Below are 72089 nucleotides of genomic sequence, written 5' to 3' on the forward strand. Positions count from 1 at the left end.
CATTTAGAAAGTTCATACTAGGACTATTTGCGCTCAATGCCTTATTTGGATGAACAAATGTTGATTAAGTAAAGTATCTTATCACTGACTTTTCTGTTAAGATATCAGTTAACTCAGTCTCTGTCAGCCATTGACTAGCCTTGTGCTGTCAGACATCACACCGTAAACGGCTGGGGGTAAGGTTCGAAATTGACATGCATATTTAGCTGGTGTCTGATTTCTACACACTAAAGTAATTATCTCCAATGGCAATCTACCAGCATTACCTTGAGAAAAGCAGCAGCTTAAATGCAGAGGCTGGCTGAACTACAGTACCTTGCAAAAGTATTCATCCCCCTTGGCGTTTTCCCTATTTTGTTGCATTACAACCTGTAATTTAAATTGATTTTTATTTGGATTTCGTGTAATGGACATACAAAAAAATTGTCCAAATTTGTGAAGTAAAAAAAAACTTGTTTCAGAAAATGCACCAAAATAAATAACAAAAAAGTGGTGTGTGCATATGTATTCACCCCCTTTGCTATGAAGCCACTAAATAAGATCTGGTGCAACCAATTACCTTCAGAAGTCACATAATTAGTTAAATAAAGTCCACCTTTGTGCAATCTGTGTCACATGATCTGTCACATGATCTCAGTATATATACAGCTGTTCTGAAAGGCCCCAGAGTCTGCAACACCACTAAGCAAGGGGCACCACCAAGCAAGCGGCACCATGAAGACCAAGGAGCTCTCCAAACAGGTCAGGGACAAAGTTGTGGAGAAGTACAGATCAGGGTTGGGTTATAAAAAAATATCCAAAACTTTGAACATCCCACGGAGCACCATTAAATCCATTATAAAAAAATGGAAAGAATATGGCACCATAACAAACCTGCCAAGGGAGGGCCGCCCACCAAAACTCACGGACCAGGCAAGGAGGGCATTAATCAGAGAGGCAACAAAGAGACCAAAGATAACCCTGAAGGAGCTGCAAAGCTCCACAGCGGAGATTGGAGTATCTGTCCTTAGGACCACTTTAAGCAGTACACTCCACAGAGCTGGGCTTTACGGAAGAGTGGGCAGAAAAAAGCCATTGCTTAAAGAAAAAAATAAGCAAACGTTTGGTGTTCGCCAAAAGCCATGTGGGAGACTCCCGAAACATATGGAAGAAGATACTCTGGTCAGATGAGACAAAAATTGAGCTTTTTGGCCATCAAGGACAACGCTATGTCTGCCGCAAACCCAACACCTCTCATCACCCCGAGAACACCATCCCCACAGTGAAGCATGGTGGTGGCAGCATCATGTTGTGGGGATGTTTTTCATCTGCAGGGACTGGGAAACTGGTCAGAATTGAAGGAATGATGGATGGCGCTAAATACAGGGACATTCTTGAGGGAAACCTGTTTCAGTCTTCCAGAGATTTGAGACTAGGACGGAGGTTCAGCTTCCAGCAGGACAATGACCCTAAGCATACTGCTAAAAGCAACACTTGAGTGGTTTAAGGGGAAACATTTAAATGTCTTGGAATGGCCTAGTCAAAGCCCAGACCTCAATCCCAATTGAGAATTTGTGGTATGACTTAAAGATTGCTGTACACCAGCAGAACCCATCCAACTTGAAGGAGCTGGAGCAGTTTTCCCTTGAAGAATGGGAAAAAATCCCAGTGGCTAGATGTGCCAAGCTTATAGAGACATACCCCAAGAGACTTGCAGCTGTAAAAGGTGGCTCTAAAAGTATTAACTTTGGGGGGAGGGTGAATAGTTATGCACGCTCAAGTTTTCTGTTTTTTTGTCTTATTTCTTATTTGTTACACAATAAAACATATTTTGCATCTTCAAAGTGGTAGGCATGTTGTGTAAATCAAATGATACAAACCCCCCCAAAATCCATTTTAATTCCAGGTTGTAAGGCAACAAAATAGGAAAAATGCCAAGGGGGGTGAATACTTTCGCAAACCACTGTACATTGAATTCAATAAATGTAAGACTAAGCAAGAAGAAGCTTGCAGTCCTTGCATCTGAAAATTTGAGAGGGGTTATATTTCTCCAGCCTCATCCCTCAGCTGTTTACTGAAAAAGACTGACTGCTTTGTCGGGGTGACCACTTTTGCTGTTTGAATCCCAGATTGCTCCATTATTTAAAGTACAATATTTTTATGGTATGAAAAAGCTGTTTGCTGAGTAATAAGTCCACAGTCACAAAGGAAGTGTATGTAGGTCTACATGTTTTTAATCAATGCTCAACATTTCACCATGAAAATCATATTTTATGCAACACAGGAAAATGATAAGACTTGGTCTTGTTTATTCAGCAACTTCTTTGCCCTGTAAGAAGGAAGAAAGAATATAATGGATCAGTAATAATAATGAACATGATAAATATATGGATAGACTTTGATAGAATATAATGGATCAGTAATAATAATGAACATGATAAATATATGGATAGACTTGGATAGAATATAATGGATCAGTAATAATAATGAACATGATAAATAGATGAACACTTGGAAAGAATATAATGGATCAAGCATTTAATGCTCAGTGCTCAGCTTGGATTTTCAGGGTGAAGTACTAACTGAATTAATCTTATTAGATTTTTTTGCCCTACCTGAAATGTGCTTCTCAAAGATCTTAAATACAGTTGAGTGAGTGTAAAAGGTCAGTATTGAACAGGTGTAGATTTAGCATCAGTTCTGTACCTTTCCAGTGTCACGGGTCTTGGCTCTGAGCTTGTTGACCTGAGTCTCAGCGATGTCAGCACGCTCCTCAGCCTCCTCCAGCTCATGCTGAACCTTCCTGAACTTAGACATGTGCTGGTTTGCTGCTTCCTCCTGGGTGAGGAAAAGACAGGGAGAGCAGAACATCAGTATTTAGACATTGAAGCTTCAGGTAGCAAATTAAAATATACATTTAGGATAGCAATGTATATAGCGAGATGGATGATACAGCAGAGAAAGTGAGTGGCGGAACAGGGGATCAAACCGCTGCCTCCAGCACTATCACTAGACCATCCCCCTGTACAGCAATGTGAAGTAGCAACACTTATTCAACTAAACTAAAAGACAGGGAGAGCAGAACATCAGTATTTAGACATTGAAGCTTCAGGTAGAAAATTAAAATATACATTTTTAAAGGTATTTTCAATCAAACAAATATTGGCAGATTTAGGATAGCAACGTATATAGGTAGATGGATGATACAGCAGAGAATGTGAGTGGAGGAACAGGGGATCAAACCGCTGCCTCCAGCACCACCACTAGACCAGCAAATACAGTGGGGGAAAAAAGTATTTAGTCAGCCACCAATTGTGCAAGTTCTCCCACTTAAAATGATGAGAGAGGCCTGTAATTTTCATCACAGGTACACGTTTTTTTATGAATTTATTTGCAAATTATGGTGGAAAATAAGTATTTGGTCACCTACAAACAAGCAAGATTTCTGGCTCTCACAGACCTGTAACTTCTTCTTTAAGAGGCTCCTCTGTCCTCCACTCGTTACCTGTATTAATGGCACCTGTTTGAACGTGTTATCAGTATAAAAGACACCTGTCCACAACCTCAAACAGTCACACTCCAAACTCCACTATGGCCATGACCAAAGAGCTGTCAAAGGACACCAGAAACAAAATTGTAGACCTGCACCAGGCTGGGGAAGACTGAATCTGCAATAGGTAAGCAGCTTGGTTTGAAGAAATCAACTGTGGGAGCAATTATTAGGAAATGGAAGACATACAAGACCACTGATAATCTCCCTCGATCTGGGGCTCCACGCAAGATCTCACCCCGGGGGTCAAAATGATCACAAGAACGGTGAGCAAAATCCCAGAACCACACGGGGACCTAGTGAATGACCTGCAGAGAGCTGGGACCAAAGTAACAAAGCCTACCATCAGTAAACACTACGCCGCCAGGGACTCAAATCTTGCAGTGCCAGACGTGTCCCCCTGCTTAAGCCAGTACATGTCCAGGCCCGTCTGAAGTTTGCTAGAGTGCATTTGGATGATCCAGAAGAGGATTGGGAGAATGTCATATGGTCAGATGAAACCAAAATATAACTTTTTGGTAAAAACTCAACTCAGTCGTGTTTGGAGGACAAAGAATGCTGAGTTGCATCCAAAGAACACCATACCTACTGTGAAGCATGGGGGTGGAAACATCATGCTTTGGGGCTGTTTTTCTGCAAAGGGACCAGGACGACTGATCCGTGTAAAGGAAAGAATGAATGGGGCCATGTATCGTGAGATTTTGAGTGAAAACCTCCTTCCATCAGCAAGGGCATTGAAGATGAAACGTGGCTGGGTCTTTCCAGCATGACAATGATCCCAAACACACCACCCGGGCAACGAAGGAGTGGCTTCGTAAGAAGCATTTCAAGGTCCTGGAGTGGCCTAGCCAGTCTCCAGATCTCAACCCCATAGAAAATCTTTGGAGGGAGTTGAAAGTCCGTGTTGCCCAGCGACAGCCCCAAAACATCACTGCTCTAGAGGAGATCTGCATGGAGGAATGGGCCAAAATACCAGCAACAGTGTGTGAAAACCTTGTGAAGACTTACAGAAAACGTTTGACCTGTGTCATTGCCAACAAAGGGTATATAACAAAGTATTGAGAAACTTTTGTTATTGACCTAATACTTATTTTCCACCATAATTTGCAAATAAATTCATAAATAAATCCTACAATGTGATTTTCTGGATTTTTTTTCTCATTTTGTCTGTCATAGTTGACGTGTACCTATGATGAAAATTACAGGCCTCACTCATCTTTTTAAGTGGGAGAACTTGCACAATTGGTGGCTGACTAAATACTTTTTTCCCCCACTGTATTTATTCAACCCCCTCTCCTTTAAGTTAGTAACACATAGGCATAGGAGGCACTCAGAAATGTGTATAATTTATTCAGTAATTACTTGTAATATCAATTGAGTCATTGTTGACTGATGTGCTGTAGCAACACTTCAACTAAACCGTATGGACATTACATTTTGTAGGGAGAAAATACATTTTCAAATGTATGCTTTCAGAGTATTTGACTCACCGCTTCCTCAGAATTCCTCTTGTAGGCCTTCACTTTCAACTGCAGCTTATCTACCAGGTCCTGAAGTCTGCTAACGTTCTTCTTATCCTCCTCAGTCTGTGGGAGAAGATCAAAGAATCAATGTCAGTATAGTTGTATACACAAACCTGTCTGTGTTACTGTCAAGTGTGTGAAGAAGGCACTTTCTCTTACCTGGTAAGTGAGCTCCTTGACTCTGCGCTCATACTTGCGGACTCCCTTAACCGCGTCTACACCTCTTCTCTGCTCGGCCTCCACCTCAGTCTCGAGCTCACGCACCTTTGTGGAAGAAATAAACGTATATGTTTGAGGTGGTGAAATCAGACGTAACAAATCTTTGTAAAACAGAGGTGTAGTGTTCTACCCAGTCAAGGAGGCACAATTGTTATCTGTTCCTATGTACTTTTAAATGTTTAATTGAAGGGGTCTTTAATAATAACAACAACTTTTCATTATCTAGGTCAGTGGTTCCCAAAGGTGAATTGACATTTAAATGTGTTTATGAATATTTCTAGCAAGAACGGATTAAACAACCAGGGATCTTTGGAAATTTTTTAGAGAGTGCAATACAGTACATATTAATAATCCACAATTTATGTTCTTAACTATTAGATGCACAACGGGTCTGGGAGGCTCACAACTCAATTCTTCTTGTATTTGTAATATGACTATTTATCCATTTTGTCATGAGTTTAGCAGTTTCTGGTGCAGCACCAGTATGGCCACTAGAGGACGCCACTCGCATGTTTTAATGTTATGAGATTGCTTCTATTATGGGAGGCTCGCGCTATGACAGTTGAGAGAAGTTTGCCAAGTGAGCCAACAGCAAGACAGAAGCACCGACATAAAAACATTGGTATATCTTTATTTTGGAGGTAAGCGACTGGAGAAGCACCATATTCGAGACGGTAATGTTTCTGGAGTATGTACATATGTTTGTTAAGATGTTATGTTGTGTTTTCAGGTTTTATGAACTTATTAAAGTCCGCTAGCCTACAAACTAATTCAGCCGTTAGCCTGCTGGCTGGTAAACCTGCATAGCAACGCTAGCTTCCCTAGCAACGGCCGGTGAATGAGACATGTCGCTATAGAGAGAAATGAAACAAATGTAACTAGATGTAACAAATGATTACTATGAGATACTAAGTGGATGAATGTACATTATATTGTGTGTTGATATTTATTGTGAATTTGTATTTGTATTCTTACTACTAATGAAATGGCAGTTTAGAAGAAGTCTGCTGAGACAACTGTACAAGCCTGAACAAAGCAACTACAGTAATACATTTGTATTTATTTGAAGGTCTTGGCTCAACTCCACTAAATAAGTGTAAAATTACTATAATTTGTTTTGTTATGATCATAAATGCATCCTCATTTAACATTTAAAAAGGCTAAATGTGTAGAATTGCAGGAAATTAGCTTTAAAATGGCAACATTTTCTATCTAATGCCAAGAGGTTGACTTAACATTTCCCAGGGCCCGAGACTTGATTAGTCATGCCATGCACTACAGAAGTAACAGTAAACCTGCATGGAGGCTATTTTTATCATTCTAAAGTAAGAGATGTCTTCGGATATTATGAGGGGGTCCCTGATGAATTCACTATCACAAAAGGGGTCCTCGACACAAAAGTTGGAGAACATGTGATCTATGTGGGTTATTGAGAGAAAAGGTCATTAAACAATGCTCCTGGTAATTTTTATGATCAAATACATTTCCAGCAATCTGTCTTTCAATCCACCCTAATCCACCCTGCTGTTAACTCACCCTGGACTCCAGTTTCTGGAGTTGCTTCTTGCCTCCCTTCATGGCCAGATTCTCAGCCTCATCCAGGCGGTGCTGCAGGTCCTTGACTGTGACCTCCAGGTTCTTCTTCATCCTCTCCAGGTGAGAGCTGGTGTCCTGCTCCTTCTTCAGCTCCTCAGCCATCATGGCCGCCTGGAAAAGTAGTTTGTTTAATTTATGGACCAATTGGCACCAATCATAACGCCCCTCTAAGATCTTTGTTGTTCTTAACCAGTCCAGCTACCATTGGCACTTGGGGACAAATCAAGTCGATGTAATTAAAGAACTCACGTCAGTGATGGCCTTCTTGGCCTTCTCCTCTGCATTCCTGGCCTCCTGGACAATATCGTCCACCTCTCCCTGCACCTGCACCAGGTCAGTCTCCAACTTCTTCTTGGTGTTCAGAAGGCTGGTGTTCTGAAGGATGAAATAAGACTCTTTTTTTAACTCTCAAGAGAACTTACAAGTCACAAGGCTGAAATTATGAAAATCTAAAGTAAGCACTGTCAAGTTCCAGGTGTGTTTAAACTGTATGCTTGGTTGAGTTCCATTGGAAATGGCTTTTGACCCATACCTGGGAGTGCAGCAGTCCAACACGCTCGCTGGCGTCTACCAGCTCAGTCTCAGCCACTTTGCGGCCTCTCTCTGTCTGCTCCAGAGCAACTCTCAGCTCCTCGATTTCAGCCACCATCAGACCGTTTCTGCGCTCCACCATGGCTGCCTGTTCCTTCATGTCCTCTGCGACACGAACAGCGTCATCAAGGTGCAATTGGGCATCCTGGGGTTCACAATGACATATGTTCATTAGGACTTGTGGAAGTAGGGGCGATAGGATCGATAAGTGACAGAAATGTAAATTGGTACGAATTTCTCCAGTATCGTTACCTTTAGTACATAAACCACTCTTTTTAATTTCTCAGATTCACAAACAAATCCCTAGCCATGTTTAGGTTTTGAACCTGATGTCCCAGTCCCTTTACCTTGAGCTGTCCCTGGACGTTCCTCAGCTGTTTCTGGGCCTCAGCGGCCTGCCTGTTGGAGTGGCTCAGCTGGATCTCCATCTCGTTCAGGTCTCCCTCCATCTTCTTCTTCACCCTCAGGGCATCATTCCTGCTCCTGACCTCAGAGTCCAGGGTGCTCTGCATGGACTCAACCACCCTCTGGCTGTTCCTCTTGATCTGCTCCATCTCCTCGTCCTTCTCAGCAATCTTCCTGTCCACCTCACCCTTGATCTGGTTGAGCTCCAGTTGCACACGCAGAATCTTGGATTCCTCGTGCTCCAGTGTGCCCTGGACAAACAGAAGCAGTCAGGCCAATTGTGTTCAATACATTTGGATGTAGGAATTAAATATATATAACTACAATAAACACCAAAGCAGGGAGCATTAGACTGTAGCTGGCATTGGCTAGTGTAACACTGCTTTTCCCATCAAACAGCTATAGTTTGTACCTCAGCCTCCTCCAGAGCGGTCTGGATCTCAGACTTCTCTGTCTCCACGGTCTTCTTGGCCTTCTCCAGCTCATGGATGCTCTTGCCAGTCTCTCCGATCTGCTCAGTCAGGTCAGAGATCTCCTCTGCACACACACACACAGGAGCAGTTTAGACTTGGGAGATTTTCAGTGGATATCGCCAGTTCACTGAAGTTGACATTGAATCATAATAACAGTTAATTAATTAACAATAATTAATCTTGCTAATCAAACATGAGCCAAATATAATTGCTGTCAAATGCTCACGTTGCAGGTTCTTGTTCTCTCTCTTCAGAGTCTCCAGATGATCCAGAGCCTCCTCGTAGGAGTTCTTCATCTTGAAGAGTTCAGTGCTCATAGAGCGAGACTCCTTCTGAGCTCCTTCCAGCTCTGCCTGACCCTCCTCATACTTCTGCTTCCACTCTGCCAGAACCTAGGGAAATACATGGGATTTTCATTAGAAGTCATAGATGAAGAGTTTTGAATCAGAAACATGCTACAATTAAACTACAATTGATTATGTAGCAGAAAATTAGGTTTTCATTTTTACCTTGTCAAAGTTCCTCTGCTTCTTGTCGAGGTTGGCGGCCAATGCGTTGGCTCTCTCAACGTCAATCATGAGGTCCTCCACCTCTCCCTGCAGCCTCTGCTTGGTCTTCTCCAGGGAGGCACACTTGGAGTTGGTCGCCTCAATGGTCTCCTCAGCCTCCTGCAGACGCTGGGCCAGCTTTTTCCTGTTAGGTGGTTTTGTAGTTTTGAAACAAATGTTACAATATATATTGATGTAACATTTTCTCAGAGCCCCCCTACCACCCTCAACATCCACACCCTATATTTGAGTTTTTTCTGTTGCGTGTGACTCACTTGGCATCCTCCAGCTCCTCTGTGCGCTGGACGGCATCAGTTTCATACTTAGTCCTCCACTGAGCCACCTCGCTGTTGGCCTTGGACATGCCGCGTTGCAGCTCTGCCTTGGCCTCCTGCTCCTCCTCAAACTGCTCCCTCAGGAGGTCACAGTCATGACGTGCAGACTGGACACCATGGGCCAGTGCATTTTTAGCCTGTGAAAGAGAAAGACAGAGATGTTAGAGAGATAGACAAACAAATTACAGTAGGAGTCTCTGAGGGTGGAGAGACAGTAGGAGTCTCTGAGGGTGGAGAGACAGTAGGAGTCTCTGAGGGTGGAGAGACAGTAGGAGTCTCTGAGGGTGGAGAGACAGTAGGAGTCTCTGAGGGAGGAGAGATAAAAGGTGACTCTGAGGGTCACGTAGTCACCATCTATATGAAGATATTGCTCTAAACTCTATGGACAGTGGAGTCCATTTTACCTTGATCTCCTCCTCAATCGCCCTCTTCAGCTCCTCCACCTGCTGGGTGAAGGCCTGTTTTCCTCTGGTCAGCTGAGACACCAGGGCTTCCTTCTCCTCCAACTGGCGGCCAAACTCACCTGCAGGGATAGAGGGATATCTAGTTAATAGGGTCTCTGTTCTCTAAGATTGAAAATGTATTTGGAGGTATCGTAGGGCAATGTTAGGTGGTGAATAGTACAGTGTGGATACAGCCCCCAACACATGTTATTGTGTTTTACTGAAGGAAAGCATTGGATTGTTGTTCATTGTTGATGGTACCATTTTCTGTCAGGAGTCTGGCCCTCTGTCCGCTGATGTCATTGACCTGGCGAACATTCTCATCATTCTTAGTCTTGAGCTCGCTCAGCTGGTCCTCAAGAGTACGGCACATCTTCTCCAGATTGCCCTGTTAGTGAAACATGTACCATAATTACTTTATAAATGGGACTCCTGTCAACCTCAGTTCAGTTGAATGGTAATGTAGTTGACCCTCCTCAACACTGCTTGACCAAAACATCACTACTCACCTTAGCCTTGGCGACGGCCTCCATGTTGCTGGAAAGGTCATCAATCTCCATCTTGTACTCGCTCTTCTCCTTCTCCAGCTTCTGCTTGACGCGCTGCAGGTTGTCGATCTGCTCCCCGAGCTCAGCCACACTGTCAGCCTGCTTCTTTCGCAGAGCGGCGGCTGTGGCCTCATGCTGCAGGGTGGACTCTTCAAGATCACGACGCAGCTTCTGGAACTCAGCCTCACGCTTCTTGTTCATCTCAATCTGAGAAGCAGTGGCGCCTCCGGCCTCCTCCAGCCTCTCGCTGATCTCCTCAAGTTCCCTGGAGAGATCAGCCCTCTGCTTTTCAACCTTAGCCCTGGCAGCACGCTCAGCCTCAATTTCCTCCTCCAGCTCCTCAATACGGGCCTAGAACAGGGGACATAAATGTGTTAACAAAGCCAGTTACACTAATATATTCAGTAGACAGTGTCCCATGCAGGAACCAAAACCACAATGGTAAGAAGCACCAACAAGAAACACCATCTTCCAACCTACTGAGCCATTAGAAGCCACCAGGAAAACTGTCGGCTACAAGTAAAAGTGTCAATTCTTTTCAGGAAATGATTCAGGTGTGTGCTTTTCTGTACTGGAGCGTATATCCTGTACTGTACCTGGAGTTCCTTGATCTTCTTCTGCAGCTGAGCTCCCAGAGACTGTTCATCCTCAATCTTGCTGAGGAGCTGAGTGGTCTCAAACTCCTTTCTAAAAAACACAAACACGTTGATTGCAGAGTTGGTTTAGGTTTGTTAGTGTAAAGAATGACATGCAAATTGATAGTGTAAAGAAACTGATGCCGTCCAAATGCTAATTCATAATTAGTCAAGAACAACCATTATAGCAGCTGATACTGTAGTCATTTGTTTGTGTTTACTTCTTGATTTTCTCATCAGCTTGCTGCTTGTCATTCTCCAGGTCCATTATGGACTCCTGGGCCAGTTTCAGATCTCCCTCCAGCTTTCTCTTGGATCTCTCTAGGTCCATACGGAGCTTCTTCTCTTGCTCCAGAGAACCCTCAAGCTATAAGATAAAAACACATATATTGTTTAAATCTAAACAACTGAAGATAATATCATCTTACATTCTATCATGGTTAAAATGTCGAACTCCACTCACGTCATCCACTTGCTGTTCCAGCTTGGTCTTGGCCTTGGTCAGAGTGTTGACTTTGTCCTCCCTCTGCCTGCAGGTCGTCCAGTGTCTGCTGGTGGGCCTCTTGGAGGGCTTTCTTCTCCTTGGTCAGCTTGGCAACACTCTCATCCATAGATGCCATCTCCTCTGTCAGGTTTTTAACCTGAAAATGGTCAAACATAATTATACTTCACCATAAAGGGGAGATTTAGTTTGTTATATATTGCGTTCATTTAAATGAGCAATGTGTCAACAAGTACTGTACTATAGATTCAACACTAGATGGCAGTGTACACCATGCCAGTGTACTGAGTGGAAGTCATAAATGAGGGGGAACAGAACATGCAATGAATGTGGGGAGTACCCTGCAACTGAAATTCCACTGTTGTGTCTTAATTTTTCCTGCACCCACAATGCAACTTGAATTCCATTTCTGTTAAGCTATGTTTTGAGTTGATTATTGTTTGGATTACTGTTTGGTTAGACTGTCTATGGTAAGAAACTAGACCTTGTTTTCAGTGGCGTGCTTCTCCTTCTCCACTTTGGCCAGGGTGAGCTCCAGGTCATCAATGTCCTTCTTCAGCTCAGAGCACTCATCCTCCAGCTTCCTCTTCTTGGCAGTCAACTCAGCATTGATCTCCTCCTCATCCTCCAGCCTCTCGGTCGTCTCTTTGAGTTTAGCCTCCTGCTGGATCTTGCTCTTGATGAGCCCCTCGCACCTTTCCTCAGCATCGTTCAGACTCTCTCCTTCCTGGTTTCAGAACACGAGAAAAAATCAGCGGCCTCACTTTGTATATTCAAGGTCAGACCAAATCAATAGAAATTCATGAAATACATAACATGGACAATAACAATGTGTGAGTTAGCCACATACTTCACAGTGTCTTCATATGTGTGTGTATTCATGTGTGTGTAAATGTGCCCATATGAGGTGTTTTTCACTCACAGATGCAACTTGAAGTGCCAGGTCATTCTTCTCCTGCGTCAGGGACACCAACTTCTCCTCCATTTGCTTCTTCGTGGCCAGAGCCTTGGCCAGGTCTGTCGTCATCTTATCATAGTTCTCCTTCATGTTGGCCAGCTCCTTCTCAGTCTCAGCGCTCTGCAGCAGGGGCTTGATCTTGAAGTACAACTTCATCCATGGCCAGGTTTTCACATTCATGAATGAGCGGACGTTGTACTGGATGGCGTAAATGGATTCTCTGGTCGACAGAAAGGATAAGGTGGCATGGTGAGTGACATGCTTAAAGCTACATTCTGGTATTCAAAGAACAACAAAACAGAACACCCCCGCCACTGTTTGTTTACAGCTGAGGAATGGGGCTAGGGAAGTGTAACCCCTCTTAAATTCACAGACAGCGGTCTAGATGCAAGGACTGACAGGTCATGCTAAGCTCATGGGGCATTTTATATTCTTCAAGAATGAATGGGTAAATACCACAAATCTAAATGACAATTGAACAGCCAAACCCCAAACTGAAGCTATAAAGATAGAATCCTTATTTGCTACATCCATTTTTTGACTTCATAAATGAATTAACCAAAAGCTTTAATAGAGCATTATAAGATGTACTTTCTCATTCTGAACAACTCACAGCATATACAGCATGTAATCATAATGCAGTAGATACAGGTAGTTGACAGAAAGCTTTGCCAAGATGTCCACAATTCCTCACCTCCTCTCCATCATCTTGCTAAACTCTCTCCTCATGAGGAATCCACGGCTGAGAGCCTGGACCATGCCGACCAGAGAGGCCAGCTTCTCATCTCTCATCTCCTCCAGGACACCCAGCAGACCAGCTTTGAAGAACACCTGAGACACAGGTTAACATGGTCAATGGAACCACAGATGGTGACAGATAGAAAGGGTTGAATCAAAAGAGGGGAACAACTCCACTAGATTGATTTGAACAACATTAACTTTGCAATGGTTACAAACTAACCATGGGATAAGATGTTTCTAAGTTATTAGTTATTGTACAGTTGTAGATTAATAATGTCCACAGATACAGATAACTGCAGCCATACCACTCTGACACAATGCACATGATAATGAGTTTAGTTTCTCTTCTATACTTGTATGACTTTGAAGACAAAAACACTACAATGTTTTTCCACCTTTTTCTTTAGTTAAATGAAGAAGAAAGAACAAAAGGATGGATAGATCAACTGGAGAGATTTTATATGGTAAGGGTTTAAATTATCATTGAAGTTGTGTTTTGTTGTCAGCTTTTGCTGGGGTATTTGACTGACCTTTGTGTGCCCAAACTTGTAGTCTTCATGATTCACATCAATGGAACCAAGCAGCTTCTCAGAAGCCTTCTTGTTGTCCATGAACTGGCCCTCGGGGATGACACTGGCATTCAGTACTTTGTACCTGAATGAGGAGTCATTATTAACATATGTCAAGTTGTAATATGTTGGTAATATTTCGTAAAAAGTAAGCCTATTCTGATGCTGGGAAATCCCTTGGAGCAGATCTTTCTGTGTGTGTTTGTGTGTACCTCTGCTTGAAGTCAGCATAGATGATTCTGCTGGGGAAGCCCTTTCTGCAGATCCTGATACCCTCCAGTACACCATTACACCTGAGCTGGTGGATAACCAGGAAGTTCTCCATCAGACCTGGTAAAACAAACCAAGTCTCTTTTAATACTCATAAACAAGTTAAAGATTGAGATTGTTAAAGTCACTGATACTGTACTTATAAGATGACATATTTAACTCAATATTTCTTGTACCTGGAGTCTTTGACTCATTGGGGATCAGGCAGCGCACAAAGTGAGGATGAGTGCTCCTCAAGTTGGTCATCAGCTTATGTAAGTTCTCCTGTAAGAGGGTTACAAACCATTTTCTCAGACATCATTTATGATTATCAATGCACCTTTTGAAGGACTGAATATACACGTTTCAAAAGCTCACCCTGAACTGGGAGGACACAGTCTGCATTGAACCACCCTTCTTCTTGCCTCCTTTCTTGGCTTTATCTGTTAAAATGGGGAAAAGTTGAAGATAACTAGAAAAGTACATTTCCTAGAGCGGGTGGAATAAATATAATAATAATAAGAGTATGTAAGAAAACTAGAGTGGTCTTGTCTTCAGCAAGCACACTAATGATAAACCAGAGAATCTCGGGTTAACTTATCACACTTATCTAGAGGCAAATGCTGCCAATGAGATTATGTAAAATAACACCTATTGTATGAGTTAACCCAGTGAATTAACCCTGAGAAATGGATACATTAAAAGCACAGGAGGTTGGTGGCACCTTAATCGGGGAGGACGGGCTCGAAGTAATGGCTGGAGCGGAATAGGTGGAATGGTATCAAACACATGGTTTCTTCCGTTCGCTCTGTTCCAGCCATTACTATGAACTGTCCTCCCCTCAGCAGCCTCCACTAATTCAAAGACTTTACAGAAAGTTTGAGTCGGAGTTGTAACTAGTGCTTAAATAAATATTTTGACGTGATGCTAGTCTTACCCTCAGGTGGGGGAGGAGGATACAGGGCAGCCAAAAGTTTGACTCCTGACTTCCCATATAACTGACAAACTGAGTCGTTCAGGGGATCCCTTGTTCTTCTCCAGCCAGCCAGTGATGTTGTAGTCCACAGTACCGCGTAGTGCACCAGGGAGAAGTGGGCCTCTGCCTTGCCTTTGGCAGGCTTGGGCTTCTCAAACGCCTTTGTTTTCCCAAGATGCTGGGCGTACAGCTTGTCCTTGAAGGTAGTGTCTGAAGACTTGGGGAACATGCACTCCTCTTCAAGGATGGAGAAGATGCCCAATGGCTTTACGAAAAGAGATGTATATCAAATTAGTGATATTTACATTAAGGATCACATTCCTTCAGTAAAAATGTTATTATAGGATTATATACATTTAGGGACACATAATAGGAAACATATTGAGTTCTCAACAGTCAGATACGTTGTAAAACTGTGATAATGTCTCACACAGCGCTCCCTATGAGCTTTGCTGTTGTGGTCTGTTATAATCCTCACAGACAGTTTACCTTCTCAATAAGCTCAATGCAGGCAGCCAAGTCCATGCCGAAGTCAATGAAGGCCCAGACGATTCCCTCCTTCTTGTACTCCTCTTGCTCCAGGACGAACATGGTGTGGTTGAAAAACTGTTGCAGTTTCTCATTGGTGAAGTTGATGCACAGCTGCTCCATGCTGTTGTACTGTTGATGGAGTTTTAAAAGGGATCATTTCATCATACAAGGCTGTAATCCATCTCAATCACAACTAATTGTCTTGTTCTGGTCTCATACTCACATCAAAGATCTCAAACCCGGCAATATCGAGCACACCGATATAGAACTGCCTTGGATTCTTGGTGTCCAACATCTCGTTGATACGGATGACCATCCACAAGAACATCCTCTCATAGATAGACTTGGCCAGAGCGCTGACTGAGTTATTAACCTGTAATAATAATACCTCAAATTAATACAGGAGATATTGACCATGTCTAGTGATAAGGTGATAAGAGCTTGGGAAAAACAAAAGTATGCACCCCAAAATAATTCCAGTGCTCGGAAAATGGTAGATGCTGTGTTTGGCCGCCTTACCTGAGGCACAGTCTGACCCTTGGTCACATACTCGTTGCCAACCTTCACTCTGGGGTAGCACAGAGCCTTCAACATCTCAGCTGAGTTCAGGCCCAGCAGGTAGGCGATTTTATCAGCCACTGGAGAGAGAACCAACAACAACAGACTCAGGCACACAAGATCACTTGTTTTTAATGTCACAATGACAAAATAGTTTGGCTAACTTCTTTGTGAGTTAGTTTTTGATTCACCCACATCCATCATTTCTGGAGGTTGGAATTTGTTCTCTAGAAATGATCTCCTGCCTGACTTTCATGTGTCACTGTCTGTCTTACATGTTCTATTTCTATGTTTGGGAATGGGACTAATGCTTTACATATTGTATATCTATGAGTGGGACTCACCCTCTGTGCCGTCTGGCTCGGCCTGCTCCTCACGCTGCTTCTGCTTGAATTTCAAGTTGCCATGGTGCAGTACAGCTCCTGTCAGCTTGTAGATGGCAAGCTTCTCTTCATTAGTGAAGCCCAGGATTGTAATGGCATCCTGGCATTAAAGAGGAAGTACAACAGTGATGAACTGAACGGTAGTTTGCTCAGTTACACTACAGTTCTGTGCTGCTCACTGCAGAACAATGGGATGGATAGATTTGGATGGCTTCTTTGTTCCACATGATAACGCTTGGCCAACACACTAGAAGAAGGTAGCACAAAATGAGTTTAACACAGTTCGACAGGGCACTTAGTGGCACTCTCATGTTGATGTCTTACATGTACAGTACCAGTCAAAAGTTTGGACACACCTACTCATTCCAGGGTTTGTCTTTATATTTACTATTTTCTACTTTGTAGAATAATAGTGAAGACATCAAAACTATGAAATAACACATATGGAATCATGTAGTTACCAAAACAATGTTAAACAATTAAAATATATTTTATATTTGAGATTCTTCAAAGTAGCCTTGATGTCATCTCAACCAGCTTCATGAGGTTATCACCTGGAATGCATTTCAATTAACAGGTGTACCTTGTTAATTTGTGGAATTGATTTCCTTCTTAATGCGTTTGAGCCAATCAGTTGTGTTGTGACAAGGTAGGGGTGGTATACAGAAGATAGCCCTATTTGGTAAAATACCAAGTCCATATTATGGCAAGAACAGCTCAAATAAGCAAAGAGAAATGACATTCCATCATTATGAGGACCGCCACAAGAATGGAAGTCCCAGAGTTACCTCTGCTGCAGAGGATAAGTTCATTAGAGTTACAAGCCTCAGAAATTGCAGCCCAAATAAATGCTCAAGTTCAAGTAACAGACACATCTCAACATCAACTGTTCAGAGGAGACTGCATGAATCAGGACTTCATGGTCGATTGCTGCAAAGAAACCACCACTAAAGGACACCAATAATAAGAAGAGACTTGCTTGGGCCAAGAAACACGAGCAATGGACATTAGACTGGTGGAAATCTGTCCTTTGGTCTGATGAGTCCAAATGTGAGATTTTTGGTTCCAACCGCCGTGTCTTTGTGAGATGCAGAGTAGGTGAATGGATGATCTCCGCATGTGTGGCTCCCACCTTGAAGCATGGAGGAGGAGGTGTGATGGTGTCAGTGATTTATTTAGAATTCAAGGCACACTAAACCAGCATGGCTACCACATCATTCTGCAGCGATACGCAGTCCCATCTGGTTTGCACTGTCATTTTGTTTTTCAACAGGACAATGACCCAACATACCTCCAGGCTGTGTAAGGGCTATTTGACCAAGAAGGAGAGTGATGGACTGCTGCATCAGATGACCTGGCCATCACAATCTCCCGACCTCAACCCAATTGAGATGGTTTAGAATGAGTTGGACCGCAGAGTGAAGGAAAAGCAGCCAACAAGTGCTCAGCATATGTGGGAACTCCTTCAAGACGGTTGGAAAAGCATTCCAGGTGAAAATAGTAAAAATAAACAAAAATACTTGAATGAGTAGGTGTGTCCAAACTTTTGACTCGTACTGTATGTGCCTGAAGGTTAAGTGTAAAGGCATGAAGAGTTCCTAACTAACCAAGGCATAAAACAAAAAAATTAGAATCAAATAAAAAAGGACTTGAATATTCCCAGCTTCCACAAATTCGGAATTGCACAGTGCATTCAGTGTGTATGGTGGTCCTACCCATTCCATATCTAGAGTTTGGTTAACCCTTTGTTTGACTCACATCTGTGGCATCCAGCTCTTCATTGTCATTGATGCTGGCCACAGTGATCTGACCCTGGCTGCACATGGGGAAGTCGTAGGGGTTGGTGGTGATGAGCGCCATTTCTATGGACAACAGAGAACAGCTTGACAGTTAAATCTCTTAGAATTCTTTACTCAATAGATGGACTCAAGGATACATGTAGTATATAATAAATAGCATCAAAAGAGGGGACTGAGACTTGTGGACTAGTGCATCACAGTGCATTACTTGATAGATATTTCCCAAAGACCTGACCCATGTCTCATTGTATAAGTATTATTAGTGTGGATTATGAATATTTGTAATAAGTTCCATAGATGGGGGTGGGAAGAATCTCCCATGAACCTCTTATTTTCGTACCAACTAGCTCAGGTTTGTGGCCTGTCATCATCTGGAAGAAGATGTGGTAGCCTCTCTCATCGGGCAGCTGGAAAGACACTCTGGACTTCTCCAGCAGGTCTGAGGGAGAAAGAGAGAGGGAGAGACACAACGAGAGTGAGAGAGAGGAGAGAGAGAATGAGAGGAGAGAGCAAGAGAGAGAACATGAGATACATTTACATTTGAGGATCTCCAAACAATTATCTGTGTGAATTTAGGAAAGCATTGAGAAACAATCAAAACCAACTCACAGGTCTCAATGTCAGCTTTAGCCAGTTTACCACCTTGGAAGTGAATCCTGATGAATTTACCCTATAGTAGAGCATGGGGGTTAGAAATAGGTCAACAAATAAATCTAACATTTTACTTTGATAGACCCCTTTAAATGTTACAGTTTGTTGGACAAATGTTGGATCCAGTTTGCTACAGCAGGAAAATAATCCTGCATCAACAGGAAATGTAAATTATTATGTGGATTATAAATAATTTTGTATGGGTTGATACATTTTTTGAAACAGCAAATCAAATGGAAATTACAAACTTTAGAACCTCAAATGCACTACAAGTTTGCATTTCCTTTTGTGCAGGAAAATTCTCAGCAACAAAAGAGTGATCAAAATAAGATGTTAAATCTGTATAACAATAGGGAACTACTGAATTACATTTTTCCAATGTAAGGTAACTTCCACAGTATGCCCTTCATACTTACAAAGCGAGACGAGTTGTCGTTCCTCACTGTTTTGGCATTACCGTAAGACTCCAGCAGAGGGTTAGCTGCAATGATCTGATCCTCAAGAGACCCCTGATTGAAACAAACACAAGTTGCTCAAAAACTGGCAATGTGGTGAAGTTAGTTTTTCTCAATTGTTTGAACACTTTCCTTGAAACAGGATTCACCACTGGAAAATAAGTTTACACAGCCAACCAAACTGAAATGTGTTAAAAAGCCAATCATGAGCACAACCTACCTGCATTTTGTTGGGGTCTACTTCCTTCTTGGCACCAGACACTGCAATGGTGGCAAAGTACTGGATGACACGCTTGGTGTTGACAGTCTTTCCTGCACCGGATTCTCCACTGGTTTATATGACAGAGAAAGAGGGAGTTTAGGTACATGTTTGAGTGTCAGATTGACTTTCACTAAGAAATAGCATAGAAAAATACACAGTTTCCTAACATAAGTAAATATTTTCTAATATTCCCATGTATCAACTCATTATTACACATAGCCTAATGCTCTAATCCATTCATAATGTCATGTATTTCATCACACCAAGAGACCCAACTTATTACAATAGAAACACCTTCTCAATAACATTTTAGTAAACAACTTACGTAATCAGGACGGACTGGTTCTCCTTATCTGGAACCAAAACACATTGCTTATCATACTCAAGTATCATTATGGGGACATTACTGCATTCATAGCATCATCACGAATTTCAATTTGGAACATATTATGTTCAAGGCTAGTGGAATCAGATATTCCCAGCAAACTGTTATTACCTAGACTAGAAAACAGTAGATACCTCTCTAAAGCATATTAGAACTTCCATTGATGCATCCATCCATCTATCCATAAGCACCTAATAGACTTTGAGATCGATATGCAATTATGGACGTCCATCCATCAAACCATCCACCCCTCCATCCATGCATCCAAGCATCCATGAGAGCTCGTACCAATCATCATGAACTGAAAGGCGTTGTCAGAGACGGAGAAGATATGGGGTGGAGCCTCCACCCTCTTCTTCCCTCTGTAGGCGTTGACAACCTCGGCGTCGTACACGGGGAGCCACTTGTAGGGGTTCACCGTGGCACAGAAGAGCCCAGAGTAGGTCTGGATGAAAATTAAATTAGGGGATTAGTAAAGTCAGATTGACTTTTACCTGGATTTATGTGAGGATGTGGGTGTACTTTTGTAAACTGATGTGGGTCTACTGAATTGATATCATTGTTTTCTACCATTCATTTATGTGTAGGACTATATTTGTGTATATATTATGTTCATGTATGTGTGTGTGTTTGTATGTGCAGGTTTCTTACATAGATCATCCATGCTGCATAACGCTCTTTGAGGTTATACAACACAGAGGCTTCATTCAGGTAGGTCATCATGGCCATGTCCTCAATCTTGTCATACTTAGGGGGATTCATCTCGTAGATGTCTGCATCTTTGAACTCTTTTCCTTCCTGAAACAGTCAGAAATCTAGATTACACGCAGATCAAAGTGGACGTGACTGAATGCTTTTTGCTAATTAAATACAAGCTTAAAAAATTATAATGCATACACACATTTAATCCAACTACTTTGTTATCACCCAATGACACATAAATCACGATTCTTGACTTGTCAATATCACAAATTCCATGCCAATTTTGAATAGCAGCTTTAAACTTGATGTGTTTGAAGGTTATATTCCGCTAACAAAAAACTATAAATGCTTCTTAATATACATTTTGTTAAAGATTTTAAATAGTCTATTGAAATGTTTTTGATCATTTTGATGATTTTTCAAGAAATAGAGTAATTACTCGAACTTGAACTTGAATACTTTTCAGATCAGGCTTACCTCCTTAGAACCGTCAGGTTTGGTGACTGTTACAGTACACTTCCCATCGCCCCTGGCAGTGACCAGACCCTTAAGGTACAGCTCCACCTTGTCTGCCACATAGCAGGAGTTCTTTGAATCAAAGGGCGTGGCTTGTGCCTCCATCCTCTCCTTCTCAGACTTACGGAGGTATATGGCAGCCTTGCCGTAGATTTGCATCTCAGCGTCCGTACTCATGGTGACGGATCACTAGCAAAGAGATTAAACAAGAAACATGATTGACTCTGTGGGTACTTCCTCCCCAGTCAACAGAGTTAGATGAGCGGTGTTTCTCAGAATATTCTCATCACTTTTTATGTGAAGACTCAAACCATGTCTCACCTTCTTTTTCCCCTCCTACAGATGAATGTGTACTTCTTGGAGGACCCTGTGAAACATGAGAGTGTTGTGAAAACACACAAGTCTAAAGCCTTATCATTTAGCCCCAAAAGGGCTAGAAAACATAATTCAACTAAATCATTACAGCCATGTCCAATTCAACTACAAGTGCAACTGATAACTTTCACAAATGTAGAAATCTAAGGAGGTGGAGAGGTCTTACCACAGAGGAAGAAGGTATCTGACTTATGGATGCTGGGGCCTCAGCCTCCTTATATCTGGTTGGAAGTGCCAACCAAGCAAAAGTTAATTATGGACCACTCTGGGAAAGGAAATGAATTGGATGAGAGACCTCTATGTGTCTGTCCCTAACTAGCGCCTCCCACATCCAGGAGCAACACACTCCCATTACATGACTTTTTAATGTCATATTTGTCTCTGAATTTAATTTCACTGAAGTTTACGTCAATGAGAGATGTCATTACTAATAATTATGACAATATCAAAAGTTTGATTCATCAAATTGATTCCAATGTTACTGCCACTGACCCTCAAATACTGTAATGGAGTGAGTCCATGTTGCCCCACTAACCTAAAACAATTTTCATGAATTCTAATCGGACCCTATTTAGTTCCATTTTAGTGGCATTAATCCTCATCAACAACTTTATATATATGTTCAGCTATTATTTATATAATTTAGCTTGTAAACACATCTGAACTGTCTCCTCACCTCATGCTTGTTACGGAGTTGGCCGTTAACTCGTGCTTTGCTTAGTTTGATTTATCACCCTGGTGGAACCGTATTCAATTAATATTTAAAAGCTAGAACAGAAACATTTAAGCTTTTAATGACAGGTTACGTTGTTGTTTAAATCTAATGTGTAGTTATTTGTCTACAGTATGATCTACTTAAGATGCTGGATGCACTTTTATTTGTCTCACATTTCAGTTGGCTAAAACGGTCCAGAAGGATTCTTATGACTTACATAACACCATGCCAGTATTTCAATAATCTTATCCACTCATATTGCTGACAGCGATATAGCTGCCTCAAACTTTTATTACACTCTGAAGTTAACCACATAGCCGCTGAACTGACTTCAATAAAACTGATATAAAATGAATAGGGTATAGTTACAATAAAGTAACAGATTCCTTTACATTTACATTACATTTACATTAATCCTATACATAGCAATATGTTAACTTCATTGAACGTTTTGTTTTATTACATGTGCAATTACACTTTAACAAGTATTGTAGTAAACTGTAATAACTTAGTTACACTGTAATAACAACATACAACTGGTGGTAATTGCGTTCTGCAATTACAGAGGTGTAACAACGAATGCTTGTTACCATGCTTGTTACACATGTGCAAGTTTCCTCTGTATTCACTAATTTAGTGTTTCCTTTCTTGTTGGCTGCATTTGATTCAGTAACAACTGTCACAAGGTTGTCATCTCTAATGGACGGGTGTCCGAGATTACAACGGTTGGTGGCTCAATAGGCTTTAATAGGCTGTGAGTTAATGTGTTCGTTTCCCATTATGACAACATTAACCTCCATGCCATTCCAGTACACCACAGAGTACATGTAATATCTGCCTAAGTACAATGTAATTACTAAGTGTTACACTGGTTTAGCTAGTGAAAATGAAATGTGCGGGTACTTGTAAGATTGAACTCTTTGGCCTGAATGCCAAGCGTCACGTCTGGAGGAAACCTGGCACCATCCCTACAGTGAAGCATGGTGGTGGCAGCGTCATGCTGTGGGGTTGTTTTACAGTGGCAGGGATTGGGAGACTTGTCAGGATCGAGGGAAAGATGAACGGAGCAAAGTACAGAGAGATCCTTGATGAAAACCTGCTCCAGAGCGCTCAGGACCTCATACTGGGGGTGAAGGTTCACCTTCCAATGACCCTAAGCACACAGCCAAGACAACACAGGAGTGGCTTCAGGACAAGTCTCTGAATGTCCTTGAGTGGCCCAGCCAGAGCCCGGACTTGAACCCGATCAAACATCTCTGGAGAGACCTGAAAATAGCTGTGCAGCGACGCTCCCCATCCAACCTGACAGAGCTTGAGAGGATCTGTAGAGAAGAATGGGAGAAACTCCCCAAATACAGCTGTACCAAGCTTGTAGCGTCATACCTGTAATCGCTCTCAAAGGTGCTTCAACAATGTACTGAGTAAATGTGATATTTCAGTTTTTAAACAATTATAAATTTGCAAAAATGTCTAAAAACCTGTTTTTGCTTTGTCATTATGGGGTATTGAATTTTGTTTTAATCAATTTTAGAATAAGGCTGTAACGTAACAAAATGTGGTCAAGGGGTCTGAATACTTTCCGAATGCACTGTATGTGTGTCTCTGTGAGGGTTGGGATAAAGCAGAAATCACATTTCAGTTGGACCTTATGTATGTACAATTTACAAATAAAGTGATCTTTATCTTAAATCTTAATGCTTTGGAGAGTTGTGTTTGAGTATTATATTTTGAAATAAAGCTGGCATGATGATAATTGTATATTGTGAACATGTTGCCACTTCAGGATTCAAGAAAAAGGCCAGCTTCTGATGTTAGCAGCACTGAAGCAAACAAAACAGCCACACACCACTGCTAACGAGTCTACAAGCGACTGGCCTGGCCTTTTCATAGTGTTTAGCTATTTCATTCTCTATTGTTCGGGTAATGGCAGTAGTCCTTAGGGATGCAATGTATCAAGAATATCATTCGCAGATGCTTTATATATTTTTATTTACTGGAAAAACGTTCAGTTGCTAACTACATACAGTAGTAGCTAGCTCACTGATGGCAGCATAAATATAAAGTCACTTCCGATTTTAGAACACTGCGGAGGTTTACAATCCTGCTGGCTTTCCTCGCATGTCCTTACTCAGCTAAGTCATTACTCAGCCAATCAACTGATGACAAGGACTATTTTAAAGGTGAGTTTATGATCTGTTGAACTATTTATGAGTGTGAATAAAGCCAGGCTTCCATTTTCAATCGTCAGTGAAAGCCAAATTGGTGGAATAACGTGTACTGAGGGCCAATAACTGATCTAGTGTTAGCGTTAGCTAGCTAGCTTTTTTTGTTACTTGCAGAGACGAAGTCGGCAAAGCATTTACCACCACCTTTGTTAGTAGCTAGCGAGCTTACTTGGGGGCTATTGTTGGCAGAAGATACCGACCCTACCATTACATTTGTTTACACTGAACTGCACTGTGGTCAGAATGCAATCATGATTATATTAAGACAGATGGGTCGGAAAACGTACCTCAATGCAGGGATGGGATATGCCACTGTACTCCAGATTTTACCTTTATCCACACTGCTCTATGGAGAAGATTGACATATGGAATCATGTAGTAACCCAAAAATTGTTAAACAAATCAAAATGTATTTTATATTTGAGATTCTTCAAAGTAGCCACCCTTTGCCTTGATGACAGCTCTGCACACTCTTGGCAGTCTCTCAACCAACTTCATGAGGTAGTCACCTGGAATGCATTTCAAATAACAGGTGTGCCTTGTTAATTTATGGAATTTCTTTCCTTCTTAATGCGTTTGAGCCAATCAGTTGTGTTGTGAGAAGGTAGGGGTGGTATACAGCAGATAGCCCTATTTGGTAAAAGACCAAGTCCATATTATGGCAAGAACAGCTAAAATAAGCGAAGAGAAACGACAGTCCATCATTACTTTAAGTCATGAAGGTCAGTCAATCCGGAACATTTCAAGAACTTTGAAAATTTCTTCAAGTGCAGTTACAAAAACCATCAAGAGCTATGATGAAACTGGCTCTCATGAGGACCGCCACAGGAATGGAAGACCCAGAGTTACCTCTGCTGCAGAGGAGAAGTTCATTAGAGTTACCAGCCTCAGAAATTGCAGCCCAAATAAATGCTTCACAGAGTTCAAGTAACAGATACATCTCAACATCTACTGTTCAGAGGAGACTACGTGAATCAGGCCTTCATGGTTGAATTGCTGCAAAGAAACCACTACTAAAGGACACCAATAATAAGAAGAGACTTGCTTGGGCCAAGAAACACGAATAATGGACATTAGACTCAATTGACAAAGAGTCAATACAGGTCTAAGATTGAATCATACTACACTGGCTCTGACGCTCGTCGGATGTGGCAGGGCTTGAAAACTATTACAGACTACAAAGGGAAGCACAGCCACGAGCTGCCCAGTGACACAAGCCTACCAGACGAGCTAAACCACTTCTATGCTCGCTTGAGGCAAGCAACACTGAAGCATGCATGAGAGCACCAGCTGTTCCGGATGACTATGTGATCACGCTCTCCGTAGCCGATGTGAGTAAGACTTTTAAGCAGGTCAACATTCACAAGGCCGCAGGGGCCAGACGGATTACCAGGACGTGTACTCCGAGCATGTGCTGACCAACTGGCAAGTGTCTTCACTGACATTTTCAACATGTCCCTGACTGAGTCTGTAATACCAACATGTTTCAAGCAGACCACCATAGTCCCGTGCCCAAGAACTCTAAGATAACCTGCCTAAATGACTACCGACCCGTAGCACTGACGTCTGTAGCCATGAAGTGCTTTGAAAGACTGGTCATGGCTCACATCAACAGCATAATCCCAGAAACCCTAGACCCACTCCAATTTGCATACCGCCCCAACAGATCCACAGATGATGCAATCTCTATCGCACTCCACACTGCCCTTTCCCACCTGGACAAGAGGAACACCTACGTGAGAATGCTATTCATTGACTACAGCTCAGCATTCAACACCATAGTGCCCTCTAAGCTCATCACTAAGCTAAGGATCCTGGGACTAAACACCTCCCTCTGCAACTGGATCCTGGACTTCCTGACGGGCCGCCCCCAGGTGGTAAGGGTAGGTAACAACACATCTGCCACACTGATTCTCAACACGGGGCCCCTCAGGGGTGCGTGCTCAGTCCCCTCCTGTACTCTCTGTTCACCCATGACTGCATGGCCAGGCACGACTCCAACACCATCATTAAGTTTGCCGACGACACAACAGTGGTAGGCCTGATCACCGACAACGATGAGACAGCCTATAGGGAGGAGGTCAGAGATCTGGCCATGTGGTGCCAGGACAACAACCTCTCCCTCAACGTGACCAAGACAAAGGAGATGATTGTGGACTACAGGAAAAAAAAGAGGGACTGAGCACGCCCCCATTCTCATCGACGGGGCTGTAGTGGAACAGGTTGAGAGCTTCAAGTTCCTTGGTGTCCACATCACTAACGAACTATCATGGTCCAAACACACCAAGACAGTCGTGAAGAGGGACACGACAAAGCCTATTCCCCCTCAGGAGACTAAAAAGATTTGGCATGGGTCCTCAGATCCTCAAAAAATTATACAGCTGCACCATCGAGAGCATCCTGACTGGTTGCATCACCGCCTGGTATGGCAACTGCTTGGCCTCTGACCGCAAGGCACTACAGAGGGGTAGTGCGTACGGCCCAGTACATCACTGGGGCAAAGCTCCCTGCCATCCAGGACCTCTATACCAGGCGGTGTCAGAGGAAGGCCCTCAAAATTGTCAAAGACTCCAGCCACCCTAGTCATAGACTGTTCTCTCTGCTACCGCACGGCAAGCGGTACCGGAGTGCCAAGTCTAGGTCCAAAAGACTTCTCAACAGCTTCTACCCCCAAGCCATAAGACTCCTGAACAGCTAATCATGGCTACCCGGACTATTTGCACTGCCCCCCACCCCATCCTTTTTACGCTGCTGCTACTCTGTTAAGTATTTATGCATAGTCACTTTAACTCTACCCACATGTACATATTACCTCAACTACCTCAACTAGCCGGTGCCCCCGCACATTGACTCTGCAACGGTACCCCCCTGTATATATAGCCTCCCTACCGTCACTTTATTTTACTGTATATATAGCCTCCCTACTGTCACTTTATTTTACTTCTGCTCTTTTTTTCTCAACACTTTTTTTGTTGTTGTTTTATTCTTACTTTTTTTGTTTAAAATAAATGCACTGTTGGTTAAGGGCTGTAAGTAAGCATTTCACTGTAATGTCTGCACCTGTTGTATTCGGCGCATGTGACCAATAAAATTTGATTTGATTTGATTTGATTAGACTGGTGGAAATCTGTCCTTTGGTCTGATGAGTCCAAATGTGAGATTTTTGGTTCCAACCGCCGTGTCTTTGTGAGACGCAAAGTAGGTGTACGGATGATCTTTCCATGTGTGGTTCCCACCGTGAAGCATGGAGGAGGAGGTGTGATGGTGTGGGCGTGCTTTGCTGGTGACACTGTCTGTGATTTATTTAGAATTCAAGCATGGCTACCACAGCATTCTGAAGCGATACGCCATCTCATCTGGTTTGCGCTTAGTGGGACTGTCATTTGTTTTTCAACAGGACAATGACCCAACACACCTCCAGGCTGTGTAAGGGCTATTTGACCAAGAAGGAGAGTGAAGGAGTGTTGCATCAGATGACCTGGCCTCCACAATCACCCGACCTCAACCCAAATGAGATGGTTTGGGATGAGTTGGACAGCAGAGTGAAGGAAAAGCAGCCAACAAGTGCTCAGCATATGTTGGGCCTCCCGAGTGGCGCAGTGGTCTAAGGCACTGCATCGCAGTGCTAGCTGTGCCACTAGAGATCCTGGTTCAAATCCAGGCTCTGTCGCATCCGGCCACGACCGGGAGACCCATGGGGCGGCGCACAATTGGCCCAGTGTCGTCCAGGGTAGCTCAGTTGGTAGATGAGTTGGACAGCAGAGTGAAGGAAAAGCAGCCAACAAGTGCTCAGCATATGTTGGGCCTCGATTCCCACGGGGGGCCAGTATGAAGAAAAAAAAAAAAAAAAAAAATGTATGCACTCACTAACTATAAGTCGCTCTGGATAAGACTAAAATGTAAAAAAATGGTTACTCCTTCAAGACTGTTGGAAAAGCATTCCAGGTGAAGCTGGTTGAGAGAATGCCAAGAGTGTGCAAAGCTGTCATCAAGGCAAAGGGTGGCTACTTTGAAGAATCTAAAATATATTTTGATTTGTTTAAAATTTTTTTGGTTACTACATGATTCCGTATGTGTTATTTCATTGTTTTGATGTCTTCACTATTATTCTACAATGTAGAAAATAGTAAAAATAAAGAAAAACCCCTGTGTCCAAACTTGACTGGTACTGTATATAGAAGAACATCAAGACGAAGACTAATCTGACCTTATTTAGTTCCATTTTAGTGCCATTAATCCTCATCAACAACTTTGTATATATGTTCACCTATTATTTCTATAATTTAGCTTGTAAACACATCTGAACTGTCTCCTTACCACATGCTTGTGACGGAGTTGGACGTTACCTCGTGCTTTGCTTAGTTTGATTTATCAGCCTGGTGGAACCATATTAAATTCATATTTAAAAGCTAGACTAGAAACATTTAGGCTTTCAATAACAGCTTATAAAACTGTTAAATCTAATGTGTGGTTTTATATCTACAGTATGATCTATTAAAGATTCTGAAGGCGCTTTTATTTGTCTCACATTTCAGTTGGCTAAAACGGTCCAGTAGGATTCTTATGACTTACATAACACCATACCAGTATTTCAATCATCTTATCCACTCATATTGCTGACAGCGATATAGCTGCCACAAACTTTAATTACACTCTGAAGTAAACCGCTTAGCAGCTGAGCTGGCTTCAATAAAACTGATATAAAATTAATAGGGAATAGTTACAATAAAGTAACAGATTCCTTTACATTTAAATTGCATTTAAATGAATCCTTTACATGACAGTTTTTATATATTTCTAAAAGAAAGCTCTAGCATCTTGCAGTAACATTGGTTTAAATAATTTTTTATGCATGTAATTGAACAAGTTTCGCATTCTTCATTGTCGATCACATCTCTTCTGCTTACAAACCTTTGCATTCAAATCGTTGTTTAAATGCTCTTTGTGTCTAATATAGTGCAGCCAAATTAATCTTTAATAGGGTAAAACCTTACAGAATATTCAGATAGAAATGTATTGTGAAGAACAGATATGACTGTCTGTCAGGAAGGATAGGGAATCGTGTCAGCTCTATTCAATACCTTTCTATCAGCAATGTTCAGAACATTTCACCTCCCTGAATACACTCAGTTTGTTTGGGTGCAGTGCCCACCCAGCACATCAGTACAAGAAGACCCATAGGGGGGAGCTGACGGATGCAGTAGTTGAGCAGGGGGCTGACCAACTGGAAGGACCCTATCAAGGCCTTTTCATTTCTTGGACTGTGCTCTCATCTTCACTGCAGCCAAGGTTTATTGTTTGGTATATCTGCCAACACGGCCTAATTCTGGCACCGATGCCACTGTTATTAGACAATATATTTACTTGCGATGTTTGTGGGTGGAGAGAACATTAGCACCATGCAGACGTTCAAGTTATTTTAATGTGCAAAGATCTTGCATGATATATGACCTGTGTTTTTGTATTTGAGGGACATGTAGTCCCGTGTAGCTCAGCTGCAAGTCTCTTGGGGTATGTCTCTATAAGCTTGGCACATCTAGCCACTGGAATTTTTGCCCATTCTTCAAGGCAAAACTGCTCCAGCTTCTTCAAGTTGGATGGATTCTGCTGGTGTACAGCAATCTTTAAGTCATACCACAGATTCTCAATTGGATTGAGGTCTGGGCTTTGACTAGGCCATTCCAAGACATTTAAATGTTTCCCCTTAAACCACTCGAGTGTTGCTTTAGCAGAGTACTTAGGGTCATTGTTCTGCTGGAAGGTGAACTTCCGTCCCAGTCTCAAATCTCTGGAAGACTGCAACAGGTTTCCCTCAAGAATGTCCCTGTATTTAGCACCATCCATCATTCCTTCAATTCTGACCAGTTTCCCAGTCCCTGCCGATGAAAAACATGGGGATGGTGTTCTCGGGGTGATGAGAGGTGTTGGGTTTGCGCCAGACATAGCGTTTTCCTTGATGGCCAAAAAGCTCAATTTTAGTCTCATCTGACCAGAGTACCTTCTTCCATATGTTTGGGGAGTCTCCCACATGCCTTTTGGCGAACACCAAACGTGTTTGCTTATTTTTTTCTTTAAGCAATGGCTTTTTTCTGGCCACTCTTCCGTAAAGCCCAGCTCTGTGGAGTGTACGTCTTAAAGTGGTCCTATGGACAGATACTCCAATCTCCGCTGTGGAGCTTTGCAGCTCCTTCAGGGTTATCTTTGGTCTCTTTGTTGCCTCTCTGATTAATGCCCTCCTTGCCTGGTCCGTGAGTTTTGGTGGGCGGCCCTCTCTTGGCAGGTTTGTTGTGGTGTCAAATTCTTTCAATTTTTTAATAATGGATTTAATGGTGCTCCGTGGGATGTTCAAAGTTTCTGATATTTTTTTATAACCCAACCCTGATCTGTACTTCTCCACAACTTTGCCCCTGACCTGTTTGGAGAGCTCCTTGGTCTTCATGGTGCCGCTTGCTTGGTGGTGCCCCTTGCTTAGTGGTGTTGCAGACTCTGGGGCCTTTCAGAACAGGTGTATATATACTGAGATCATGTGACAAATCATGTGACACTTAGATTGCACACAGGTGGACTTTATTTAACTAATTATGTGACTTCTGAAGGTAGTTGGTTGCACCAGATCTTATTTAGGGTCTTATAACAAAGGGGGTGAATACATATGCACGCACCACTTTTCCGTTATTTCTTTTTTTGAATTTTTTGAAACAAGTTATTTTTTTCATTTCACGTCACCAATTTGGACTATTTTGTGTATGTCCATTACATGAAATCCAAATAAAAATCAATTGAAATGACTGGTTGTAATGCAACAAAATAGGAAAAATGCCAAGGGGGATGAATACTTTTGCAAAGCACTGTAACATATAGCTACAAACTTAGGAGATTTCCAGGATAAACATGTAGCAGGTAGGATGTTGTTAGAGGTCCACCACTAAGTGGCAGGAATGAATACCTCTGTAACCCTATAAAATGGTATCGGCCATCTTGGAAGCCATCTGACCTGAAATTCTGTTGGGCCATGTGCTGTGTCTGTGTTTCTGCATGTCATGTTGAAGGTAGGCCTTCATTCATCTGCAATTCTATTTGTATGACTGAGATTCCGTAATCAATGTATCTAACATGTTTTGTCCTTGTCTAGATGTCGATGAATGCTTTGGGCCAGACTTGAGAACCAGCGTTAAAGTAAAGATGACCTATTTGTTTGTTTTCAAGTAAACTTTTCCAGCTTTATTGTGGTTAATGTTAAAGATTCTAAAGGCATATTTTGTTATTGGGTTGTAGATATAAAGGCAACTCCAGCCGCTGTTCTTTGTCCTTTGTTTTGAGTATAGAAAAATCCCACTGGGCACAAACTGGTTGAATCAACGTTGTGTCAACCTAATTTGTCAACGTATTGTGACATGGAATCTACATGGAAAATACATTGGATTTGAAAAAAGCAATCAATGTAAACTGTTGTTTTGAGGGTGACATTTCAACCACAGGATTATGTCATCATTGTAACCAATTTTCAACATAGACAAACCTTGGTATAAAATGTGTTGTTATTATATAGGGGGAAGGTTAATGTTAGGACATAGACAGACACGCTATCTAGGTTACACTTCCACACTCCATTCCCCCAGGGGGCAGCAGCAACTTTTCCCATGTGCTGAGCTTGTTGATAAGCGCATCAGGTGCTGCCAATGAATGGAGCTACATGTAGAATTGTTGCATTGTAATTTCAGAAAACCTCCATCGTAAACACGGAAGGTATTCACACCCCTTCACTTTTTCCACATTTTGTTACGTTACAGCCTTATTCTAAAGTTGATTAAATTGTTTTTCCCCCCTCATCAATCTACACAAAATTCCCCATAATGACAAAGCAAAAATAGGTTTTTAGAAACATTTTAATATCACATTTACATATTCAGACCCTTTACTCAGTACTTTGTTGAAACACCTTTGGCAGCGATTGCAGCCTCAATTTTTCTTGGGTATGACACTACAAGCTTGGCACACCTATATTTGGGGAGCTTCTCCCATTCTTCTCTGCAGATATATATATATATATATATATATATCATTTTGTAATTTATAGATCGGCAGGTAAGGGTGCTCTCGAGCGGCTAGATGTTCTTTACCATTCGGCAACAGATTTGCCACCAATGATCCTTATAGGACACATCACTGCACTCTATACTCCTCTGTAAACTGGTCATCTCTGTATACCTGTCACAAGACCCACTGGTTGATGCTTATTTATAAAACCTTCTTAGGCCTCACTCCCCCCTATCTGAGATACCTACTGCAGCCCTCATCCTCCACATACAACACCCGTTCTGCCAGTCACGTTCTGTTCAAGGTCCCCAAAGCATACACGTCCCTGGGTCGCTCCTCTATTCAGTTCCCTGCAGCTAGCGACTGGAACGAGCTGCAAAAAACACTGGATCGTTTTATCTCCATCTCTTCATTCAAAGACTCAATCATGGACACGTTTACTGACAGTTGTGGCTGTTTCAGGTGATGCATTGTTGTCTCTACCTTCTTGCCCTTTGTGCTGTTGTCTGTGCCCAATAATGTTTGTACCATGTTTTGTGCTGCTGCCATGTTGTTGTCATGTTGTGTTGCTACCATGCTGTGTTGTCATGTGTTGCTGCCATGCTATGTAGTTGTCTTAGGTCTCTCTTTATGTAGTGTTGTGGTGTCTCTCTTGTCGTGATGTGTGTTTTGTCCTATATTTTATTTATTTTTAATCCCAGCCCCCATCACCGCAGGAGGCCTTTTGCCTTTTGATAGGCCGTCATTGTAAATAAGAATTTGTTCTTAACTGACTTGCCTAGTTAAGTAAAGGTTGAATAAAAATAAAATAAATAAATATATCCCATATAACTACTGCTGTACATACTGTATTCTGGACATAGCTCATCCCATATAACTACTGCTGTTCATACTGTATTCTGGACATAGCTCATCCCATATAACTACTGCTGTTCATACTGTATTCAGGACATAGCTCATCCTATATAACTACTGCTGTACATACTGTATTCTGGACATAGCTCCTCTCATATAACTACTGCTGTAGATACTGTATTCAGGACATAGCTCATCCTATATAACTACTGCTGTACATACTGTATTCAGGACATAGCCCATCTTATATAACTACTGCTGCACATACTGTATTCTGGACATAGCTCATCCCATATAACTACTGCTGTACATACTGTATTCAGGACATAGCTCATCCTATATAACTACTGCTGTACATACTGTATTCAGGACATAGCCCATCTTATATAACTACTGCTGTACATACTGTATTCTGGACATAGCTCATCCCATATAACTACTGCTGTACATACTGTATTCTGGACATAGCTCATCCCATATAACTACTGCTGCACATACTGTATTCTGGACATAGCTCATCCCATATAACTACTGCTGTATAAAAATAAAAAAATCTAAATACATTAAGTTGTCATTTATGTTGCTTTATAATCTAAGTGGTTAACTACTATCATTTTCTAAAGAATCCCCTTGGCTAACTTATGGCTGGCTATCTTTCATTTGGACAGATGTACATCCCAGAAAACATACATTTTAGTCCCAAAACCATACTTTACATATTTCTTAATATATTAGTTGTTCAGTAGTGACATTTCTTCGAAATACATGAACATCTACCAACTTGCTCACAAATGTTCTCCAAAATGTTGGCAGACAGACTACTCACGATATGTCCATGCGGGAGAGGGGTCCAATCCCATCACCCGGTGATATTTGTAGGGGTGTGGCTTAAGGCATATTCATTCTACAGTCTTTTAATGTTTGTGTTTCCGTGGTGACATCAAAAGGTGGGAGAGCATTTTTCAGAGAAAGAATAAACAAAACTACTAAAAAGATCAGTCTCTTTCAGTGTAATAATAGAACAGTCCTGTAGGAGTTGATTTAGCTGAAGCCGCTGTGTTAGTGCTGGGATGGAACAAGACCCTGCAAACCATGTGGATGGGCTGTCCAGAACAGGAGTTGCAGGCCCCTGATATACTGTTATTAACTGTCAGATGTCATTAAGCAGTTGAGTAAACTGTCATTATAAAACTGTTTTGTACAAATGGGCCCATGGGGGAACCGAATAGTAACTCTTGATCCAATACATTTGAAGGGTTCTTTAAACGACTCAGTCTGTGCTCGGAAATTAGTTTTATCACCACAGACAGGAGTTTGCCTGAGACATCACAGCGCCTTGGCTCACGTCAAAATTATTTTCATGATTCAATCCATTCAAATGTCACAGCTAGTAAAAATCTAAATCTGGATATGAAATGTCACGTTGTGCCATGTATCCACAAAACAATTAAGCTTGGCTCTGATAATTCAGATCTTATTTTCCAGGTCACATATCTTGCTGTAAATCTATTACGGTGTCAGCAATGTGAGGACCTTATGGTCGACTAATAAGGTCAAAATAATGTGCTGGACTGTATCGGATCTCTCTGTGGTCCACAGTATAGGTATGAGGTCTTCACCTTTCAGCATGCAGTGTGAAGTTAATGGAGGGCTAAATGTAATATTAATCTAATACATTTACAAGGATAAGCACTTGGATCAAATAGGGAGCTGTTGTGTTTTTCAGCAAGCTTTACAGATCTTAAGACAAACAACTCCAAAATGATTACCCCCTGCCAGTGACCTTCTCAAAACATGGCCATGATCCAAAACTGGCTGTCAGAAATACATGCAGCCTGAAGTCGTTTGGGATTTCCTTATGACCCTCCGTCATAGAGATGGTATCAAACCACATCTGCTGAACTGTTCATGAAACTCCAATTTGATCCCATGCAGTCAATGGCAAAGTTACAGGAAGCGTGCCAAAGCAACAGATAATTTACAATCCCAACATGGCCATGTTCAGAAACGGGTGTGTCAGAAATACATCCAGCTTCCACAGCAACATATCTAAGGTAATTTGCCTTTGGTTTATTGGCAGATCTGATGCCATTTGAGCCGTGCACCAGAGGATATGACCATATATGGAACAGACGTATACCTGTTATAGCCATTATTAAACGGACCAGTCAAATACTGGGAATCCCACACCCTCCCTTCAGCTGCAGCTGTTGGAACACAAGCGTCTCTGGGGGAGCAGGGGACTCGTCCTAGCCAAGCCTTTTGGAAGAGTCAGGACAAGTGACAGCCCAATCCACTAGATGGCCCCACCAAAGATCAATGTTGAGAACAGGGTCGTCACAAATGTTCCAATTTTAATTAATTATTACTCCATTATGCTTTAAGATATAAATGTCAAATATATGTCAACAATCCTTCCTCCAAAGGACCCTTCTATGGATTAAATGTTGTGAAAATCCCAAAATCTGTATTTTATTGTTCTAGTTTGGTGAGGAATCGCCCTAATAGCTTTCTAATAGCTACAATAATGTTGTATATGGACTGTGACTTTCTAGCTAACCTTCCTTTCTCAATAAGTTAATGCTTCCTCTTTCAGAACCTGTTCATAATCCACTTCCGTCTTCCTATTTAGATGTTGAACACTAAATCTGTTCAAAATCACAACATTGAAGTGACATTAGTGTGGGACCAATGTGTCTGATCAACTTCCCCTGGCACTCCATGTCCCTGGGGCAGGACCTTTCTCTTTGGTTTTGTCTAGATGGTATACTGCTGTATGTCAGAATGGACTTTTCGTAGCAGGTTAGGAGAACTAAGTTAAGGTTAGGAAAAGGGTTAGGGTTAGCTAAAATGCAAAATGTTTAAACTTTTGACGTCAGTTTGACATAAACTGTATCCCATCTAGCCTGCAACTAATGTAAGCTTACAGAGTAGGTAACTGCTCACTGCTCCAAAAACTGCCTTCTGACTCCATGTATCTAGTCTGTTTTGACTGAGTGTTTGGCCTTCATTCCAACCTCTCCCACCACTGTAGATTATATTTATAGCTGTCTCATTAAACTGTGAAGCCTCTGTTATGTGTTTGGTAGGCCAATGCTGACAAAGCTATCCAGCCTCCAACTCATTGCAATTTGAACCCTCTGGTAAATGTGGATAAGTGTAACAATACCGAATACATGAAATGCTTTTTTTTCTAAACGGGTATGGGCTTGTTATTGCTTGTGACATAATATATTATTGAATTATTGCAAACACCCCTACGCAACGACCAAACCACCCTCTGGGAGAAATTCCTGATGCTGCCACTGAGTCACACATTCTCTGGTCCTTTTAATGGTAACGTATTAAAAATATTATCTTACATAATTTAAATATGCACCGCCTTCTAACCATCATCACATGTTCGCCGAATGCGTTGTTTACAGAGCTAACTAGTCTACTGGTTTGAAAACCTGACTGCAGGGCATTGGCAAAGATAGCAAAGATACTTATAAAATGTTATATAATAATATTTTTTCTCCTATCTGTGGTGAATGGTGTAGTCATCACTGATTCATTAAACACTGAGTAATGTTATGCATATCATGAAATATACATGTTCTCTTTTAATGCATAATGGTACGAGCTCTGTAAATATGTACATGTTTAGATATGTTCAAGGGTTTTTATTGTTGTTTTTTTATCACCTGTTTTGTTTTTGGAAACATTTAGTTTATATTGCATATATCTGGTGGTTTTGACCCACAGATTTGCAGATTATCTGGCAGGTAAATGGCATGGAGGGCTAGCTAGCTAGCTGGCTTATGTTTTTGTTTGAATGATGAAGGAAACAGTACCAGCTTCTTCTTTCACCTGGCTGCTGGTTCCTGGACATTTGAGGAGTCACCTGAAGCTTGAGAGGAATAGGAGATCCAGTAGGAATGCAGTGCTGAGGCAGAGGGTTCAGTGAGGATGACTGGCTACTACTCTGAACTGTATATGTGGAGAGCTTTCTGGCACCCAGAGCTGCTGAGGAATCACCCAAGTGGGTGCTAGACATTGTGAAGGAGGAGAATTCCAGTGTCTCCACAACACAGGCTGGTTCCCAGAGTAACCCTCTACAAGATCGTCACTAGACTCCATCTTCATCAACCATCTCTCTGACCACCTTCCTCTGATCAAGCCAAGAACTGTCCCTCTCCATCTTTGAAGGACGCATGCACTCAAAGACGTGGCATCTATTGGTTGACCTAGCTAGATATTGCTAAGCTACTCATGATGATGTATTGGTTGACCTAGCCTATTTATGTTATGAGAAGCACTATAGAAGTTTAATAAATTATTATTATTAATAAATTATTATAATTATTATTATAACAACGTTGCATTGATCATGCTAATTAAGATCTAAACATTTTTACTGCAGTGATCCCCTGCCTGTTTCATAAGGAGCACACACATACACACACACCATGGTAGTCCATATCTACTTCCTGCCAGCCAGCCCAGGGGAAGCCCTTGCTGAGTACAGCCGTGATCCCTGTTTCCTAAAACACTCACATATGTTGTCTATAAATATGCTAGGCAACCAACTGTCAGGGAAAGCCCTCACTACATGCTGACTCACAGATGGTCAGGGTGGAGAGGTTAACTGTGGTTATTATTAACTGTTTGTTTTGGCAATGCTTTAGGCTCCTCCAATTCCCCAATGCTTTAGGCTCCTCCGATTCCCCAATGCTTTAGGCTCCTCCAATTCCCCAATGCTTTAGGCTCCTCCGATTCCCCAATGCTTTAGTCTCCTCCGATTCCCCAATGATTTAGGCTCCTCCGATTTCCCTCCAGGATCTCTTTCAGGCACCTCCAGAAACTTTGCAGTGGCAGGCAAAAAAAGGCCCCTCATGTAGCTTCTTCTAACCTTAGCATTTAGTGCGCTCTATTGGAGAGTAGTTATACTACAGTTGTTAGGAGATTTGTAATAAATGCCATGCTAGTAGATACCACAGACTTCCAGTCATTGAGCTAACGCTAGTTAGCATTGGCTTGCGAAACTCTAACTTCCTTTATACTGGAAAAAGAGACATATAAATGAGTCATCTGACTCTGGGGATAAAGGTAGATCTTCATAGCCAAAATCCTGAAGTATCCCTTTAAGGTTAGGGTAGGGGTCAAGGTCAGGATTAGGGTTTAGGATAGGGGTCAAGGTCAGGGTTAGGGTAGGGGTCAAGGTCAGGGTTAGGGTTTAGGATAGGGGTCAAGGTCAGGGTTAGGGTTTAGGATAGGGGTCAAGGTCAGGGTTAGGGTAGGGGTCAAGGTCAGGGTTAGGGTTTAGGATAGGGGTCAAGGTCAGGGTTAGGGTAGGGGTCAAGGATCCCGGATAGCACTGACCTAAATAAGGCCCATGATCTAGGTCATGTTCATTAGGTCATGCAACAGAACACATCTTCAATCATTCTGCAATGGAAAACAATAATTAGAAGGCAAGACCACTCTAGATTTCTTACATACTCTTATTATTATCGGAGTGGCTACGGATCCGAGTTCTCTGGAATATATAGTTCTCTGCATATGTCGGCTCAATCGGAAATTACCTTTGAATTTCTATTTGTCAATCTGTAATGCTTCAGCAATACAAATTGAATAGGGCCCTAGGTTCCACTGCCTACAAGGATGACACTCAAAATGACCTGCACCGTTATCTAAGCCACGGTGGTTTTGCAAAACATTTGCTGGGAGAAGAGGCTGCCCCATCCAATGATTGAGCCAGAGTGCAGGGTCAGAGTAGAAAACCACAGGGAACCTGCTGTTCCAGAGGATATCGGTGGTCGACTGGTCCAGAATCAAATCATGTTGTGTATTGTGTTACCATACAGGTATCTTAGTGTCTATGTTGTGTTACCATACAGGTATCTTTGTGTCTATGTTGTGTTACCATACAGGTATCTTAGTGTCTATGTTGTGTTACCATACAGGTATCTTAGTGTCTATGTTGTGTTACCATACAGGTATCTTAGTGTCTATGTTGTGTGTTGTGTTACCATACAGGTACCTTAGTGTCTATGTTGTGTTACCATACAGGTATCTTAGTGTCTGTGTTGTGTTACCATACAGGTATCTTAGTGTCTGTGTTGTGTTACCATACAGGTATCTTAGTGTCTATGTTGTGTTACCATACAGGTATCTTAGTGTCTGTGTTGTGTTACCATACAGGTATCTTATTGTCTATGTTGTGTTACCATACAGGTATCTTAGTGTCTATGTTGTGTTACCATACAGGTATCTTAGTGTCTATGTTGTGTTACCATACAGGTATCTTATTGTCTATGTTGTGTTACCATACAGGTATCTTAGTGTCTATGTTGTGTTACCATACAGGTATCTTATTGTCTATGTTGTGTTACCATACAGGTATCTTAGTGTCTATGTTGTGTTACCATACAGGTGTTTCCAGGAGAGACTGCTCTGGCCTTCTACAGAGCCAAGAACAATACAGAGAAACCTGTTATTGGGATCTCCACCTACAACATAGTGCCCTTCGAGGCTGGGCAGTACTTCAACAAGATACAGGTACTAATGGACATCTAGTCAATGGCATGTGGATAGAACTGTTGATGTAACCTTTTAGTCTGTTAAGAGATCAAATGTTACACGCAGGACTAATATATGTGTGTTGTGGTGTCCTATGACGGTCTTATGACCATAGAAATAGAATGACTAGAACGGTCTTGGAACCTCTGACCTTGGCAGTTTGACTGGTGAACTGATGGCTGCACATAGAATGGCAAAGCTGGTATTGTGATGGAAAATGTCCATGGTCATTTAGAAAGTTCATACTAGGACTATTTGCTATCTGGGTGACCACTTTTGCTGTTGGAATCCCAGATTGCTCCATTATTTTAAGTACAATATTTTTATGGTATGAAAAAGCTGTTTTCTAAGTAATAAGTCAACAGTCACAAAGGAAGTGTATGTAGGTCTACATGTTTTTAATCAATGCTCAACATTTCACCATGAAAATCATATTTTATGCAACACAGGAAAATGATAAGACTTGGTCCTGTTTATTCAGCAACTTCTTTGCCCTGTAAGAAGAAAGAAATAATATAATGGATCAGTAGTAATAATGAACATGATAAATATATGGATAGACTTGGATAGAATATAATGGATCAGTAATAATAATGAACATGATAAATATATGGATAGACTTGGATAGAATATAATGGATCAGTAATAATAATGAACATGATAAATATATGGATAGACTTGGATAGAATATAATGGATCAGTAATACTAATGAACATGATAAATATATGGATAGAATATAATGGATCAGTAATAATAATGAACATGATAAATATATGGATAGACTTGGATAGAATATAATGGATCTGTAATAATAATGAACAGGTTAAATATATGGATAGAATATAATGGATCAGTAATAATAATGAACATGATAAATAGATGAACACTTGGAAAGAATATAATGGATCAAGCATTTAATGCTCAGTGCTCAGCTTGGATTTTCAATGTTGAAGTACCAACTGAATTAATCTTATTAGATTATTTAGTCCTACCTGAAATGTGCTTCTCAATCAGTTGAGTGAGTGAAAAAGGTCAGTATTGACCTCTGTGAAGACTGAATCATAAGTGGTGTTGATGTGGTCATATTTGAACATGAGTCAGGTATAGGTTTAGCAGCAGTTCTGTACCTTTCCAGTGTCACGGGTCTTGGCTCTGAGCTTGTTGACCTGAGTCTCAGCGATGTCAGCACGCTCCTCAGCCTCCTCCAGCTCATGCTGAACCTTCCTGAACTTAGACATATGGCTATTGGCTGCTTCCTCCTGGGTGAAGAAAAGAGATGGAGAGCGAAACATCAGCATTTAAAGTTTGATGCTTCAGGTAGCAAATAAAAAATCTGTTTTTAAAGGTATTTTCAACAACAAAAATATAGACCGATTTAGGATAGCAACGTATATAGGAAGATAGATGATACAGCAGAGAAAGTGAGTGGAGGAACAGGGGATCAAACCGCTGCCTCCAGCACCACCACTAGACCAGGAAATTATTATTCAACCCCCTCTCCTTTAAGTTAGTAACACATAGGCATAGGAGGCACTCAGAAATGTGTATAATTTCTTCAGTAATGACTTGTAATATCAATTTAGTCATTGTTGACTGATGTGCTGTAGCAACACTTCAACTAAACCGTATGGACATTACGTTTTGTAGGGAGAAAATACATTTTCAAATGTATGCTTTCAGAGTATTTGACTCACCGCTTCCTCAGAATTCCTCTTGTAGGCCTTCACTTTCAACTGCAGCTTATCTACCAGGTCCTGAAGTCTGCTAACGTTCTTCTTATCCTCCTCAGTCTGTGGGAGAAGATCAAAGAATCAATGTCAGTATAGTTTTATACACAAACCTGTCTGTGTTACTGTCAAGTGTGTGAAGAAGGCACTTTCTCTTACCTGGTAAGTGAGCTCCTTGACTCTGCGCTCATACTTGCGGACTCCCTTGACTGCGTCTACACCTCTTCTCTGCTCGGCCTCCACCTCAGTCTCGAGCTCACGCACCTTTGTGGAAGAAATAAACGTATTTGTTTGAGGTGGTGAAATCAGACTTAACAAATCTTTGTAACACAGAAGTGTAGTGTTCTACCCAGTCAAGGAGGCACAATTGTCATCTGTCCCTATGTACTTCTAAACATTTAATTGAAGGGGTCTGTAATAATAACAACAACTTTTCATTATCTAGGTCAGTGGTTCCCAAAGGGGAATTTACATTTAAATGTGTTTATGAATATTTCTAGCAAGAACGGATTAAACAACCAGGGATCTTTGGAAAAAGTTTAGAGAGTGCAATACAGTACATATTAATAATCCACAATTTATGTTCTTAACTATTAGATGCACAACGGGTCTGGGAGGCTCACAACTCAATTCTTCTTGTATTTGTAATATGACTATTTTTCCATTTTGTCATGAGTTTAGCAGTTTCTGGTGCAGCACCAGTATGGCCACTAGAGGACGCCACTCGCATGTTTTAATGTTATGAGATTTCTTCTATTATGGGAGGCTCGCGCTATGACAGTTGAGAGAAGTTTGCCAAGTGAGCCAACAGCAAGACAGAAGCACCGACATAAAAACATTGGTATATCTTTATTTTGAAGGTAAGCGACTGGAAAAGCACTATATTCGAGACGGTAATGTTTCTGGAGTATGTACATATGTTTGTTAAGATGTTATGTTGTGTTTTCAGGTTTTATGAACTTATTAAAGTCCGCTAGCCTACAAACTAATTCAGCCGTTAGCCTGCTGGCTGGTAAACCTGCATAGCAACGCTAGCTTCCCTAGCAACGGCCGGTGAATGCGACATGTCGCTATAGAGAGAAATGAAACAAATGTAACTAGATGTAACAAATGATTACTATGAATTGTGTGTTGATGTGTATTGTGAATTTATATTTGTATTCTTACTACTAATGAAATGGCAGTTTAGAAGAAGTCTGCTACGACAACTGTACAAGCCTGAACGAAGCAACTAGAGTAATACATTTGTATTTATTTGAAGGTCTTGGCTCAACTCCACTAAATAAGTGTAGAATTATTATAATTTGTTTTGTTATGATCATAAATGCACCATCATTTAACATTTAAAAAGGCAAAATGTGTAGAATTGCAGGAAATTAGCTTTAAAACGGCAACATTTTCTCTCTAATGCCAAGAAGGGGGACTTAACATTTCCCAGGGCCCGAGACTTGATTAGTCATGCCATGCACTATAGAAGTAACAGTAAACCTGCATGGAGGCTATTATGTATTTTTATATGATCAAATTAATTTCCAGCAATCTGTCTTTCAATCCACCCTAATCCACCCTGCTGTTAACTCACCCTGGACTCCAGTTTCTGGAGCTGCTTCTTGCCTCCCTTCATGGCCAGATTCTCAGCCTCATCCAGGCGGTGCTGCAGGTCCTTGACTGTGACCTCCAGGTTCTTCTTCATCCTCTCCAGGTGAGAGCTGGTGTCCTGCTCCTTCTTCAGCTCCTCAGCCATCATGGCCGCCTGGAAAAGTAGTTTGTTTAATTTATGCACCAATTGGCACCAATCATAACGCCCCTCTAAGATCTTTGTTGTTCTTAACCAGCCCAGCTACCATTGGCACTTGGGGACAAATCAAGTCGATGTAATTAAAGAACTCACGTCAGTGATGGCCTTCTTGGCCTTCTCCTCTGCATTCCTGGCCTCCTGGACAATATCGTCCACCTCTCCCTGCACCTGCACCAGGTCAGTCTCCAACTTCTTCTTGGTGTTCAGAAGGCTGGTGTTCTGAAGGATGAAATAAGACGATTTTTTAAACTCTCAAGAGAACTTACAAGTCACAAGGCTGAAATTATGAAAATCTAAAGTAAGCACTGTCAAATTCCAGGTGTGTTTAAACTGTATGCTTGGTTGAGTTCCATTGGAAATGGCTTTTGACCCATACCTGGGAGTGCAGCAGTCCAACACGCTCGCTGGCGTCTACCAGCTCAGTCTCAGCCACTTTGCGGCCTCTCTCTGTCTGCTCCAGAGCAACTCTCAGCTCCTCGATTTCAGCCACCATCAGACCGTTTCTACGCTCCACCATGGCTGCCTGTTCCTTCATGTCCTCTGCGACACGAACAGCGTCATCAAGGTGCAATTGGGCATCCTGGGGTTCACAATGACATATGTTCATTAGGACTTGTGGAAGTAGGGGCGATAGGATCGATCAGTGACAGAAATGTAAATTGGTACGAATTTCTCCAGTATCGTTACCTTTAGTACATAAACCACTCTTTTTAATTTCTCAGATTCACAAACAAATCCCTAGCCATGTTTAGGTTTTGAACCTGATGTCCCAGTCCCTTTACCTTGAGCTGTCCCTGGACGTTCCTCAGCTGTTTCTGGGCCTCAGCGGCCTGCCTGTTGGAGTGGCTCAGCTGGATCTCCATCTCGTTCAGGTCTCCCTCCATCTTCTTCTTCACCCTCAGGGCATCATTCCTGCTCCTGACCTCAGAGTCCAGGGTGCTCTGCATGGAGTCAACTATCCTCTGGCTGTTCCTCTTGATCTGCTCCATCTCCTCGTCCTTCTCAGCAATCTTCCTGTCCACCTCACCCTTGATCTGGTTGAGCTCCAGCTGCACACGCAGAATCTTGGATTCCTCGTGCTCCAGTGTGCCCTGGACAAAGAAAATAAGTTATGCGTATTGTGTTCAATATATTTGGATGTCTACAAGGAATTAAATATATATATGACTACAATAAACACCAATACAAGGAGCATTAGACTGTAGCTGGCATTGGCTACGGGTAACACTGCTTTTCCCATCAAACAGCTGTAGTTTGTACCTCAGCCTCCTCCAGAGCGGTCTGGATCTCAGACTTCTCTGTCTCCACGGTCTTCTTGGCCTTCTCCAGCTCATGGATGCTCTTGCCAGTCTCTCCGATCTGCTCAGTTAGGTCAGAAATCTCCTCTGCACACACACACACACAGGAGCAGTTTAGACTTGGGAGATTTTCAGTGGATATCGCCAGTTCACTGAAGTTGACATTGAATCATAATAACAGTTAATTAATTAACAATAATTAATCTTGCTAATCAAACTTGAGCCAAATATAATTGCTGTCAAATGCTCACGTTGCAGGTTCTTGTTCTCTCTCTTCAGAGTCTCAAGATGATCCAGAGCCTCCTCGTAGGAGTTCTTCATCTTGAAGAGTTCAGTGCTCATAGAGCGAGACTCCTTCTGAGCTCCTTCCAGCTCTGCCTGACCCTCCTCATACTTCTGCTTCCACTCTGCCAGAACCTAGGGAAATACATGGGATTTTCATTAGAAGTCATAGATGAAGAGTTTTGAATCAGAAACATGCTACAATTAAACTACAATTGATTATGTAGCAGAAAATTTGGTTTTCATTTTTACCTTGTCAAAGTTCCTCTGCTTCTTGTCGAGGTTGGCGGCCAATGCGTTGGCTCTCTCAACGTCAATCATGAGGTCCTCCACCTCTCCCTGCAGCCTCTGCTTGGTCTTCTCCAGGGAGGCGCACTTGGAGTTGGTCGCCTCAATGGTCTCCTCAGCCTCCTGCAGACGCTGGGCCAGCTTTTTCCTGTTAGGTGGTTTTGTAGTTTTGAAACAAATGTTACAATATATATTGACGTAACATTTTCTCAGAGCCCCCCTACCACCCTCAACATCCACACCCTATATTTGAGTTTGTTCTGTTGCGTGTGACTCACTTGGCCTCCTCCAGCTCCTCTGTGCGCTGGACGGCATCAGTTTCATACTTAGTCCTCCACTGAGCCACCTCGCTGTTGGCCTTGGACATACCGCGTTGCAGCTCTGCCTTGGCCTCCTGCTCCTCCTCAAACTGCTCCCTCAGGAGGTCACAGTCATGGCGGGCAGACTGGACACCATGGGCCAGTGCGTTTTTAGCCTGCGAAAGAGAAAGACAGAGATATTAGAGAGATAGACAAACAAATGACAGTAGGAGTCTCTGAGGGTGGAGAGACAGTAGGAGTCTCTGAGGGTGGAGAGACAGTAGGAGTCTCTGAGGGTGGAGAGACAGTAGGAGTCTCTGAGGGTGGAGAGACAGTAGGAGTCTCTGAGGGTCACGTAGTCACCATCTATATGAAGATATTGCTCTAAACTCTATGGACAGTGGAGTCCATTTTACCTTGACCTCCTCCTCAATCGCCCTCTTCAGCTCCTCCACCTGCTGGGTGAAGGCCTGTTTGCCTCTGGTCAGCTGAGACACCAGGGCTTCCTTCTCCTCCAGCTGGCGGCCAAACTCTCCTGCAGGGATAGAGGTATATCTAGTTAATAGGGTCTCTGTTCTCTAAGATTGAAAATGTATTTGGAGGTATCGTAGGGCAATGTTAGGTGGTGAATAGTACAGTGTGGATACAGCCCCCAACACATGTTATTGTGTTTTACTGAAGGAAAGCATTGGATTGTTGTTCATTGTTGATGGTACCATTTTCTGTCAGGAGTCTGGCCCTCTGTCCGCTGATGTCGTTGACCTGGCGAACATTCTCATCATTCTTAGTCTTGAGCTCGCTCAGCTGGTCCTCAAGAGTACGGCACATCTTCTCCAGATTGCCCTGTTAGTGAAACATGTACAATCATTACTTTATATATGGGACTCCTGTCAACCTCAGTTCAGTTGAATGGTAATGTAGTTGACCCTCCTCAACACTGCTTGACCAAAACATCACTACTCACCTTAGCCTTGGCGACGGCCTCCATGTTGCTGGAAAGGTCATCAATCTCCATCTTGTACTCGCTCTTCTCCTTCTCCAGCTTCTGCTTGACGCGCTGCAGGTTGTCGATCTGCTCCCCGAGCTCAGCCACACTGTCAGCCTGCTTCTTTCGCAGAGCGGCGGCTGTGGCCTCGTGCTGCAGGGTGGACTCTTCAAGATCACGACGCAGCTTCTGGAACTCAGCCTCACGCTTCTTGTTCATCTCAATCTGAGAAGCAGTGGCGCCTCCGGCCTCCTCCAGCCTCTCGCTGATCTCCTCAAGTTCCCTGGAGAGATCGGCCCTCTGCTTCTCAACCTTAGCCCTGGCAGCACGCTCAGCCTCAATTTCCTCCTCCAGCTCCTCAATACGGGCCTAGAACAGGGGGCATGAGTAGGGGGGATGAACACTACAATAAAGTTGAAACAATTGAACCTCACAAAATAATAATAGTAGGTATATGTTGCATAAATGTGTTAATACAAAGCCAGTTACACTAATATATTCAGTAGACAGTGTCCCATGCAGGAACCAAAACCACAATGGTAAGAAGCACCAACAAGAAACACCATCTTCCAACCTACTGAGCCATTAGAAGCCACCAGGAAAACTGTCGGCTACAAGTAAAAGTGTCAATTTTTTTCAGGAAATGATTCAGGTGTGTGCTTTTCTGTATTGGAGCTTATATCTTGTACTGTACCTGGAGTTCCTTGATCTTCTTCTGCAGCTGAGCTCCCAGAGACTGCTCATCCTCAATCTTACTGAGGAGCTGAGTGGTCTCAAACTCCTTTCTAAAAAACACAAACACGTTGATTGCAGAGTTGGTTTAGGTTTGATAGTGTAAAGAATGACATGCAAATTGATAGTGTAAAGAAACTGATGCCGTCCAAATGCTAATTCATAATTAGTCAAGAACAACCATTATAGCAGCTGATACTGTAATCATTTGTTTGTGTTTACTTCTTGATTTTCTCATCAGCCTGCTGCTTGTCATTCTCCAGGTCCATTATGGACTCCTGGGCCAGTTTCAGATCTCCCTCCAGCTTTCTCTTGGATCTCTCTAGGTCCATACGGAGCTTCTTCTCTTGCTCCAGAGAACCCTCAAGCTATAAGATAAAAACACATATATTGTTTAAATCTAAACAACAGAGGATAATATAATCTTACATTCTATCATGGTTAAAATGTCAAACTCCACTCACGTCATCCACTTGCTGTTCCAGCTTGGTCTTGGCCTTGGTCAGAGTGTTGACTTTGTCCTCCTCTGCCTGCAGGTCGTCCAGTGTCTGCTGGTGGGCCTCTTGGAGGGCTTTCTTCTCCTTGGTCAGCTTGGCAACACTCTCATCCATAGATGCCATCTCCTCTGTCAGGTTTTTAACCTGAACATGGTCACAACATAATTATACTTCACCATAAAGGGGAGATTTAGTTTGTTATATATTGCGTTCATTTAAATGAGCAATGTGTCAACAAGTACTGTACTATAGATTCAACACTAGATGGCAGTGTACACCATGCCAGTGTACTGAGTGGAAGTCATAAATGAGGGGGAACAGAACATGCAATGAATGTGGGGAGTACCCTGCAACTGAAATTCCACTGTTGTGTCTTAATTTTTCCTGCACCCACAATGCAACTTGAATTCCATTTCTGTTAAGCTATGTTTTGAGTTGATTATTGTTTGGATTATTGTTTGGTTAGACTGTCTATGGTAAGACACTAGACCTTGTTTTCAGTGGCGTGCTTCTCCTTCTCCACTTTGGCCAGGGTGAGCTCCAGGTCATCAATGTCCTTCTTCAGCTCAGAGCACTCATCCTCCAGCTTCCTCTTCTTGGCAGTCAACTCAGCATTGATCTCCTCCTCATCCTCCAGCCTCTCGGTCGTCTCTTTGAGTTTAGCCTCCTGCTGGATCTTGCTCTTGATGAGCCCCTCGCACCTTTCCTCAGCATCGTTCAGACTCTCTCCTTCCTGGTTTCAGAACACGAGAAAAAATCAGCGGCCTCACTTTGTATATTCAAGGTCAGACCAAATCAATAGAAATTCATGAAATACATAACATGGACAATAACAATGTGTGAGTTAGCCACATACTTCACAGTGTCTTCATATGTGTGTGTATTCATGTGTGTGTAAATGTGCCCATATGAAGGTCGTTGCTCACTCACAGATGCAACTTGAAGTGCCAGGTCATTCTTCTCCTGCGTCAGGGACACCAACTTCTCCTCCATTTGCTTCTTCGTTGCCAGAGCCTTGGCCAGGTCTGTCGTCATCTTATCATAGTTCTCCTTCATGTTGGCCAGCTCCTTCTCAGTCTCAGCGCTCTGCAGCAGGGGCTTGATCTTGAAGTACAACTTCATCCATGGCCAGGTTTTCACATTCATGAATGAGCGGACGTTGTACTGGATGGCGTAAATGGATTCTCTGGTCGACAGAAAGGATAGGGTGGCATGGTGAGTGACATGCTTAAAGCTACATTCTGGGATTCAAAGAACAACAAAACGGAACACCCCCGCCACTGTTTGTTTACAGCTGAGGAATGGGGCTAGGGAAGTGTCACCCCTCTTAAATTCACAGACAGCGGTCTAGATACAAGGACTGACAGGTCATGCTAAGCACATGAGGCATTTTATATTCTTCAAGAATGAATGGGTAAATACCACAAATCTAAATGACAATTGAACAGCCAAACTTCAAACTGAAGCTATAAAGATAGAATCCTTAGTTGCTGCATCCATTTTTTGACTTCATAAATGAATTAACCAAAAGCTTTAATAGAGCATTATAAGACGTACTTTCTCATTCTGAACAACTCACAGCATATACAGCATGTAATCATAATGCATTAGATACAGGTAGTTGACAGAAAGCTTTGCCAAGATGTCCACAATTCCTCACCTCCTCTCCATCATCTTGCTAAACTCTCTCCTCATGAGGAATCCACGGCTGAGAGCCTGGACCATGCCGACCAGAGAGGCCAGCTTCTCATCTCTCATCTCCTCCAGGACACCCAGAAGACCGGCTTTGAAGAACACCTGAGACACAGGTTAGCATGGTCAATGGAACCACAGATGGTGACAGATAGAAAGGGTTGAATCAAAAGAGGGGAACAACTCCACTAGATTGATTTGAACAACATTAACTTTGCAATGGTTTACAAACTAACCATGGGATAGGATGTTTCTAAGTTGTTAGTTATTGTACAGTTGTAGATTAATAATGTCCACAGATACAGATAACTGCAGCCATACCACTCTAACACAATGCACATGATAATGAGTTTAGTTTCTCTTCTATACTTCTATGACTTAGAGAAAAAAAACAGTACAATGTTTTTCCACCTTTTCCTTTAGTTAAATGAAGAAGAAAGAACAAAATGATGGATAGATCAACTGGAGAGATTTTATATGGTAAGGGTTTAAATTATCATTGAAAATGTGTTTTGTTGTCAGCTTTTGCTGGGGGTATTTGACTGACCTTGGTGTGTCCAAACTTGTAATCCTCGTGATTCACATCAATGGAACCAAGCAGCTTCTCAGAAGCCTTCTTGTTGTCCATGAACTGGCCCTCGGGGATGACACTGGCATTCAGTACTTTGTACCTGAATGAGGAGTCATTATTAACATATGTCAAGTTGTAATATGTTGGTAATATTTCGTAAAAGGTAAGCCTATTCTGATGCTGGGAAATCCCTTGAAGCAGATCTTTCTGTGTGTGTGTGTGTTTGTGTGTACCTCTGCTTGAAGTCAGCATAGATGATTCTGCTGGGGAAGCCCTTTCTGCAGATCCTGATACCCTCCAGTACACCATTACACCTGAGCTGGTGGATAACCAGGAAGTTCTCCATCAGACCTGGTAAAACAAACCAAGTCTCTTTTAATACACATAAACAGGTTAAAGATTGGGCTTGTTAAAGTCACTGATACTGTACTTATAAGATGACATATTTAACTCAATATTTCTTGTACCTGGAGTCTTTGACTCGTTGGGGATCAGGCAGCGCACAAAGTGAGGATGAGTGCTCCTCAAGTTGGTCATCAGCTTATGTAAGTTCTCCTGTAAGAGGGTTACAAACCATTTTCTCAGACATCATTTATGATTATCAATGCACCTTTTGAAGGACTGAATATACACGTTTCAAAAGCTCACCCTGAACTGGGAGGACACAGTCTGCATGGAACCACCCTTCTTCTTGCCTCCTTTCTTGGCTTTATCTGTTAAAATGGGGAAAAGTTGAAGATAACTAGAAAAGTACATTTCCTAGAGCGGGTGGAATAAATAGAATAATAATAAGAGTATGTAAGAAAACTAGAGTGGTCTTGTCTTCAGCAAGCACACTAATTATAAACCAGAGAATCTCGGGTTAACTTATCACACTTATCTAGAGGCAAATGCTGCCAATGAGATTATGTAAAATAACACCTATTGTATGAGTTAACCCAGTGAATTAACCCTGAGAAATGGATACATTAAAAGCACAGGAGGTTGGTGGCACCTTAATCGGGGAGGACGGGCTCGAAGTAATGGCTGGAGCGGAATAGGTGGAATGGTATCAAACACATGGTTTCTTCCGTTCGCTCTGTTCCAGCCATTACTATGAGCTGTCCTCCCCTCAGCAGCCTCCACTAATTCAAAGACTTTACAGAAAGTTTGAGTCGGAGTTGTAACTAGTGCTTAAATAAATATTTTGACGTGATGCTAGTCTTACCCTCGGGTGGGGGAGGAGGATACAGGGCAGCCAAAAGTTTGACTCCTGACTTCCCATATAACTGACAAACTGAGTCGTTCAGGGGATCCTTGTTCTTCTCCAGCCAGCCAGTGATGTTGTAGTCCACAGTACCGGCGTAGTGCACCAGGGAGAAGTGGGCCTCTGCCTTGCCTTTGGCAGGCTTGGGCTTCTCAAACGCCTTTGTTTTCCCAAGATGCTGGGCGTACAGCTTGTCCTTGAAGGTAGTGTCTGAAGACTTGGGGAACATGCACTCCTCTTCAAGGATGGAGAAGATGCCCAATGGCTTTACGAAAAGAGATGTATATCAAATTAGTGATATTTACATTTAGGATCACATTCCTTCAGTAAAAATGTTATTATAGGATTATATACATTTAGGGACACATAATAGGAAACATATTGAGTTCTCAACAGTCAGATACGTTGTAAAACTGTGATAATGTCTCACACAGCGCTCCCTATGAGCTTTGCTGTTGTGGTCTGTTATAATCCTCACAGACAGTTTACCTTCTCAATAAGCTCAATGCAGGCAGCCAAGTCCATGCCAAAGTCAATGAAGGCCCAGACGATTCCCTCCTTCTTGTACTCCTCTTGCTCCAGGACGAACATGGTGTGGTTGAAAAACTGTTGCAGTTTCTCATTGGTGAAGTTGATGCACAGCTGCTCCATGCTGTTGTACTGTTGATGGAGTTTTAAAAGGGATCATTTCATCATACAAGGCTGTAATCCATCTCAATCACAACTAATTGTCTTGTTCTGGTCTCATACTCACATCAAAGATCTCAAACCCGGCAATATCGAGCACACCGATATAGAACTGCCTTGGATTCTTGGTGTCCAACATTTCGTTGATACGGATGACCATCCACAAGAACATCCTCTCATAGATAGACTTGGCCAGAGCGCTGACTGAGTTATTAACCTGCAATGATAATACCTCATATTAATACAGGAGATATTGACCATGTCTAGTGATAAGGTGATAAGAGCTTGGGAAAAACAAAAGTATGCACCCCAAAATAATTCCAGTGCTCGGAAAATGGTAGATGCTGTGTTTGGCCGCCTTACCTGAGGCACAGTCTGACCCTTGGTCACATACTCGTTGCCGACCTTCACTCTGGGGTAGCACAGAGCCTTCAACATCTCAGCTGAGTTCAGGCCCAGCAGGTAGGCGATTTTATCAGCCACTGGAGAGAGAACCAACAACAACAGACTCAGGCACACAAGATCACTTGTTTTTAATGTCACAATGACAAAATAGTTTGGCTAACTTCTTTGTGAGTTAGTTTTTGATACACCCACATCCATAATTTCTTAAGCTCGGAAATTGTTTTCCAAAAATGATCTCCTGCCTGACTTTCATGTGGCACTGTCTGTCTTACGTGTTCTATTTCTATGTTTGGGACTGGGAATGGGACTAATGCTTTACATATTGTATATCTATGAGTGGGACTGGGAATGGGACTAATGCTTTACATATTGTATATCTATGAGTGGGACTGGGAATGGGACTAATGCTTTACATATTGTATATCTATGAGTTGGACTCACCCTCTGTGCCGTCTGGCTCGGCCTGCTCCTCACGCTGCTTCTGCTTGAATTTCAAGTTGCCATGGTGCAGTACAGCTCCTGTCAGCTTGTAGATGGCAAGCTTCTCTTCATTAGTGAAGCCCAGGATTGTAATGGCATCCTGGCATTAAAGAGGAAGTACAACAGTGATGAACTGAACGGTAGTTTGCTCAGTTACACTACAGTTCTGTGCTGCTCACTGCAGAACAATGGGATGGATAGATTTGGATGGCTTCTTTGTTCCACATGATAACGCTTGGCCAACACACTAGAAGAAGGTAGCACAAAATGAGTTTAACACAGTTCGACAGGGCACTTAGTGGCACTCTCATGTGGATGTCTTACATGTACAGTACCAGTCAAAAGTTTGGACACACCTACTCATTCCAGGGTTTGTCTTTATATTTACTATTTTCTACTTTGTAGAATAATAGTGAAGACATCAAAACTATGAAATAACACATATGGAATCATGTAGTTACCAAAACAATGTCAAACAATTAAAATATATTTTATATTTGAGATTCTTCAAAGTAGCCTTGATGTCAGCTTTGATCACTCTTGGCATTCTCTCAACCAGCTTCATGAGGTTATCACCTGGAATGCATTTCAATTAACAGGTGTACCTTGTTAAAAGTTAATTTGTGGAATTGATTTCCTTCTTAATGCGTTTGAGCCAATCAGTTGTGTTGTGACAAGGTAGGGGTGGTATACAGAAGATAGCCCTATTTGGTAAAATACCAAGTCCATATTATGGCAAGAACAGCTCAAATAAGCAAAGAGAAATGACATTCCATCATTATGAGGACCGCCACAGGAATGGAAGTCCCAGAGTTACCTCTGCTGCAGAGGATAAGTTCATTAGAGTTACAAGCCTCAGAAATTGCAGCCCAAATAAATGCTTCACAGAGTTAAAGTAACAGACACATCTCAACATCAACTGTTCAGAGGAGACTGCATGAATCAGGACTTCATGGTCGATTGCTGCAAAGAAACCACCACTAAAGGACACCAATAATAAGAAGAGACTTGCTTGGGCCAAGAAACACGAGCAATGGACATTAGACTGGTGGAAATCTGTCCTTTGGTCTGATGAGTCCAAATGTGAGATTTTTGGTTCCAACCGCCGTGTCTTTGTGAGATGCAGAGTAGGTGAATGGATGATCTCCGCATGTGTGGCTCCCACCTTGAAGCATGGAGGAGGAGGTGTGATGGTGTCAGTGATTTATTTAGAATTCAAGGCACACTAAACCAGCATGGCTACCACATCATTCTGCAGCGATACGCAGTCCCATCTGGTTTGCACTGTCATTTTGTTTTTCAACAGGACAATGACCCAACATACCTCCAGGCTGTGTAAGGGCTATTTGACCAAGAAGGAGAGTGATGGACTGCTGCATCAGATGACCTGGCCATCACAATCTCCCGACCTCAACCCAATTGAGATGGTTTGGAATGAGTTGGACCGCAGAGTGAAGGAAAAGCAGCCAACAAGTGCTCAGCATATGTGGGAACTCCTTCAAGACTGTTGGAAAAGCATTCCAGGTGAAAATAGTAAAAATAAAGAAAAATACTTGAATGAGTAGGTGTGTCCAAACTTTTGACTCGTACTGTATGTGCCTGAAGGTTAAGTGTAAAGGCATGAAGAGTTCCTAACTAACCAAGGCATAAAACAAAAAAATTTGAATCAAATAAAAAAGGACTTGAATATTCCCAGCTTCCACAAATTCGGAATTGCACAGTGCATTCAGTGTGTATGGTGGTCCTACCCATTCCATATCTAGAGTTTGGTTAACCCTTTGTTTGACTCACATCTGTGGCATCCAGCTCTTCATTGTCATTGATGCTGGCCACAGTGATCTGACCCTGGCTGCACATGGGGAAGTCGTAGGGGTTGGTGGTGATGAGCGCCATTTCTGTGGACAACAGAGAACAGCTTGTCAGTTAAATCTCTTAGAATTGTGCTGTCCTACCTTTACAGTATCTCTCCCTCCTTTACTCAATAGATGGACTCAAGGATACATGTAATGTATAATAAATAGCATCAAAAGAGGGGACTGAGACTTGTGGACTAGTGCATCACAGTGCATTACTTGATAGATATTTCCCAAAGACCTGACCCATGTCTAGATGCCTTGTTACCTTGGATGTACTCATTGTATAAGTATTATTAGTGTGGATTATGAATATTTGTAATAAGTTCCATAGATGGGGGTGGGAAGAATCTCCCATGAACCTCTTCTTTTCGTACCAACTAGCTCAGGTTTGTGGCCTGTCATCATCTGGAAGAAGATGTGGTAGCCTCTCTCATCGGGCAGCTGGAAAGACACTCTGGACTTCTCCAGCAGGTCTGAGGGAGAAAGAGAGAGGGAGAGACACAACGAGAGTGAGAAAGAGGAGAGAGAGAATGAGAGCGAGAGAGCAAGAGAGAGAACATGAGATACATTTACATTTGATGATCTCCAAAAAATAATCTGTGTGAATTTAGGAAAGCATTGAGAAACAATCAAAACCAACTCACAGGTCTCAATGTCAGCTTTAGCCAGTTTACCACCTTGGAAGTGAATCCTGATGAATTTACCCTATAGTAGAGCATGGGGGTTAGAAATAGGTCTACAAATAAAACTAACATTTTACTTTGATAGACCCCTTTAAATGTTACAGTTTGTTGGACAAATGTTGGATCCAGTTTGCTACAGCAGGAAAATAATCCTGCATCAACAGGAAATGTTAATTATTATGTGGATTATAAATCATTTTGTATGGGTTGATACATTTTTTGAGACAGCAAATCAAATGGAAATTACAAACTTTAGAACCTCAAATGCACTACAAGTTTGCATTTCCTTTTGTGCAGGAAAATTATCGGCAACAAAAGAGTGATCAAAATAAGATGTTAAATCTGTATAACAATAGGGAACTACTGAATTACATTTTTCCAATATAAGGTCACTTCCACAGTATGCCCTTCATACTTACAAAGCGAGACGAGTTGTCATTCCTCACTGTTTTGGCATTACCGTAAGACTCCAGCAGAGGGTTAGCTGCAATGATCTGATCCTCAAGAGACCCCTGATTGAAACAAACACAAGTTGCTCAAAAACTGGCAATGTGGTGAAGTTAGTTTTTCTCAATTGTTTGAACACTTTCCTTGAAACAGGATTCACCACTGGAAAATAAGTTTACACAGCCAACCAAACTGAAATGTGTTAAAAAGCCAATCATGAGCACAACCTACCTGCATTTTGTTGGGGTCTACTTCCTTCTTGGCACCAGACACTGCAATGGTGGCAAAGTACTGGATGACACGCTTGGTGTTGACAGTCTTTCCTGCACCGGATTCTCCACTGGTTTATATAACAGAGAAAGAGGGAGTTTAGGTACATGTTTGAGTGTCAGATTGACTTTCACTAAGAAATAGCATAGAAAGATACACTGTTGACCTGTTTCCTAACATAAGTAAATATTTTCTAATATTCCCATTTATCTACTCATTATTACACATAGCCTAATGCTCTAATCCATTCATAATGTCATGTATTTCATCACACCAAGAGACCCAACTTATTACAATAGAAACACCTTCTCAATAACATTTTAGTAAACAACTTACGTAATCAGGACGGACTGGTTCTCCTTATCTGGAACCAAAACACATTGCTTATCATACTCAAGCATCATTATGGGGACATTACTGCATTCATAGCATCATCACGAATTTCAATTTGGAACATATTATGTTCAAGGCTAGTGGAATCAGATATTCCCAGCAAACTGTTATTACCTAGACTAGAAAACAGTAGATACCTCTCTAAAGCATATTATAACTTCCATTGATGCATCCATCCATCTATCCATAAGCACCTAATAGACTTTGAGATCGATATGCAATTATGGACGTCCATCCATCAAACCATCCACCCCTCCATCTATGCATCCAAGCATCCATGAGAGCTCGTACCAATCATCATGAACTGAAAGGCGTTGTCAGAGACGGAGAAGATATGGGGTGGAGCCTCCACCCTCTTCTTCCCTCTGTAGGCGTTGACAACCTCGGCGTCGTACACGGGGAGCCACTTGTAGGGGTTCACTGTGGCACAGAAGAGCCCAGAGTAGGTCTGGATGAAAATTAAATTAGGGGATTAGTAAAGTCAGATTGACTTTTACCTGGATTTATGTGAGGATGTGGGTGTACTTTTGTAAACTGATGTGGGTCTACTGAATTGATATAATTGGTTTCTACCATTCATTTATGTGTAGGACTATATTTGTGTATATATTATGTTCATGTATGTGTGTGTTTGTATGTGCAGGTTTCTTACATAGATCATCCATGCTGCATAACGCTCTTTGAGGTTATACAACACAGAGGCTTCATTCAGGTAGGTCATCATGGCCATGTCCTCAATCTTGTCATACTTAGGGGGATTCATCTCGTAGATGTCTGCATCTTTGAACTCTTTTCCTTCCTGAAACAGTCAGAAATCTAGTTTACACGCAGATCAAAGTGGATGTGACTGAATGCTTTTTGCTAATTAAATACAAGCTTAAAAAATAATAATGCATACACACATTTAATCCAACTACTTTGTTGTCACCCAATGACACATAAATCACGATTCTTGACTTGTCAATATCACAAATTCCATGGCAATTTTAAATAGCAGCTTTAAACATGATGTGTTTGAAGGTTATATTCCGCTAACAAAAAACTATAAATGCTTCTTAATATACATTTTGTTAAAGATTTTAAATAGTCTATTGAAATGTTTTTGATAATTTTGATTATTTTTCAATAAATAGAGTAATTACTCGAACTTGAACTTGAATACTTTTCAGATCAGGCTTACCTCCTTAGAACCGTCAGGTTTGGTGACTGTTACAGTACACTTCCCATCGCCCCTGGCAGTGACCAGACCCTTAAGGTACAGCTCCACCTTGTCTGCCACATAGCAGGAGTTCTTTGAATCAAAGGGCGTGGCTTGTGCCTCCATCCTCTCCTTCTCAGACTTACGGAGGTATATGGCAGCCTTGCCGTAGATTTGCATCTCAGCGTCCGTACTCATGGTGACGGATCACTAGCAAAGAGATTAAACAAGAAACATGATTGACTCTGTGGTACTTCCTCCCCAGTCAACAGAGTTAGATGAGCGGTGTTTCTCAGAATATTCTCATCACTTTTTATGTGAAGACTCAAACCATGTCTCACCTTCTTTTTCCCCTCCTACAGATGAATGTGTACTTCTTGGAGGACCCTGTGAAACATGAGAGTGTTGTGAAAACACACAAGTCTAAAGCCTTATCATTTAGCCCCAAAAGGGCTAGAAAACATAATTCAACTAAATCATTACAGCCATGTCCAATTCAACTACAAGTGCAACTGATAACTTTCACAAATGTAGAAATCTAAGGAGGTGGAGAGGTCTTACCACAGAGGAAGAAGGTATCTGACTTATGGATGCTGGGGCCTCAGCCTCCTTATATCTGGTTAGAAGTGCCAACCAAGCAAAAGTTAATTATGGACCACTCTGGGAAAGGAAATGAATTGGATGAGAGACCTCTATGTGTCTGTCCCTAACTAGCGCCTCCCACATCCAGGAGCAACACACTCCCATTACATGACTTTTTAATGTCATATTTGTCTCTGAATTTAATTTCACTGAAGTTTACGTCAATGAGAGATGTCATTACTAATAATTATGACAATATCAAAAGTTTGATTCATCAAATTGATTCCAATGTTACTGCCACTGACCCTCAAATACTGTAATGGAATGTTGCCCCACTAACCTAAAACAATTTTCATGAATTCTAATCTGACCTTATTTAGTTCAACTTTATTGGCATTAATCCTCATCAACAACTTTGTATATATGTTCACCTATTGTTTATATTATTTAGCTTGTAAACACATCTGAACTGTCTCCTCACCTCATGCTTGTGACAGAGTTGGCCGTTACCTCGTGCTTTGCTTAGTTTGATTTATCACCCTGGTGGAACCGTATTAAATTAATATTTAAAAGCTAGAACAGAAACATTTAAGCTTTTAATGACAGGTTACGTTGTTGTTTAAATCTAATGTGTAGTTATTTGTCTACAGTATGATCTACTTAAGATGCTGGATGCACTTTTATTTGTCTCACATTTCAGTTGGCTAAAACGGTCCAGAAGGTTTCTTATGACTTACATAACACCATGCCAGTATTTCAATAATCTTATCCACTCATATTGCTGACAGCGATATAGCTGCCTCAAACTTTAATTACACTCTGAAGTTAACCACATAGCCGCTGAACTGACTTCAATAAAACTGATATAAAATGAATAGGGTATAGTTACAATAAAGTAACAGATTCCTTTACATTTACATTACATTTACATTAATCCTATACATAGCAATATGTTAACTTCATTGAACGTTTTGTTTTATTACATGTGCAATTACACTTTAACAAGTATTGTAGTAAACTGTAATAACTTAGTTACACTGTAATAACAACATACAACTGGTGGTAATTGCGTTCTGCAATTACAGAGGTGTAATAACGAATGCTTGTTACCATGCTTGTTACACATGTGCAAGTTTCCTCTGAATTCACTAATTTAGTGTTTCCTTTCTTGTTGGCTGCATTTGAATCAGTAACAACTGTCACAAGGTTGTCATCTCTAATGGACAGATGTACTGGGTATCCGAAATTACAACAGGCTATAATTACCTACCTGTGAATGAATGTGTTCGTTTCCCATTATGACAACATGAACCTCCAGGCCATTCCAGAACACCACAGAGTACATGTAATATCTGCCTAAGTACAATGTAATTACTAAGTGTTACACTGGTTTAGCTAGTGAAAATGAAATGTGCGGGTACTTGTAAGATTGAACTCTTTGGCCTGAATGCCAAGCGTCACGTCTGGAGGAAACCTGGCACCATCCCTACTGTGAAGCATGGTGGTGGCAGCGTCATGCTGTGGGGTTGTTTTACAGTGGCAGGGATTGGGAGACTTGTCAGGATCGAGGGAAAGATGAACGGAGCAAAGTACAGAGAGATCCTTGATGAAAACCTGCTCCAGAGCGCTCAGGACCTCATACTGGGGTGAAGGTTCACCTTCCAATGACCCTAAGCACACAGCCAAGACAACACAGGAGTGGCTTCAGGACAAGTCTCTGAATGTCCTTGAGTGGCCCAGCCAGAGCCCGGACTTGAACCCGATCGAACATCTCTGGAGAGACCTGAAAATAGCTGTGCAGCGACGCTCCCCATCCAACCTGACAGAGCTTGAGAGGATCTGTAGAGAAGAATGGGAGAAACTCCCCAAATACAGCTGTACCAAGCTTGTAGCGTCATACCTCGAGGCTGTAATCGCTGCCAAAGGTGCTTCAACAAAGTACTGAGTAAATGTGATATTTCAGTTTTTAAACAATTATAAATTTGCTAAAATGTCTTAAAACCTGTTTTTGCTTTGTCATTATGGGGTATTGATGAGGAAAATGTTGTTTTAAACAATTTTAGAATAAGGTTGTAACGTAACAAAATGTGGTCAAGGGGTCTGAATACTTTCCGAATGCACTGTATGTGTGTCTCTGGGAGGGTTGGGATAAAGCAGAAATCACATTTCAGTTGGACCTTATGTATGTACAATTTACAAATAAAGTGATCTTTATCTTAAATCTTAATGCTTTGGAGAGTTGTGTTTGAGTATTATATTTTGAAATAAAGCTGGCATGATGATAATTGTATATTGTGAACATGTTGCCACTTCAGGATTCAAGAAAAAGGCCAGCTTCTGATGTTAGCAGCACTGAAGCAAACAAAACAGCCACACACCACTGCTAACGAGTCTAGCTAGCACTGTTAGCTTGTATATCAGTGACTGGCCTGGCCTTTTCATAGTGTTTAGCTATTTCATTCTCTATTGTTCGGGTAATGGCAGTAGTCCTTAGGGATGCAATGTATCAAGAATATCATTCGCAGATGCTTTATATATTTTTATTTACTGGAAAAACGTTCAGTTGCTAACTACATACAGTAGTAGCTAGCTCACTGATGGCAGCATAAATATAAAGTCACTTCCGATTTTAGAACACTGCGGAAGTTTACAATCCTGCTGGCTTTCCTCGCATGTCCTTACTCAGCTAAGTCATTACTCAGCCAATCAACTGACGACAAGGACTATTTTAAAGGTGAGTTTATGATCTGTTGAACTATTTATGAGTGTGAATAAAGCCAGGCTTCCATTTTCAATCGTCAGTGAAAGCCAAATTGGTGGAATAAGGTGTACTGATGGCCAATAACTGATCTAGTGTTAGCGTTAGCTAGCTAGCTTTTTTTGTTACTTGCAGAGACGAAGTCGGCAAAGCATTTACCACCACCTTTGTTAGTAGCTAGCGAGCTTACTTGGGGGCTATTGTTGGCATAAGATACCGACCCTACCATTACATTTGTTTACACTGAACTGCACTGTGGTCAGAATGCAATCATGATTATATTAAGACAGATGGGTCGGAAAACGTACCTCAATGCAGGGATGGGATATGCCACTGTACTCCAGATTTTACCTTTGTCCACACTGCTCTATAGAGAAGATTGACATATGGAATCATGTAGTAACCCAAAAATTGTTAAACAAATCAAAATGTATTTTATATTTGAGATTCTTCAAAGTAGCCACCCTTTACCTTGATGACAGCTCTGCACACTCTTGGCAGTCTCTCAACCAACTTCATGAGGTAGTCACCTGGAATGCATTTCAATTAACAGGTGTGCCTTGTTAAAAGTTAATTTGTGGAATTTATTTCCTTCTTAATGCGTTTGAGCCAATCAGTTGTGTTGTGACAAGGTAGGGGTGGTATACAGAAGATAGTCCTATTTGGTAAAAGACCAAGTCCATATTATGGCAAGAACAGCTCAAATAAGCGAAGAGAAACGACAGTCCATCATTACTTTAAGTCATGAAGGTCAGTCAATCCGGAACATTTCAAGAACTTTGAAAATGTCTTCAAGTGCAGTTACAAAAACCATCAAGAGCTATGATGAAACTGGCTCTCATGAGGACCGCCACAGGAAAGGAAGACCCAGAGTTACCTCTACTGCAGAGGAGAAGTTCATTAGAGTTACCAGCCTCAGAAATTGCAGCCCAAATAAATGCTTCACAGAGTAACAGATACATCTCAACATCTACTGTTCAGAGGAGACTACGTGAATCAGGCCTTCATGGTTGAATTGTTGCAAAGAAACCACTACTAAAGGACACCAATAATAAGAAGAGACTTGCTTGGGCCAAGAAACACAAATAATGGACATTAGACCGGTGGAAATCTGTCCTTTGGTCTGATGAGTCCAAATGTGAGATTTTTGGTTCCAACCGCCGTGTCTTTGTGAGACGCAAAGTAGGTGTACGGATGATCTCCGCATGTGTGGTTCCCACTGTGAAGCATGGAGGAGGAGGTGTGATGGTGTGGGCGTGCTTTGCTGGTGACACTGTCTGTGATTTATTTAGAATTCTAGCATGGCTACCACAGCATTCTGAAGCGATACGCCATCCCATGTGGTTTGCGCTTAGTGGGACTGTCATTTGTTTTTCAACAGGACAATGACCCAACACACCTCCAGGCTGTGTAAGGGCTATTTGACCAAGAAGGAGAGTGAAGGAGTGTTGCATCAGATGACCTGGCCTCCACAATCACCCGACCTCAACCCAAATGAGATGGTTTGGGATGAGTTGGACAGCAGAGTGAAGGAAAAGCAGCCAACAAGTGCTCAGCATATGTTAGGCCTCCCGAGTGGCGCAGTGGTCTAAGGCACTGCATCGCAGTGCTAGCTGTGCCACTAGAGATCCTGGTTCGAATCCACGACCGGGAGACCCATGGGGCGGTGCACAATTGGCCCAGTGTCGTCCAGGGTAGGGGAGGGATGTAGCTCAGTTGGTAGATGAGTTGGACAGCAGAGTGAAGGAAAAGCAGCCAACAAGTGCTCAGCATATGTAGGGCCTCGATTCCCACGGGGGCCAGTATGAAAAATAAAAAAATTTATGCACTCACTAACTGTAAGTCGCTCTGGATAAGACTAAAATGTTAAAAAATGGTTACTCCTTCAAGACTGTTGGAAAAGCATTCCAGGTGAAGCTGGTTGAGAGAATGCCAAGAGTGTGCAAAGCTGTCATTAAGGCAAAGGGTGGCTACTTTGAAGAATCTAAAATATATTTTGATTTGTTTAACACTTTTTTGGTTACTACATGATTCCATATGTGTTATTTCATTGTTTTGATGTCTTCACTATTATTCTACAATGTAGAAAATAGTAAAAATAAAGAAAAACCCCTGTGTCCAAACTTGACTGGTACTGTATATAGAAGAACATCAAGACGAAGACTAATCTGAACTTATTTAGTTCCATTTTAGTGGCATTAATCCTCATCAACAACTTTGTATATATGTTCACCTATTATTTCTATAATTTAGCTTGTAAACACATCTGAACTGTCTCCTCACCACATGCTTGTTATGGAGTTGGCCGTTACCTCGTGCTTTGCTTAGTTTGATTTATCAGCCTGGTGGAACCATATTAAATTCCTATTTAAAAGCTAGACCAGAAACATTTAGGCTTTCAATAACAGCTTATAAAACTGTTAAATCTAATGTGTCGTTTTATATCTACAGTACGATCTATTAAAGATTCTGAAGGAGCTTTTATTTGTCTCACATTTCAGTTGGCTAAAACGGTCCAGTAGGATTCTTATGACTTACATAACACCATGCCAGTATTTCAACCATCTTATCCACTCATATTGCTGACAGCGATATAACTGCCTCAAACTTTTATTACACTCTGAAGTAAACCGCTTAGCAGCTGAGCTGGCTTCAATAAAACTGATATAAAATGAATAGGGAACAGTTACAATAAAGTAACAGATTCCTTTACATTTAAATTGCATTTCAATGAATCCTTTACATGACAGTTTTTATATATTTCTAAAAGAAAGCTCTAGCATCTTGCAGTAACATTGGTTGAAAAAAATGTTTATGCATGTAATTGAACAAGTTTCGCATTCTTCATTGTCGATCACATCTCTTCTGCTTTCAAACCTTTGCATTCAAATCGTTGTTTAAATGCTCTTTTTGTCTAATATGGTGCAGCCAAATTAATCTTTAATAGTGTAAAACCTTACAGAATATTCAGATAGAAATGTATTGTGAAGAACAGATATGACTGTCTGTCAGGTAGAATAGGGAATTGTGTCATCTCTATTCAATACCTTTCTATCAGCAATGTTCAGAACATTTCACCTCCCTGAATACACCCTGTTTGTTCAGTTTCAGTGTCCACCCAGCACATCAGTACAAGAAGACCCATAGCTGACGGATGCAGTAGTTGAGCAGGGGGCTGACCATCTGGAAGGACCCCATCAAGGCCTTTTCATTTCTTGGACTGTGCTCTCGTCTTCACTGCAGCCAAGGTTTATTGTTTGGTATATCTGCCAACACAGCCTAATTCTGGCACCGATGCCACTGTTATTAGACCAGATATTTACTTGCCATGTTTGTGGGTGGAGAGAACATTAGCACCATGCAGAGGTTCAGTTATTTTAATGTGCAAAGATCTTGCATGATATATGACCTGTGTTTTTGTATTTGAGGGACATGTAGTCCCATGTAGCTCAGTTGGTAGAGCATGGCGTTTGCAACGCCATGTTTGTCGGTTTGATTCCCACGGGGGGCCAGTATGAAATATGTTTTACGCACTCACTAACTGTAAGTCGCTCTGGATAAGAGCGTCTGCTAAATGACTAAAATTTAAATGTTTAGCTCCAAACTTGCTCTGGGCGGAACTTACCCTCCGGGATAAAACTGACCTTAGATCAGTGTCAGAGGAATATGTACAGCTGTCATACCCAACTAGACAACTGTGCATTTTGCCACAAAGACCTTAACTGACTTTACAGCCTTGGTCTCCTCACAATGCAGTGAGCTCTGCAATGAGATCAGGGCTGGGGTCATTCCAGGTCAATTCAGGAAGCGAACTGAAATTATTTCTCATTTAAAAGCCTTGTGAACATTTTTTATTTCAGTTTACTTCCTGAATTAACGGAATTGTAATTATTTCACTCCAACACTAACATACTGGGTCTGATTTCAAGTAATTACGGGCTAAATGGAAGATTATGGTTAGTTGTAAAACGAAGGAAGGGCTGCGTTTAAGATGTTTTCTATAGAACTTACAGGTTTAGGATTTCTGCTGCCACCATGGCACATTGGTCAGAATGCAATGAGGAGACGGAGATTAGGAATCCAGGTTATTTATTACACAGTTGAACAGGAACACAGAGCACATGGGGAGAGGGTTTAGAATGGAGGTTGATTAGGGTTTAAGAGTTGGGGCTTGTAAAGCTGGTAGGAAGGTTAGGTTGTGGAAGGATGTGGTGGTCTGGTAGGGAAACAAGAGGGAAACATATAGGTTTAGGAGTTGGAGTTGAGGCTTGCAAGGGAAACATATTAGGAACACATCAACATAAAGGTGAATGAATTACCAGGTAGAGCCAGGTGACCAGGTAAAGGGAATGGACATACAGTGGCTTGCGAAAGTATTCACCCCCCTTGGCATTTTTCCTATTTTGTTGCCTTACAAACTGGAATTCAAATGGATTTTGGGGGGGATTGTATCATTTGATTTACACAACATGCCTACCACTTTGAAGATGCAAAATATGTTTTTCTTGTGAAACAAACAAGAATAAGAACTTGAGCGTGCATAACTATTCACCCTCCCAAAGTCAATACTTTGTAGAGCCACCTTTTGCAGCAATTACAGCTGCAAGTCTCTTGGGGTATGTCTCTATAAGCTTGGCACATCTAGCCACTGGGATTTTTGCCCATTCTTCAAGGCAAAACTGCTCCATCTCCTTCAAGTTGAATGGGTTCCGCTGGTGTACAGCAATCTTTAAGTCATACCACAGATCCTCAATTGGATTGAGGTCTGGGCTTTGACTAGGCCATTCCAAGACATTTAAATGTTTCCCCTTAAACCACTCAAGTGTTGCTTTTAGCAGTATGCTTAGGGTCATTGTCCTGCTGGAAGGTGAACCTCCGTCCCAGTCTCAAATCTCTGGAAGACTGAAACAGGTTTCCCTCAAGAATTTCCCTGTATTTAGCGCCATCCATCATTCCTTCAATTCTGACCAGTTTCCCAGTCCCTGCCGATGAAAAACATCCCCACAGCATGATGCTGCCACCACCATGCTTCACTGTGGGGATGGTGATGAGAGGTGTTGGGTTTGCGCCAGACATAGCGTTTTCCTTAATGGCCAAAAAGCTCAATTTTAGTCTCATCTGACCAGAGTACCTTCTTCCATATGTTTGGGGAGTCTCCCACATGCCTTTTGGCGAACACCAAACGTGTTTGCTTATTTTTTTCTTTAAGCAATGGCTTTTTTCTGGCCACTCTTCCGTAAAGCCCAGCTCTGTGGAGTGTACGTCTTAAAGTGGTCCTATGGACAGATACTCCAATCTCCGCTGTGGAGCTTTGCAGCTCCTTCAGGGTTATCTTTGGTCTCTTTGTTGCCTCTCTGATTAATGCCCTCCTTGCCTGGTCCGTGAGTTTTGGTGGGCGGCCCTCTCTTGGCATGTTTGTTGTGGTGCCAAATTCTTTTAATTTTTTAATAATGGATGTAATAGTGCTCCGTGGGATGTTCAAAGTTTCTGATATTTTTTTATAACCCAACCCTGATCTGTACTTCTCCACAACTTTGCCCCTGACCTGTTTGGAGAGCTCCTTGGTCTTCATGGTGCCGCTTGCTTGGTGGTGCCCCTTGCTTAGTGGTGTTGCAGACTCTGGGGCCTTTCAGAACAGGTGTATATATACTGAGATCATGTGACAGATCACGTGACACTTAGATTGCACACATGTGGACTTTATTTAACTAATTATGTGACTTCTGAAGGTAATTGGTTGCACCAGATCTTATTTAGGGTCTTATAGCAAAGGGGGTGAATACATATGCACGCACCACTTTTCCGTTATTTATTTTTTTGAATTTTTTGAAACAAGTTATTTTTTTCATTTCAAGTCACCAATTTGGACTATTTTGTGTATGTCCATTACATGAAATCCAAATAAAAATCAATTGAAATGACAGGTTGTAATGCAACAAAATAGGAAAAATGCCAAGGGGGATGAATACTTTTGCAAGGCACTGTAACATATAGCTACAAACTTAGGAGATTTCCAGGATAAACATGTAGCAGGTAGGATGTTGTTAGAGGTCCACCACTAAGTGGCAGGAATGAATACCTCTGTAACCCTATAAAATGGTATCGGCCATCTTGGAAGCCATCTGACCTGAAATTCTGTTGGGCCATGTGCTGTGTCTGTGTTTCTGCATGTCATGTTGAAGGTAGGCCTTCATTCATCTGCAATTCTATTTGTATGACTGAGATTCCGTAATCAATGTATCTAACATGTTTTGTCCTTGTCTAGATGTCGATGAATGCTTTGGGCCAGACTTGAGAACCAGCGTTAAAGTAAAGATGACCTATTTGTATGTTTTCAAGTAAACTTTTCCAGCTTTATTGTGGTTAATGTTAAAGATTCTAAAGGCATATTTTGTTATTGGGTTGTAGATAAAAAGGCAACTTCATTCTCTGTTCTTTGTCCTTTGTTTTGAGTATAGTAAAATCCCACTGGGCACAAACTGGTTGAAACAACGTTGTTTCAACCTAATTTGTCAACGTATTGTGACATGGAATCTACATGGAAAATACATTGGATTTGAAAAAAGCAATCAACGTAAACTGTTGTTTTGAGGGTGAAATTTCAACCACAGGATTATGTCATCATTGTAACCAATTTTCAACATAGACAAACCTTGGTATAAAATGTCTTGTTATGATATAGGGGGAAGGTTAATGTTAGGACATAGACAGACACGCTATCTAGGTTACACTTCCACACTCCATTTCCCCAGGGGGCAGCAGCAACTTTTCCCATGTGCTGAGCTTGTTGATAAGCGCATCAGGTGCTGCCAATGAATGGCAGCTACATGTAGAATTGTTGCATTGTAATTTCAGAAAACCTCCATCATAAACACGGAAGGTATTCACACCCCTTCACTTTTTCCACATTTAGTTACTTTACAGCCTTATTCTAAAGTGGATTAAATTGTCCCCCCCTCATCAATCTACACAAAATTCCCCATAATGACAAAGCAAAAATAGGTACATTTTAATATGACATTTACATAAGTATTCAGACCCTTTACTCAGTACTTTGTTGAACACCTTTTGCCTTTTGGTAGGCCGTCATTGTAAATAAGAATTTGTTCTTAACTGACTTGCCTAGTTAAATAAAGTTGAATAGAAATAAATATATCCTATAAAACTACTGCTGTACATACTGTATTCTGGACATAGCTCATCCCATATAACTACTGCTGTACATACTGTATTCTGGACATAGCTCATCCTATATAATACTGTATTCTGGTCCTCTCTAGCTCAGCCGGTAGAGCACGGCGCTTGTAACGCCAGGGTAGTGGGTTCGATCCCCGGGACCACCCATACACAAAAATGTATGCACGCATGACTGTAAGTCGCTTTGGATAAAAGCGTCTGCTAAATGGCATATTATTATTATTATTATATAACTACTGCTGTACATACTGTATTCTGGACATCAAATCAAATCAAATCAAATTTTATTGGCCACATGCGCCGAATACAACAGGTGCAGACATTACAGTGAAATGCTTACTTACAGCCCTTAACCAACAGTGCATTTCTTTTTAACAAAAAAAGTAAAAATAAAACAACAACAAAAAAAGTGTTGAGAAAAAAAGAGCAGAAGTAAAATAAAATAACAGTAGGGAGGCTATATATACAGGGGGGTACCGGTGCAGAGTCAATGTGCGGGGGCACCGGCTAGTTGACGTAGTTGAAGTAATATGTACATGTGGGTAGAGTTAAAGTGACTATGCATACTGTATTCTGGACATAGCTCATCCATATAACTACTGCTGTACATAATGTATTCTGGACATAGCTCATCCTATATAGATAGCTACTGCTGTACATACTGTATTCTGGACATAGCTCATCCTATATAACTACTGATGTACATACTGTATTCTGGACATAGCTCATCCTATATAACTACTGCTGTACATACTGTATTCTGGACATAGCTCATCCATATAACTGCTGCTGTACATACTGTATTCTGGACATAGCTCATCCATATAACTACTGCTGTATGAAAAAAAAAAATCTAAATACATTAAGTTGTCATTTATGTTGCTTTATAATCTAAGTGGTTAACTACTATACTTTTCTAAAGAATCCCTTTGGCTAACTTATGGCTGGCTATCTTTCATTTGGACAGATGTACATCCCAGAAAACATACATTTTAGTCACAAAACGATACTTTACATATTTCTTTATATATTAGCTGTTCAGTAGTGACACTTCTTCAAAATTCATGAACATTTACCAAATTGCTCACAAATGTTCTCCAAAATTTTGTCAGACAGACTACTCACGATATGTCCATGCTGGAGAGGGGTCCAATCCCATCACCCGGTGATATTTGTAGGGGTGTGGCTTAAGGCACATTCATTCTACAGTCTTTTAATGTTTGTGTTTCTGTGGTGACATCAAAAGGTGGGACAGCATTTTTCAGAGAAGGAATAAACAAAACTACTAATAAGATTAGTATCTTTCAGTGTAATAATAGAACAGTCCTGTAGGAGTGGCATGGCCCTTCACAAGAAGTTGATTTAGCGGAACCTGCTGTGTTAGTGCTGGGTGGAACAAGAGCCTGCAAACCATGTAGATGGGCTGTCCAGAACAGGAGTTGCAGGCCCCTGATATACTGTTATTAACTGCCAGATGTCATTAAGCAGTTGAGTAAACTGTCATTATAAAACTGTTTTGTACAAATGGGCCCATGGGGGAACCGAATGGTAACTCTTGATCCAATACATTTGAAGGGTTCTTTAAACGACTCAGTCTGTGCTCGCAAAGTAGTTTTATCACCACAGACAGGAGTTTGCCTGAGACACCAAAGCACCTTGGCTCACGTCAGAATTATTTTCATGATTCAATCCATTCAAATGTCACAGACATTAAACATCTAAATCTGGATATGAAATGTCACATGCTGTGCCATGGATCCACAAAACAACCAAGCTTGGCTCAGTTAATTCAGATCTTATTTTCCAGGTCACATATCTTGCTGTAAATCTATTACGGTGTCAGCAATGTGAGGACCTCATGGTTGACTAATAAGGTCAAAATAATGTGCTGGACTGTATCAGATCTCTCTGTGTTCCACAGTATAGGTATGAGGTCTTCACCTTTCAGCATGCAGTGTGAAGTTAATGGAGGGCTAAATGTAATATTAATCTAATACATTTACAAGGATAAACACTTGGATCAAATGTGGAGCTGTTGTGTTTTCCAGCTTTACAGATCTTAAGACAAACAACTCCAACATTATTACCCCCTGCCAGTGACCTTCTCGAAAGATGGCCATGATCCACAACTGGCTGTCAGAAATACATGCAGCCTGAAGTCGTTTGGGATTTCCTTATGACCCTCCGTCATAGAGATGGTATCAAACCACATCTGCTGAACTGTTCATGAAACTCCAATTTGATCCCATGCAGTCAATGGCAAAGTTACAGGAAGCGTGCCAAAGCAACATATAATTTACAATCCCAACATGGCCATGTTCAGAAACGGGTGTGTCAGAAATACATCCAGCTTCCACAGCAATATATCTAAAGTAATTTGGGTTTGGTTTATTGGCAGATATGATGCCATTTGAGCCGTGTACCAGAGGATATGACCATATACGAAACAGACTTATACCTGATATGGCCATTAAACAGACCAGTCAAATACTGGGAATCCCACAACCTCCCTTCAGCTGCAGCTGTTGGAACACAAGCGTCTCTGGGGGAGCAGGGGACTCGTCCTAGCCAAGCCTTTTGGAAGAGTCAGGACAAGTGACAGCCCAGTCCACTAGATGGCCAATGATCAATGTTGAGAACAGGGTCGTTAAAAGTCACAAATGTTCCAACTTTAATTAATTATTTCTAATTTATGCTTTAAGATATAAATGTCAAATATATGTCAACAATCCTTCCTCCAAAGGACCCTTCTATGGATTAAACGTTGTGAAAATCCCAAAATCTGTGTTTTATTGTTCTAGTTTGTTGAGTAATCACCCCAATAGCTTTCTAATAGCTACAATAATGTTGTATATAGACTGTGACTTTCTAGCTAACCTTCCTTTCTCAAGAAGTTAATTCTTCCTCTTTCAGAACCTATTCATAATCCACTTCCCTCTTCCTATTTACATGTTGAACACAAAATCTGTTCAAAATCACAACGTTGAAATGACATCAGTGTGGGACCAATGTGTCTGATCAACTTGACCTCAGACTCCATGTCCCTGGGGCAGGACCTTTCTCTTTAGGCCATATATGATCGTGGTTCCAGAGACTCTTATTGGTGGTGTTGCATCAACCAATGGTTGTGTGCCATTGAACATCAATCCAGGCGTTCTGAGATCTGACATGCGTCTTCAATGTAGTCAGCATGGTGGGTGGCCATTGTGTTTCAGAACCACAGTTGTCACAAAACCTGCAAGTAAATATAAGCTTACAGAGTATGTAACTGCTCACTGCTCCAGAAACTGCCTTCTGACTCCATGTATCTAGTCTGTTTGACTGACAGTTTGGCCTTCTTTCCAACCTCTCCCACCACTGTAGATTATATGTATAGCCTTGTAATAAAAGTGTGAAGCCTTTGTTATGTGTTTTGTAGGCCTATGCTGACAAAGCTATCCAGCCTCCAACTCATTTCAATTTGTTATGCATATCATTATTTTATTTTTTTGTTATTTAGCAGACACTCTTATCCAGAGCGACTTAGAGGAACAATTAGGGTTAAGTGCCTTGCTCAAGGGACATCGACAGATGTGTCACCTAGTCGGCTCGGGGATTAGAACCAGCGACCTTTCGGTTACTGGCACAACGCTCTTAACCACTAAGCTACCTGCCACCCTCATGAAATATACATGTTCTCTTTTAATTGCATAATGGTACAAGCTCTGTAAATATGTACATATTTAGATATGTTCAAGGGTTTTTATTGTTGTTTTTTATCACGTGTTTTGTTTTTGGTAACATTTAGTTTATATTGCATATATCTGGTGGTTTTGACCCACAGATTTGCAGATTGTCTGGCAGGTCAATGGCATGGAGGGCTAG

The 72089-nt window shown here is 41.6% G+C and overlaps 1 protein-coding gene, 1 long non-coding RNA gene and 1 pseudogene across 2 annotated transcripts; 1 reads left to right on the forward strand and 2 right to left on the reverse strand.

The window, feature by feature from the left end:
- Window positions 1-2191: 2191 nt before the first annotated feature.
- Window positions 2192-21673, reverse strand: LOC121560202 (annotated as a pseudogene).
- On the forward strand, window positions 13061-20576 carry LOC121562431. The gene is made up of 3 exons (XR_006660318.1): window positions 13061-13147; window positions 13454-13510; window positions 20507-20576. It is a non-coding gene; the product is annotated as an uncharacterized LOC121562431 (long non-coding RNA).
- Window positions 21674-40230: 18557 nt separating the features above from the next.
- LOC121566649 (myosin heavy chain, fast skeletal muscle-like) lies at window positions 40231-58296 on the reverse strand. The gene is made up of 41 exons (XM_045219611.1): window positions 58250-58296; window positions 58030-58075; window positions 57671-57898; window positions 57143-57289; window positions 56782-56938; window positions 56434-56461; window positions 56059-56167; window positions 55800-55892; window positions 55342-55402; window positions 55072-55170; window positions 54633-54736; window positions 52803-52941; window positions 52320-52438; window positions 52024-52173; window positions 51759-51929; window positions 51231-51534; window positions 50672-50736; window positions 50491-50578; window positions 50257-50374; window positions 50000-50123; window positions 49421-49557; window positions 48691-48946; window positions 48251-48493; window positions 47728-47904; window positions 47486-47631; window positions 47226-47316; window positions 46511-46900; window positions 46263-46389; window positions 45963-46081; window positions 45526-45722; window positions 45212-45395; window positions 44929-45094; window positions 44640-44764; window positions 44162-44470; window positions 43756-43959; window positions 43473-43598; window positions 43164-43334; window positions 41741-41845; window positions 41549-41644; window positions 40982-41113; window positions 40231-40347 (listed from the first exon to the last, which is right to left on the reverse strand). Exons 3-41 carry the CDS (start codon window positions 57884-57886, stop codon window positions 40327-40329), a joined length of 5814 nt encoding a protein of 1937 aa, XP_045075546.1. The 5' UTR covers window positions 57887-57898; window positions 58030-58075; window positions 58250-58296; the 3' UTR covers window positions 40231-40326.
- Window positions 58297-72089: the final 13793 nt, after the last annotated feature.

This window comes from Coregonus clupeaformis, unplaced genomic scaffold (genome assembly GCF_020615455.1).
Source record: "Coregonus clupeaformis isolate EN_2021a unplaced genomic scaffold, ASM2061545v1 scaf2534, whole genome shotgun sequence".
In the NCBI taxonomy this organism is placed as follows: domain Eukaryota; kingdom Metazoa; phylum Chordata; class Actinopteri; order Salmoniformes; family Salmonidae; genus Coregonus; species Coregonus clupeaformis.

What these genes read in the sequence shown, in the direction of transcription:
- LOC121566649 (XM_045219611.1), bottom strand. Translation starts at nt 57,886, where the DNA reads ATGAGTACGGACGCTGAGATGCAAATCTACGGCAAGGCTGCCATATAC. An exon ending in TTGGACTGCTGCACTCCCAG is followed by an intron (nt 43,599 to 43,755) that starts GTATGGGTCAAA and finishes TTCATCCTTCAG; the next exon opens with AACACCAGCCTTCTGAACAC. An exon ending in TCCAGAAACTGGAGTCCAGG is followed by an intron (nt 41,846 to 43,163) that starts GTGAGTTAACAG and finishes TCTTCCACAAAG; the next exon opens with GTGCGTGAGCTCGAGACTGA.